The sequence below is a fragment of the Sciurus vulgaris genome, assembly GCF_902686455.1.
Source record: "Sciurus vulgaris genome assembly, chromosome: 4".
Classification (NCBI taxonomy): domain Eukaryota; kingdom Metazoa; phylum Chordata; class Mammalia; order Rodentia; family Sciuridae; genus Sciurus; species Sciurus vulgaris.
The window spans coordinates 91,410,797-91,482,885 of NC_136464.1; the positions used below are offsets into that span (position 1 = coordinate 91,410,797).

At 39.6% G+C, this 72,089-nt stretch overlaps 2 pseudogenes across 2 annotated transcripts; one reads left to right on the plus strand and one right to left on the minus strand.

Annotated features, from left to right (window-relative positions):
- The first annotated feature begins 2,475 nt into the window (after positions 1–2,475).
- On the plus strand, positions 2,476–22,373 carry LOC306660260 (monocarboxylate transporter 7-like; annotated as a pseudogene). Its single transcript has 2 exons — positions 2,476–2,484; positions 21,083–22,373. The product of its transcript is annotated as a monocarboxylate transporter 7-like (transcript).
- Positions 22,374–28,237: 5,864 nt separating this feature from the next.
- On the minus strand, positions 28,238–30,034 carry LOC306659231 (polycomb group RING finger protein 5-like; annotated as a pseudogene). Its single transcript has one exon. The product of its transcript is annotated as a polycomb group RING finger protein 5-like (transcript).
- Between the last annotated feature and the right edge of the window lie 42,055 nt (positions 30,035–72,089).

The window sequence follows — 72,089 nt, forward strand, 5'->3', positions numbered from 1 at the left end:
GCGCCCGCCCTGGCTCCGTGCTCCAAGGATCCTGAGTCGGCGCGTCCGGGTTCTGGCGCATACACTCCGCAGCCGGCGCACGCTGGTGGCTGCAGGCGAGGAGGCTCATGCTTCGAGGGAAACCCAAGGCCCACGAGCCGCGGTAGCGAGGTGACTTGGCCAGAGTTCAATGTTGGTGCCCCAAGCAGTGTGTGTGTGCGACTTTCAACCGCGAATCGCCTCCCTGCTCCCCGTCTTCCTCTGGCTTCTGTGCTCAGCGCCCTGCCCGGCGCCTGCAAAGCTGCTTTCCGGGAACTTTCCAGGAATCCGCCTCACTTGACCGCAGCTCCCAGACTCCCAGCTCCCAGTCCCCCAGCCCCCGTACCGCTTTAAAGAGACTCCGCCGTACTGTGCAGGCTTTTCAAGAGAGAACTGCTCAGAGCGCCCAGGTGTGGACCGCTGCCGTGGGGACGCCTGAGACTCCGCCCTCCAGTGACCTCACACCTCGGGGACCTGCGGGGGAACGGGGTGGGGGGAGTGGGAGAAGTTCCCTGTTACCGCCAACCCAGTTTTGGCGGCCTGAACATGCCCCCACCAGCCAGCTGGACACCCTGGTCCAGTGAATAGTACCAGTCCTCGCCCTTCTGCGGGAGGAGTTCCTCTTTTCCACGCCCTAGTCACCTCCTGGACTTGACCCCTTTTCCACGCCCTAGTCACCTCCTGGACTTGACCCTCCAGGCCGCACTTTGCTGGGGCGGCGGCGGGGGCGGGGGTGACGGGGAGCTGGCGGGCTTGGGGGCCCTTGGAAACTGTCCCCACCCCATATAAGACATATTGATGAGGTAAGGGCGGCCTATTGCCCACCTCGGTCCCCCGGGGGGCCGGAGGGATCCGGCAGCAGGCAGCACCCCCCCCACCCCCTGCATCCCAGGGCCTAGAAGAATGCCAAAATTATTATTTTAAACAGTAGGCTTAAAATGTCAATTCAGAAAAATAATTGAATACACAGAAAAATCTGGAATGATAATAAAGGAATTCTAGATATAGAAGGGAACTTAGAATATCCAGTTTAAGTCCCACTTGTAGCAACTGTGAAAGCTTCTCTACTTATCTGCCATGCTGCAGTATGAAGAAAATGAAATTAATGTAATGATAATACAAGTTGTTATTCATGGAGTACTGGGAATCAGGGACTCAATATACTGTCTTTTAATAGTCCCATCATTAGCTATTAACCATCATTTTCAGGTGAGAAAATCAAAGCTAATCTGAAACATATTGAAAATAGACCACAACTCCAAAAATCAGAGAAAAGATTCTAACATGTAGTCTGATTCCAAACTGAAGTTTTTCACCTGCTTCATTGATAATTTCTCCATTAGACTCCCATTTATATTTCCATTATTTCTTTCCAAAACTTTGTACAGTCCTTTGTAGAATTAGACCTACTGCTACAAGGTCTTTATACAAGATGGGGAACTTACAATTCCACATTTTTATACTCTTCTCATGTCCTAGAAACCTACTCTTAATTCTCAGAAAATCTCTTATCACTGGACTTCTACCAAGTTTCCCTTTGGCAGGTTTCTACCTATATTTTCTCCACTGCTCAAATTAGATTTTTGGATCAATATTCTTTTTTTTTTTTAAATGCTTTTTAGTTGTAGATGGACACAATACCTTTATTTTATTTATTTATTTTTATGTGATGCAGAGAATCAAACCCAGTGCCTCACACAGGCTAAGCAAGAACTCTGCAACTGAGCCACACCCCCAGCCCTCAAAATTCTGATTGTACCTCTTACTATAGTTTTTCTTCATTTTGCCAATTGGACACTTTTATTTTTAGAGAAACACAGTTTTAACAAATTTAAAGATCCATATGGCTTTTACAACAATTCATACATCAAACAGCCTTTCATAAAAATTTTGATCCAATGATCTGAGCAGAGGGCTTTGACTTTACAGATAAAAAAGGAATGAAGAAAGCTGAAATAAGGACCAAAAAATGTACTGGCTATTTTAAAGTTATATTCTTTATTGGTAAATAGAGGACTTCTTCCTTATGGCAGCCTAGGAGAACAGGATCTCTTCTGACTGGCTGCTGGGAATCTTCAGTTGCCCCCACCCCGCCTTTGGAAAACTGGTCCATTCCAAAGTCCAGTTTGATTACGTGGTACCCATCATGAGTTACTCCATTCTGGTCTGATTTATTGGGGCCCAATGCAGAAGTTCAGTCCAAATAATGGCCTCCGATAAACTTTGTTTTAACAATGCCTAGTCACAAAATTCTAGAAATTGGATGACAAAACCTAAATACAAAAGTCCTTTTCAACAGTCCAACTTTCAATTAGTGGTTGTCATGTCTTAAATATTTGATGTCCCTCTAAAGCTCATGTGTAAGAACATGCAAGAAGGATTAGAGGCAAAATGATTGGGTTAGGAGAGCTTTACCCCATGTTAGGGATTAACTGACTGTACACAGGTAAGGTGTGGATGGGGGAGGTGAGTCATTGGGTGCATGTCTTTGGGGGTCTGTAGTTTGCGAGCTGAGTTTAGTGTCTCTTTGCTGCTCCTAGCTGCTTCCCTCAGCCACACACCTTGCCATGATGTTCTGCCTCACCTTGTACCCTAAGAAATGGAGACAACTGTTTATGGACTGAAACCTCTGAAACTGTGAGCTCCCAAATAAACTTTTCCTCCTCTAATTGTTCTTGTCAGGATTTTTGGTCACAGAAGGAAAATAACACCTCAGTTATATAACCTAGGGGTTGGGGGGAAAAAGCACAGTGAGCCAAATTTTATCTGTCACCTGTTTTGTGCATAGACTATGATAGGAACACAGCCAAGTCATTGATTTACATAGCTGGACTATGTTGTTGTTTTCTAACAACAGTCCAGCTAAATAGCTGAGCTAGAGACCATATGACAATAAAGATTAAATATGTACTATTTTGCTTTGTATAGAAAAATTCTAACAACCTATAATATAACCTACAGTGGAGATCAATAACAGTATCTCAAGTCAACAGGAGAAAAATAAATTTCGTTTATCTTCACCTTCTAATCTACAGACCCCAGCCTAATTCTCTCTATATATGCAACTCATTTTCATCTGCTTCCTTTCTAAAATCTATCAGCTAATGATTGTCTACCCCTGCTTGATTATACATGCACCTCTTATATCTACTGTACTCCCATGTAAGTAAAATAGACTCAGGACTTCATAACCAATCTCCTAAGTAATTAAAGCAGTGTCCTTATTAATATTCCAACCTCTGGACTTTACCTCCTCTGACAGGAAATTGCCTGATAATGAAGTATCTTGATAAGACAGAAAGTTGTTTTATATTCTTATTAAAGAAGTTTCAATGATTTTGAGAGATGCAACATAAATATTTAATGTATTGAATTATTTACAAAAAGTGACAGAAGTTTAATATCTAATTTTTTATAAGTGAAGTCCTCCCTATTAAGGACACAGCTTTCCAAGATTCACTTTCCAGTGACATTGCCCCATTTTTCTCCCCGCTCCTCTGCACAATAAAGTAGTAACACTATCCCTGTTCTTGAGCTCCAAGCCCACACATTTCCCCAAGGACCCAGCAGCAAAGTGTTCACACAGGTTTCCCTCTTCCTGTTTGTTCCCTCACTGATCATCTAACACGCTCATCAGGCACCAGTGAACATCGCACACAACCCTGAGCAAAGAGAATAGAAGGCAGAAGACAAATATAACACCTGCCCTTGGAAAGCTTACAGCCTAATAGAAAAGGAGGGCATTAATAACACTCACATAGGTAAAAACTTTATTAGAATCAGAAACCATTGCAATAATGACAAAGGGAACTGTGGGATGGAGTGATAAGGAGATCTGTCCTATCTGGGGAGTAAGAGAAGTCATTTCCCCAAAGAAATGATGACACTTAAGAAATGAAGTATGTCTAGTGTCAGCAGGTGAATATGGTTCCTTAAGGAAATCTGTTCTGATTACTGCAATCTAAACCAACAGATCTTAACAGGTCTAAGAGCTGGGATATAATTATTAATGGTAGCACTATAGGGCCAGTAAGATGGACATTATAAAGTTATTTAACTGCATGAGACATGTGGTATGGGAATAAGTCTGCACATGGATTGACATAACATTGTTAACAAAACAAGAATTTAAGATGATTAAAGAAAATATATCCAAATTCTGCAATGAATTTGAGTAGGATAATGAGGTTTAGGGTGGCAATCATTCCTGAGTCAAGACTTGAAGGTAAGCAGCTTATGAAGTGGATTTGTGGGACATGAGTGTTACAGGCAGGAAGACCACCAAGGCAGGCGTATACCTGGCATACATGAGGTCTGTTATAGGGGCTGAGCAGAGTGACTAAAGTCAAGGAACTGAGGGAAAGATAGTATGAAATGAAGTTAGAGAGCAAAGGAGCAGGAGAGGGAAAAGTTGTCAAGGTTCAGCATTTTCTGAGCACTAAGCTAAACCATGTAAAGGTAGAAAAGACAATTACCATGGAAGGGGCAGGCCAGACCTGGATGCCTAATCCAGTGAAGGACATATTGTCAATATGGCAGATGCCACTCCCAGTGAGAATTTTCCTAGGATTTAAAAAATGGGTAGGGACTTCAAGTTAAAGCAATCCAGACTTTGTGATGAAGGCAAAGGCAGGATCACTGTAAAGCATGACTGAAGTAGACCAATGTTACTGATGCAGAGGTTTTCTAGAGCAAGGACAACATAGCCAAAAATGCACATTGGAATTGATGGCAGAGGGGTACAAATAGGGAATGAAAACTCATTTTTAATCAGTTAGTATGGGTGCATGCATAGGATATTATAAATATTTAGAGAAGTGATACATCCAAAGATCACTTGGATTACTACCTTAAAATAAGAAAGAATATGAGAATAGAAAAGAGTTGGTAAGAAAGTTTTAGAAAGTATTGAAGAATGTGGCTAATAAATGAAACAGCTACCACAGCTTTCAAAATGTAAAGGAGGGCTGGGGTTGTGGCTCAGTGGTAGAGCACATGCCTAGCAAGTATGCCTAGTGAGCATGCCATGAAGCACTAGGCTCAATTCTCAGCACCACATAAAAATAAATAAAGATATCATGTCCATTTACAACTAAAAATATTTTTAAATAAAATTGTAAAGGACCAAATAAAACAAAATGGGAGCTGTAACTGTTGTGCACAGATAGGACACCTGATGCCAAGGTCCATCTCCCTACCAATACATAATGGCCACCAGGATACTCCCTCCAATTAGCTCTCATTCCTTCCCCCCTCCCTTTTTTTCTCCAGTGTCCCAACAGGACAGAGAAGAAATGAACACAACTTATGATATCAAGTAGAAGTAGATTCTGACAACTCCTTCCAATGATGTGATCTTGAGAGTTAAATGTTTAACTTCTCTGAGTCTCAGTCTCTCCACCCTGAAAGGGTAAAAGACCTAAATTATACATTGTGAAGATTAGGAAGTCCCAGGGTTTAGCAGGCACTCACTACCCCTTTATTAAGTCTGCTCCTCTCTCTTCCAATTTTTGCTTCCAACAACTTCTCTGACCTTCTTGAAACCCTACTACAAGCAGGAATAATGAGAAATTTTGATTCATTGAAGTTGCAGGTTAAATTTCTTTACCAAGAACACATTTGCAAAATCAACTTTCTTAGTTGACAGAGGTCAGGTGGTGATCTGCCTTCTCTGCACTCAATTATCTTTCTGAGTAAAAAGAATGTGAACAAGTGAACAATCAGTGACAACTCAACTTAGAACTAACTGGCTTATAGAAGAGTCCTTTTCATATGTACACAACACACTTCTATAAATTTATATACTGTGTTATGTGCACATGCATAAACATACATAAACATATCATCAATTCTATTATAAAACTACTGTTTCCATGATGAAAGGAAAAACTGAAGTTTTCCTTCCTGTGCTACTAAAAATACTGCTAAAACCTCTCAATGAAAATATGAAATAACTGGCCAATTTTAAAGTTATTTAAAAAGTAAAGTTCTTAAATTTAAAGTTATTTTTATACAGATACTTTAAACTCAAGATGAAGTAATGGAAACTTGGGAAAGTAAAAACCGTTATTCACAAGAAGCATAAACTTGAAACAGGAAAACTAAAGACAAATACCCCTGATTCAAGAGCAAAACATCATTACCCTACTGGCTATTTCAATTCTCCTGAGTTAAATGAATCTCATGCTATAGGGGCAGATACCCAAACTATTCCACTGTGACCTGTGACACCATTGAAAAATATTAGATCTCTAACTGAAAAAGAAAAGAAAGAAAAGAGCCCTGCTTCAGGGTTAACTCACCTAAGGCAATATGACGATAGAAGAATAGAGTGACATGTGACTAAGAGTCAACAATTAAATTATATAAATGGCTTTTTTTGTGAAATTGGGTTGCACTGGGTCTGTTGATAAATGTGACTTCTCAGTGATGAATATTTGCAATTAAAATGCAATTTGTAATATTGTAGTTTAAATTATCCATTGAAATATGCAGTTATAACATATTTTGCAGGTTGTAATGAAATTACATATTCATAACCAAGTTCATTTGCTCATTAGGTTTGAGTCATATTTGGACCAGGAAAAAAGAGCCCCTCCCAAGATTCCTATCATCAGAACAGAAATATTATTCAGATATAAATGTGTTGTAAAATATCAAAGAGCAAGAATAACAATATGTATCTTAAAATATGATTAACCTTCAAAATAAAAAAAAAATCTGGTTCCTCAAAAATTAAAAGTAAAACTGCCATATGATCCGGCATTCCCCTCTGAGTGTATATCCAGATGAGTTGAAATCAGTATATGGAAGGGTCATCTGCATTCACATGCTTATTGAAGCCCTCTAAGAAATAGAAGCAAACTATATGCTCTATATGCTCATCAACTGGTGAATGAATAAAGTGTGCTGCATATACACAATGGAATGCCATTCAGGCCCAGAAAAGGATAAAATTCTGGCAATTGTGACAACTGGGACAGAACTGGGAAATGATAACATTAAGTGAAATAAGCTAGGCACAGGAGATATGCAACAAATGATCTCACTCTATCTGAAAAAGTTTGCCATAGGCTTTTAAAAGTACAATGTTCTCAGAAACTGGGGAAGAACAGGACAAGAAGGCAGGATGGGGGAGAGTTGTTGGTGCATATTAAGTTATAGTTAGGACATTAAGTGCTATTGTACAATAGGGTGACTGCAGATGATAATGTAAAATGTATTCAAAAAGCTAGGAGGATTTTGAATGTTTGCTTCATAAAGGTATCATAAATATTTAAGAAAACAGATGTTTCACATCATTATCATCTGTACTATTCCCAGTAAAACTTACTCCATTCAAAAATAGAAGGACCCATAGAATTAGAACAAACTGAGTCAAACTCATGTGATGAATGCTAGAGGCTCAAGGACTTTAGTACTAGTGTTTACTGGCATAAAACTATTCATATTATTAAAACAACACAGAATAGAAATAAAAGCTACTGTAATGAAGATGGAACTCAGGAGTGAGGTCATTAAATAAAACTAAACTCATTGTAAGCAAATACTATAGATTTCCTGGCAGTTTCAGGTAGAAAAACTATCTGGAATTCTAGCTTCAGAAAAAAGTTCAGGGACATGAAAACAAGTGCTTTGTATTCTCAGGTCCATTTTAAAACAATTGAGATCTGATCCTTTGGGAAAACTGCACTTACCTTTTTTTTTTTTAATAATAGAGTCCTACTAGACCTTTTCTTGATCATCCATTTCTGTCTGCACAAAGTATAATCTACTTTGCCTTTGTTTTAAATTATTGGATTCTAGTGCAGCTTTACTAGGCCATACATGAGTAATAAAAGGGGAAATCACTAGGTATATGTACAACTCATGCGATTTTTTGTAGATCCAGAGAAGGCATGTACACCATTTCTCATGCTTGAGCTGGGTTTGTATGTGTGCATGTAGTGGGTGGGGGCTGAGGGGGCAGGGTGCTCCCAGAGCTCAGACTTCTGGGAAGGTGCTTGACAGGGAGGAAATGCTGGCTGTGCCCTTGCCTGGGGCTCTTTCAGAGCCCTTCAGGGATGAGCCTGCAGAGTTGAAGAAAGCCTGATGAAGTGTGGAAAATAAAGCCCCACCATCCCCACCCCAACCCCCAAGGTATCCACCCAAGCCTGGCTCATCTTTGATAGTGAAGTCACAATTTTGGTTTGTATAAATAGGTATAAAAATAAACTTAGGGATTCAAGATGGCGGATTAGAGGGGTGGCTGCGTTTCGTGTTGCTCCAGGACTCAGGACTCAAGAAGAGGAGATATAGAGAGAGTTGGGACCAACTCAAAGCAGCCGGGTGAGTGCCTCACACTGGGCAGGCATCCCGGATGGGGCAGGAGTCCCGGACGGGGCGGTAGCCCCGAAAGCAGGGATCTTTGTGAAGTACAACTGCCGGCGAGCGCCCCTCCCCCCGCCGGAGCAGTGATCGCAGACAGCTGGGAGCATTGAAGAGGTGGCTGTTCACCACAGCGTTTGGACTCGGCGCAACCCACCCGGCTCTGGGAGGCTGCCCAAGGAATAGGTGCTTGGTGAGCTGTTTGGACTGAAAGCGACCACCCCTGAACACAGGGGGCTGCCCAGAGGAGAAGGAGAGAAGGAGAAATACGGGCTCTGCACGTCGCTTGGAATTGGAGCAGCTGCGCCAGGGCTCTGGGCGGCTGTCCGGAGGAGCAGCGTGGACTCAGGACACAAGAAGAGGAGATTTGAGAGACTTGGGACCAACTCAAAGCAGCCGGGTGAGTATTTCCCACTGGGCAGGCGTCCCGGAAGGGCGGTAGCCCCGAAAGCAGGGAACTTTCTGAAGTAGAGCTGCCGGCGAGACGCCCCTCCCCCCGCCAGAGCGTGATCGCAGACAACTGGGAGCATTGGAGAGGTGGCTGTTCACCACAGCGCTTGGACTTGGCGCAACCCACCCGGGCTCTGGGGAGGCTGCCCAAAGGAGAAGGGTGCTCGGTGAGCTGTTTGGACTGAAAGCGACCATTCCTGAACACAAGGGGGCTGCCCAGAGGAGAAGGAGAAATACGGGCTCCGCACGTCGCTTGGAATTGGAGCAGCTGCGCCAGGGCTCTGGGCGGCTATCCAGTGGAACAGCGTGGTGAGTGGTTTGGTCCCAGAAGGCATCCGCTCCTGAACACAGGGGGGTTGTCTGGAGAAGGAGAAGGAGCGCGGCGGGGTGCTTGGGCTCGAAGTGACTGCACCAGGGCTACGGGTGGCAGTCGGGACAAGAAGGTGCACAGTGAGTTCTTGGGACTCGTGACGCACCAGATCTCTGGGTGACTGCCTGGTGAGAAAGAGGTGTGTGGTGGGTCACTTTGGACTTAGAGCGACCGCACGGAACAACAGGTGGCTGCCGGAGGAAAAGGCGTGTGGCGGGTCACTGGGACTCAGAGCGATTGTAAGGGGCTCCAGGTGGCTGCTTAGAGGAGGGGCCGCATAGCAGGTTGAAAAGTGCAGAGCAGGGTCCTAGAAGGCTTCATGGTGGAAGAGCCCCACAGACAAACTGAGGGGCGGAGCGAAGGCTCCAGGACTGCAGGCAGCTTCTCTGAGGAGAGGCAGCCTAAGGAGATTCGTTTGCAAAGGGTGAGGCTTCCAGGCCCAGGAGGTAGGTCCGGGTCCCTGGGAACATTGAGAAGAAGCTGCCCAGCCCAGGCGGTTAGTTGTGAATTGACGGAACCTCTGGGAGGAAAACCGACCAGCGAGACCTCCCCACCGGTGACTCCTCCCTGTCGGGGTGAGGTTCTCCCAAAAGGACTGTAAAATCAGAGACAACAGGCCCAAACTGGTCTGGCATCAGCCCACATCCTACTTCCCTTTTGGATGACCATTCATCAGCAAGTGAAGGTTACCTCTGTCCACTAGCAGGGAATATACCCCACCAGAAGGCCACCACCCGTAGGGAGTCAGCTCCCTTGTGGAGCACTGCATTATCAACTTCCTCCCAGACTTCAGGCTACTGAAGACTAAGAGGGGATATAATAGAAATCTTCAGGGATATTATAAGACAATAGAGGAAATCTGCAATATCACAGCGATCAACTGATACCTGAACAATATGAGAAAACAAGGAAAGAAATGCTGCAAAAACAAATCTAGATGTTACATCAATGAAACCCAACGACAGCATGGCAGAAGAAATGACAGAAAGGGAGTTCAGAATGTACATAATTAAAATGCTCAGGGAAGCAAATGATGAGATGCAAGAGCAAATGCAGGCATTGAATGATCGCACCAATTGACAGTTAAAAGAGCAAATACAGGAAGCAAAAGATTACTTCAATAAAGAGTTAGAGATATTGAAAAAAAACCAAACAGAAATCCTTGAAATGAAGGAAATAATAAACCAAATTAAGAACTCCATAGAAAGCATAACCAATAGAATAGAACACCTGGAAGACAGAACATCAGACATTGAAGATAAAATATTTAACCTTGAAAGCAAAGTTGAACCAAACAGAGAAGATGGTAAGAAAACATGAACAGAATCTCCAAGAACCTATGGGATATCATGAAGAGGCCAATTTAAGAATTATTGGAATTGAGAAGGCTTAGAGAAACAGACCAAAGGAATGACAATCTATTCAATGAAATACTATCAGAAAATTTCCCAAATCTGAAGAATGAAATGGAAGATCAAGTACAAGAGGCTTATAGGACTCCAAATACACAAATTACAACAGACCCACACCAAGGCACATTATAATGAAAAAGCCCAACATACAAAATAAAGACAGAATTTTAAAGGCCGCAAGAGAGAGGAATCAAATTACAATTCAGGGGAAACCAATATGGATATCAGCAGATTTTCAATCCAGACCCTAAAAGCTAGAAGGGCCTGGAACAACATTTTTCAAGCCCTGAAAGAAAATGGATGCCAACCAAGAATCTTATACCCAGCAAAACTTACCTTCAAATTTGGATGATGAAATAAAATTCTTCTATGATAAACAAAGCTAAAAGAAGTTACAAAAAGAAAGCCAGCATTACAGAACATTCTCAGCAAATATTCCACGAGGAAGAGATGAAAAACAAGAAACAAATGAGCAATGGGAGGAACTATCCTAAAGGAATTGTCAAATAAAGGAAGAAACCAAGTCGTCTCAAAATAATAAAATGAACCAAATGACCGGGAATACTAATCATATCTCAATAATAACCCTGAATATTAATGGCCTGAACTCATCAATCAAAGACATAGACTGGCAGATTGGATCAAAAGAAAAGATCCAACAATATGTTGCCTGCAAGAGACTCACCCCTCGTAGAAAGAGATACCCATAGACTAAAGGTGAAAGGATGGGGGAAAACATACCATGCACATGGACTCAGCAAAAAAGCTGGGGTATCCATCCCTCATTTCAGATAATGTGGACTTCAAGTCAAACTAGTCAGAAGGGATAAAGAAGGACATTACATACTGCTTAAGGGAATCATAATCAGCAAGACATAACAATCATAAACATCTATGCCCCAAACAGTGGCTCATCCATGTATGTCAAACAATCCTTCTCAATTTCAGAAACCAAATAGACCATAACATAATAATACTAGGGTGATTTAACACGCCTCTCTCACCACTGGACAGATCTTCCAGACAAAAATTGAACAAAGAAACCATAGATCTCAATAACACAATCAATAATTTAGACTTAACGGACATTATACAATATACCATCCAACCAAGAGCGAATACACTTTCTTCTCAGCAGCACATGGATCCTTCTCTAAAATAGACCATATATTATGCCACAAAGCTATGTAAGCAAATGCAAGAAGATAGAGACACTACCATGTATTCTATCAGATCATAATGGATTGAAGTTAGAAATAATGAAAGAGTAAAACACAGAAGCTACTCCAACACCTGGAGATTAAACAATATGCTATTAAATGATGAATGGATAACAAAGATATTAGGAAGGAAATTAAAAAATTCCTAGAGGTAATGAGAACATAGAAATATCATATCAAATCTTTGGGACACTATGAAGCAGTACTTAGAGGAAAATTTATTTCATGGAGCGCATTCAATAAAGAAGTAAAAATCAACAAATAACAACCTAGCACTACAGCTCAAAGCCCTAGAAAAAGAAGAACAGACAACACCAAAAGGTAGTAGAAGAACAGGAAATAGTTAAACTCAGAGCTTGAAATCAATGAAATTGAAACAAAAGAAACTATACAAAAAATTGACAAAAATAGTTGGTTCTTTGAAAAAACTAAACAAATTGATAAACCCTTAGCCACACTAACAAAGAGAAGACGAGAGAAAAACCCAAATCACCAAATTCGAATGAACAGGAATATCACAACAGAACACGATTGAAATACAAAACATAATTAGAAGCTACTATGAAAATCTATATTGTAACCAAATAGAAAATTTTGAAGACATCAAACAGGTTTCTAGAGACATATGAATTGCCTCAAATGAACGAGGAGGACATACACAATTTAAATAGAACAATTTCAAGTAATGAAGTAGAAGAGGTCATCAAAAGCCTACCAACAAGAAAAGTCCAGGACCAGATGGGTTCTCAGCCGAGTTCTACAAAATCTTTAAGAAGAGCTCATTCCAATACTTCTCAAAGTATTCCATGAAATAGAAGAGGAGGGTAACCCTCCCAAACTTATTCTATGAAACCAATATTACCCTGATACCCAATCCAGACAGAGACAAATCGAGGAAAGAAAATTTCAGACCGATATCATTAATGAACATTGACGCAAAAATTCTCAACAAAATTTAGCAAATCACATACAAAATATATTAAAAAGATAGTGCAACCACGATCAAGTGGGTTTTATCCCAGGGATGCAAGTTTGGTTCAACATCCGGAAATCAATAAATGTCATTCACCATATCAATAGACTTAAAGTCAAGAATCACATGATTATTTCAATAGATGCAGAAAAAGCATTTGATAAAAATACAACACCCTTCATGCTCAAAATACTAGAAAAAATAGGGATAGTGGGAACATTCCTTAACATTGTAAAGGCCATCTATGCTAAGCCCATGGCTGAATACATTCTAAACGGTGAAAACTGAAAGCATTCCCCTAAAAACTGAACAAGACAGGGATGCCCTCTTTCACCACTTCTATTCAATATCGTTCTTGAGACTCTAGCCAGAGCAATTAGACAGACCAAGGAAATTAAAGGAATACGAATAGGAAAAGAAGAACTCAAACTATCCCTATTTGCGGATGATATGAATTATATACTTAGAGGAACCAGGAAATTCCACCAAGAAAACTGTTAGAACTCATAAGTGAATTCAGTAAGTGGCAGGTACAAGATCAATGCTCATAATCGAATGCATTTTATACATAAGTGATGAATCCTCAGAAAGAGAAAGTATGAAACTACCCCCCCGTTCACCATAGCATCGAAAAAAATAACATACTTGGGAATCAATCTCACAAAAGAGGTGAAAGACCTCTACAATGAGAACTACAGAACACTAAAGAAAGATATTAAAGAAAACCTTAGAAGATGGAAAGATCTCCCATGTTCTTGGATAGGCCGAATTAATATTGTCAAAATGGCCATACTACCTAAAGTGCTATACAGATTCAATGCAATCCCAATTAAAATCCCAATGACGTACCTTACAGAATAGAGCAAGCAATCATGAATTCATCTGGAAGAATAAGAAACCAGAATAGCTAAAGCAATCCTTCGCAGGAAAAATGAAGCAGGGGGTATTGCAATACCCGAACTTCACTTTATTACAAAGCATAGTAACAAAGACGGCATGGTGCTGTACCAAAATAGAAAGTAGATCAATGGTACAAATAGAGGACACAGACACAAACCCAAATAAATACACTTTCTAATACTAGACAAAGGCCGCCAAAAATATGCAATGGAGAAAAGATAGCCTCTTCAACAAATGGTGCTGGGAGAATTGGAAATCCATATGCAACAGAATGAAACTAAACCCGTATCTTTCACCCTGCACAAAACTCAACTCAAAATGGATTAAGGACCTTGGAATCAGACCAGAGACTCTGCAGATTATAGAAGAAAAAGTAGTTCCCGATCTTCACATGTCGGCCTAAGGACCAGACTTCCTTAACAGGACTCCCATAGCACAAGAAATAAAGCAAGAATCAATAACTGGGATAGATTCAAACTAAAAAGCTTTCTCTCAGCAAAGGAAACTATCAGTAATGTGAAGAAAGAGCCTACAGAGTGGGAGAATATCTTTGCCAATCATACTTCAGATAGAGCACTAATCTCCAGAATCTAGAAAGAACTCAAAAAAACCTCTACACCAAGAATACAAACAATCCAATCAACAAATGGGCTAAGGAAATGAACAGACACTTCACAGAAGAAGATGTACAAGCAATCAATAAACATATGAAAAAATGTTCAACATCTCTAGTAATAAGAGAAATGCAAATCAAAACCACCCTCAGATTCCATCTCACCCCAATTAGAATGGCGATTATCAAGAATACAAGCAACAACAGGTGTTGGCGAGGATGTGGGGGAGAAAGGTACACTTCATACATTGCTGGTGGGGAGGACGCAAATTAGTGCAGCCACTCTGGAAAGCAGTGTGGAGATTCCTTAGAAAACTTGGAATGGACCCTCCATTTGACCCAGCTATCCCACTCCTTGGCCTATACCCAAAGGACTTAAAATCAGCATACTACAGAGATGCAGCCACATCAATGTTCATAGCTGCTCAATTCACAATAGCCAGACTGTGGAACCAACCTAGATGCCCTTCAATTGATGAGTGGATAAAGAAACTCTGGTATATATACACAATGGAATATTACTCAGCCATAAAGAATGACAAAATTATGGCATTTGCAGGCAAATGGATGAAACTGGAGAATATCATGCTAAGTGAGATAAGCCAATCTCAAAAAGCCAAAGGACGAATGATATCGCTAATAAGTGGAGGATGACACATAAAGGGGGGGAGGGAAGGGTTAATGTTAGGGTTAGAGTTAGGTTAGGGAGGGGGCAAGTATGGAGGAAGAAAGTACTGTATAGAGGGTAAAGAGGGGTGGAGGGGTGTGGGGAAGGGAAAAAATAACAGAATGAAATCAAACAACATTACTCTATGTAAATTTATGAATACACAAATGGTATGCCTTTACGCCATGTACAGAGAAACAAACATGTACCCATTTGTTTACAATAAAAAAAAAAGAATTCAAAAAAATAAACTTAATAAATTATACAAAAAAAAACCCTACAAAGGGCCAAAGATTAATAGAATTATTATTTTTATTTACATGTGTAAAATCCAGAGAAGACAAACGCAAACCCCTACAGGTGGAAATGAGTTCTGCCTTATCAAAAACTTAAGCTCAGTTAACATTTCCTGCAAAACACAAAAAGACAGGTACTGCAAAAAATGATTGAGTCCTGTCTTCTGGTCAGAGTAGCTTTCTTTTTAGCTGACTTTACTTGAATATAACATTTTTCTAATATATAAAATGTATCTAATATTCCTTTGGTTCTTTCATTGAATTGTTTTGGGGACCAAATAGAAGAATAAAAAGGAAGTAATATTCAAATGCTATAAAAACAACAACAACAAGAAAATGCTATAATTAAAGTAGACTATTAGAGCAAGATAGGTGGGAGCTGGAGAGGTGGCACCTGCCCTATAGTCCCAGCTACAGGCATCAACTTGAGCCGAGGAGTTTTAAAGCTGGCATGGGCAAGTAGTAAGACCTTACCCACCCACCCTTCCCCCCCAAAAAAAAAGAAAGAAGAAAGAAAAAAGAATAAGCTGATTATCAAACTGCCTTAAAATATTATTCTAAGCTACATGATAAATAATGTATAGGTCCCATGAAATACCAAGAAAAAAATCATTTCAATGGGCATGAGTCAAGCCCAGACCCCTGAAATTCACCTCCCTTTTACCAGTGCACAAATCAGAAAGGTTGATGTTAGCACAAGAAGAGCAGGCAGGATGCAAACCTCACACGTCATCTCAGCTCTTTATTTGGGGGGATGAAATGGTGCCTGTGGACCTACTCTTCTGGTGAAAAATGAGCCACTGAACAAAGAAAGGGACTGGGTTTATACAGGTTATTTGAGGGTGACCTAGTGAACATATCAGTTTGCTTGGACACTCAGGTATGTGGGCCTTTTTTGGTCAAGGTTTGTGTGATGTTTTTGAAGAGGATTTACTTGGAGGAGATTAATGCCTGCTAGCGACTGTTTCTTTAAGGGTGATAAAACATTTCTTCTTTGCCTGCAATCATCATCTGGAAAATATTTGTCTTGGGAGATGCAAGCTGTCAATGCATTGCCTTCATTTTTACTTCCCTTTCCTTTCTCAGGCCTCATTATCTTGGGAATTTTTCATTCTCCATATCCATTAGTTGAAGTAATATTCCTAATCTTTCCTGCCAAAGACTCCAATGTCAGTCAGAGAAGTAAAAACCTTTCAGGATAGATTTTTAAATACATAAAATAAAATCCTTTAAACTTCAAAGAAAGTAAATTACATATGATGCAGCTTTGTTCAGGATTTTGCATGTCAGGCAGTGAAGGTTACGAGATGTACAGTGTGAAATTGTTGTAACCAGTTGCTCAGTGCAATGGGGTAGCATGGCCTACCCAGAACAGCTGTAACCATTATGACATTGTGATAAAGAAGCACTGAAAACAGACCAAGAAATACCAGGTTATCTTATCCTTACTTTTAAACACCACTTTGTGGTGTTTAAAATTTTCCAAAAAGTGTGATTTTTCAACTTTCCTAAAGGCATTATTATTAATTTTGAGTTGGCAGAGGGAACTTAACCAGTTACCATTATGTATTTGTAATAAGGGGCATGCTTATCAATAAAGTTATTGAATTGAAAAAAAAATTAAAAAGGAAGGAAAAGAAAAACACCAAAAATCAGCTTTCAAAAGAGTGGAGGCAGCCATGAAGATGTTCTGCTCAAATCTCCTTCAGGAAAAGACTTTCTGTTCCACAGGAAGGAGTGCACTAGCTGACAGACACTAAACCATTTGCACCCTTAGCCTCCTTTTTAGCTTTTAAGATCAGGCTAAGCTCTTCCTTGGCAGCCCCTAGCCAGTGACTGAGTACAGCATGGGTGATAGGAATGGTCTTTAGGGCCTGAGTTAATCTCCTTTAGTAGGCATTCTTTGTTCTAGTGTGCCCTCCTGGCTGAGTTAAATGAGACTGTCACATTTGCACTATGATCTAAGGATTGTCAATGCCCTATCCAGTTCTACTTTCCCACCTTTGACTTTTCAAATGCATTATCCACTCCCTATCCCACTTAAAAGCAAAACAATAGCAAGAGCTGGGGATGTAGCCCAATGGTACACTGATGCCTACCACTGCAAAGAAATACAACTCTTGCATTGCAACATCTCAGTCTCTTCTTCTGGGAGTGCCACACTGATAAAATATAATTTTCTAATAGAGCTAGCTGCAGATCTAATGATTGTAATAATTTTAAAGTAATGATGACTGTAAATGAGATTTTCATGAATCCAAAACCCTTCAAATGTGAATGAGACTCTACTGGTGGAACAGTCATAGGTACTACTATTTTGTTTTCTATATTTGTAATTTGAAATTGAAGGAAAATCTGAGTTTCAGTTAGAGGTTAGTCAAAGCTGTTATTGATATTAAGGATCACAGACATCTAAATTATACCCACAGAACTCAAATTAAGAACTCCCAGACCAAGGAATGTCTAAGTTTGAAAACCCCATTCTTTTAACAATCAGAGATTCACCTGGACGTTAGAGCCATGGTGACCAAAGGTCTCTAACCTCAACTTCCTACCTAGACATCATGAAATGCAAAAACTTGTGTTAGGCACACAGACTGGCAGAGTGAATAAGATCATATGCCCAAATATGATTTAACCTTGAGGGACAAAAAAGCACCCAGCTTACTGAAACTCATGAACACATAATCACCTCAAAAGCTAAGTTGTGTATCTTATAACCTTGCATTTCATAATTGTTATTATATTTTTAGTTGTAGGTAGACACACTACCTTTATTTTTATGTGTTGCTGAGAACCAAACCTAGGGCCTCATAAGTGCTAGATGAGCATGCTGCTGAGCCACAACCCCAGACCTGTTATTTTTACATTGAAAGTTTCTTTTTTCTGTTACAAAAAGAGTCACAATACTATTTAATATCCAATTTCTATATAGCATAAAATCCAGCTAGAAGTCCACTGCACCTAATTGAGAATCCCCTACTGTGTCCCACCCTCTTCCCATGTTTCAACTATGGGAACAATTTATATTGCTAACTCCAGGGGATTCTATGTGTTCCAAGACAAACTATGCGTGTATGGTGGGCATAGAACATTCAGAGACATAAACCTCCTTTATATTTTCAAGTGAATAATGTACAGCAATTTAAGTGGAAATCCAGAGTGAGATAATATGAGGCAGATCAGGCAAAGAAGAACTACCTGAAAGAGAGAAGCATACTCCAAGCAATCAAAGGCAACAAGAGATGCCCTTGTTAAATGATGAAGAAGGCAGAAGATCAAGGAAATGGAAGTGAAATCCTGAGAAAAAGGTGTGCAGTAACAAAGAATACAATACAATACAACCATACAATTTGTTAAGGCATGATAGCTACAGGCACACCAAGGTGAATTTTATGGAAGAGACAGCATTTCCCAATCCACCACTAGACAAGTGGTTCCACTCAAGTCCACCTCAATAATACCAATCCTTATTGAAACAAAAAAAAAAAAAAAAGGAAAGTGGGAGAAAAAGAAAGGGAAAGGCTATGTTTATTCACACACATGCCCAGGACACACACACACACACACACACACACACACACACACACACACACACAAATCTCCCCATTTTCAGCATCTGTGCAGTATCCAAGAAAAATGTCTTTATTCATGAACCAATACAATTTTGATTCCTATACATCATAAAATACTCTATAGAGCAAAGCAGGTAACCAAAGTGGTTATGGATCCCACACTTTTGAAAGTCTACTGTGGCTACAGACAACATAAACTTACTTTTTAAAAGCCTCTTAACACTATAGGGAATGCAGTGTACATGGTGTCAATGCAGACTTTTCCATGGTGGAACAAGATATCCTTGGCCCATATCATAAGTTAAGTATATCTTCAGTTTTTTAGAGATCAGCCAGACAAGGACCAAGTGATATATTTCCTTATTCTCCAATATTTCCAAATTACTATTCCTCAAATGTTCATTTCAGAAATCCTTAGCATGGGCAAGATGCTTAGCATTCACCTTGGCATCCTTCCTTTACTACAAGGCATTCCCCAGTTATTTCCCAGTTATATATTATGGTGTTCTTCTTATTGTAGGTTTGGTGAGGTGGCTTAGGACTTTATTTATAGACTTGTATGTACAAAAGTCATAAACTATGTTTTAAATACAAAATGACATCTTGAACACAGTAAATTCACTGGAATAATCTATGGCTTATCACGTGCTACCCCAGTACTCCCTCCACTAAACTATGATGTCAAAAATGTAAACTAGGGACTGGGTGTGGCTCAGTGGTAGAGCGCTTGCCTAGCATGTGTGAGGCACTGGGTTCGGTTCCCAGCACCACATATAAATAAATAAATAAAATAAAAGTCTTTAAAAAAAAATGTAAACTTGATTGGTTTTAAGGGATAATCCATTAACTGTTTCCATACATTAACTGTTCACTTAAGAAATTATTTATAAACCAGTTTGGTTGCCCTTCCTGCAAATATGAGGCACCTGTCATAAAATATGATTAATTCAAATAACTAACAATTGTGGAACCAGATTTTCATAATGAATTAACTTAAGACTATTCTCATACTTCCAGAAAGACTTTTAATCCCCATTAACAGTCTGTGGATAAAGAAGGTTATTAAAATTAATTTTAATTTAAAAATACAACACCAATAACCTGTTAGAATAAATCAATCCATATCCCAACAACCTGTAAAAATTAACCAACAGGTGCTTCTAATCTAGTAAAAAATACACAGGTCATTAGTACTATTTTGATGACACAAATGTTCAATATGTGAATATTGTGATTAATTTTCATGGAGACATTTAAACAATGTTATTTTATAAACTTGTTAAGCATCAGCAGAAGCCAAATATATAGCAGTCCCTTAGTTATGGCTTGTGTATTAGTTCTCCCCAAGAGCTTATGTATGAGTTAATTCAACAAACAGTAAAATGATTATTTTATGAGATTTAAGCCAATCAGTGCATTAATACCCTGATAGGAGTTAACTGAGTGGTGACATAGGCATGAGTGTTGGGGCTGAAGAAAGGTCACTGGGGGCATGTCTTTGGGGAATCTATTTTGTTCTGATTGAGAGGAATTCCCTCTCTCTGCTTCCTGGTGTGATGTCTTGACTTGCTTCCTCAATCACACCACTCCACCATTATGTGCAGCCATAGCTGGAGTCCGAAGGAGTAGAGCTGGCTGTCTATGGGCTGAGACTTTAGAAACTCTGAGCCCCCAAGTAAACTTTTCCTCCTTCTAATTGTTCTTGTAAGGTCATTTCATTACAGTAGAGAAAAAGCTGACTAAAACACTCTTCTAACATAAAAATCAGTATTTGATGTTCCACGTTTCACTCCATTCATGTGCTTCAACAGATAACTTGACTCTGTTTTACCAAAATTGTAAAAGCAACAGAAGTATAAGAAACATGGTTTCCTTGTTCACTCCCGTTCTCCCAGTGCCTACCACAGAGCCAAGGAACATACAATATACAGTTGCCAAGTGGAATATTGACAGCCATATGGAAAAATGAGAGAAGAAGAAATGAGAAAAAGAAAAAAGAGAAATATGGAAAAAATGCCTATATATGCCAAGCACAGTGGCAGATGCCCGCAATCTCAGCACCTTGGGAGGCTGAGGCAGGCGGAACACAAGCTTGAGTGCACTGTCATCAACTTAGCAAGACCCTGTGTAAAAAAAAAAAAGAGCTGGGGGTGTACCTCAGTAGTAAAGCAACTCTGGGTTTAATCCCCAGTAAAAAAATTAAAATTAAAAAAAAATCCAGATTGGGAGCCTTTTGGGGTTTATTCTCTTCCCTTCTGACTTGCTTTGTTCCAGAGCCAATGTGTACACTCAAGTGCCTGATGGAGGATGGGACTGGGCAGTAGCCCTTTCCTTTTTCTTCGTGGAAGTCTTTTCCTACCGCATTATCAAGACATTCCGTGTCTTCTTTAATGACTTAATGAACAGTTTTGATGAATCCAATAGCATGATCTCATGGATAGTATCAATATGTGTCTTTGTCTTAACATTTACAGCTCCTCTGTCCACCGCCCTGAGCAACGGGCTTTGGACACCGGCTAGTGGTGATGGTGGGAGGGCTGCTGGTCAGCACTGGGATGGTGGCAGCCTTCTTCTCCCAGAAGGTTTACCACATGTACATCACCATCAGGGTCATTGCGGGTCTGGGGTACTACTTTAGCTTTCTGCCCACTGTCACCATTCTGTCACAGTATTTTGACAAAAGGCGCTCAGTCGTCACTGCTGTTGCTTCTACAGGAGAATGTTTTGCCGTGTTTGCTTCTGCACCAGCGATCGCGGCTCTGAAGGAGCACATCTGCTGGAGATACAGCCTCCTATTCGTGGGCCTACTGCAGTTGAACATTGTCATCTGTGGGGCACGGCAGAGACCAATTATTGTCAGAGGGCCCATGTCACCGAAAACAGTCACCCATGAAAACCGGAAAGAAGTGCAATATATGCTTGAAAATGAGAAAACAAGAACATCAATAGACTCCATTGACTCAGGAGTAGAACTAACTACCTCACCAAAAAATGTGAGAAAGCCCATTTGGAAGATCTACATCGAGCTCATCTGCATCATCTTGTTGACCCTGTCTCTGTTTGCCTTTACCTTTGCCACTGAATTCTGGGGTCTCATGTCCTGTAGCATATTTTTTGGGTTTATGGTTGGAACAATAGGAAGGACCTGCATTCCGATGCCCGCTGAAGACGACGTGGTGGGGATTGAGAAGATCTCTTCTGCGGCTGGAGTCTATGTCTTCATTCAGAGCTTTGCAGGGCTGGCGGGACCACCCGTGGCAGGTCTGCTGGTGGGCCAAAGTAAGATCTACAGCAGGGCCTTCTACTCCTGTGCAGCAGGCATGGCCATGGCTGCAGTGTGCCTCGCCCTGGTGAGACCATGCAAAAGAAGCCTCTGCAAGCATCCTCATTCAGGTGAAGCACAGGCAGAGCCCCAATGAGGGAAGGCGCTACAGGACATTCCCGAAGACTTTCTGGAAATGGATCTTGGGAAAAATGAGCCAAGAGCTGCCGTGAAAATGGAGCCAGTGTAATGGGTTCTCCTAATAACAGCAGCCACCATGTTGGCTGGGAAGGGGGTGCCACAGGGGCCACAGGAAGGTAGAGGAGCTGACCACTCACTCCACTTTCAAAACTGCATTTTAAAGGGATCATGTATGCAAACAGCACTACCATGTTTTGTTTTCTCCTAAGTTTTCCTTTGTGCTTATTTTTTTTAAGCCAAAACAAAATAACCAAACTCTTTTCCATGTGTAAATCTGGCTCTATTCAGTAGCAATACAAACACGTAGAAGGACTCTTGTTCCCTTCCAGTATTAAAATAGTGACATGAATTGACCAGGTGGTTTTAAGAGCATTCATATGTGATAAAACCAGTATCTTATAAAATGACCCAGGTCATTCAAATGAAATTGCTTATCCTCACCCCCGCCCAGAAAAAAAATCTTGACTCATTTAAAAGATTTCTAATTTTCAGAAATAGAAGTAAATTTTTTTTAAGAAGTTGAAAAATACTGAGGTGTCCATTAACAAATTATGGCCTCCAGTTTTCCAAAAACTGCATGGAAATGAAGTGCAGTTTAAGACTAAACATATGATTAATAAGCAAAAAATTAAAAAATATATACATATATATAACTTGAATGTCATAAATGTGAAGATTACCACTTCTTTTTTTATTTTTATTTTATTTTTTTATTATTTATTTATTTTAATTAAAAATCATAAATTTACATAGGACAATATTGTTTGATTCATTCTGTTATTTTTTCCCTTCCCCCCCACCCCTCCCACCCCTCTTTTCCCTCCATACAGTCCTTCCTTCCTCCATTCTTACCACCTTCCTTATCCCTAACCCTAAACCTAACCCTAACCCTAACACTAACCCCTCCTACCTCCCCTTATATGTCCTCATCTGCTTATCAGCAAGATCATTTGTCCTTTAGTTTTTTGAGATTGGCTTATCTCACTTAGCATGATATCCTCCAATTTCATTCATTTGTCTGCAAATGCCATAATTTTATCATTCTTTATGGCTGAGTGATATTCCATTGTATATATATACCACAGTTTCTTTATCCATTCATCAATTGAAGGACATCTAGGTTGGTTCCACAATCTGGCTTTTGTGAATTGAGCAGCTATGAACATTGATGTGGCTGTATCTCTGTAGTATGCTGATTTTAAGTCCTTTGGGTATAGGCCAAGGAGTGGGATAGCTGGGTCAAATGGAGGGTCCATTCCAAGTTTTCTAAGGAATCTCCACACTGCTTTCCAGAGTGGCTGCACTAATTTGCAGCCCCACCAGCAATGTATGAGTGTACCTTTCTCCCCACATCCTCACCAACACCTGTTGTTGCTTCTATTCTTGATAATCGCCATTCTAATTGGGGTGAGATGGAATCTTAGGGTGGTTTTGATTTGCATTTCTCTTATTACTAGAGATGTTGAACATTTTTCCATATGTTTGTTGATTGCTTGTAGATCTTCTGTGAAGTGTCTATTCATTTCCTTAGCCTATTTGTCGGCTGGATTATTTGAATTCTTGGAGTAGAGTTTTTTGAGTTCTTTATAGATTCTGAAGATTAGTGCTCTATCTGAAGTATGATTGGCAAAGATATTCTTCCACTCTGTAGGCTCTTTCTTCCCATTGCTGATAGTTTCCTTTGCTGAGAGAAAACTTTTTAGTTTGAATCTATCCCAGTTATTGATTCTTGCTTTTATTTCTTATGCTATGGGAGTCCTGTTAAGGAAATCTGGTCCTAAGCTGACATGTTGAAGATCTGGAACTACTTTTTCTTCTATAAGATGCAGGGTCTCTGGTCTGATTCCGAGGTCCTTAATCCATTTTGAGTTGAGTTTCCTGCATGGTGAGAGATATGGGTTTAGTTTCATTCTGTTGCATATGGATTTCCAATTCTCCCAGCACCATTTGTTGAAGAGGCTATCTTTTCTCCATTGCATGTTTTTGGCGCCTTTGTCTAGTATGAGAAAATTGTATTTATTTGGGTTTGTGTCTGTGTCCTCTATTCTGTACCATTGATCTACCTTTCTATTTTGGTACCAATACCATGTTGTTTTTGTTACTATTGCTTTGTAGTACAGTTGAAGATCTGGTATTGCAATACCCCCTGCTTTGCTCTTCCTGCTAAGGATTGCTTTAGCTATTCTGGGTTCTTATTTTTCCAGATGAATTTCATAATTGCTTGCTCTATTTCTGTAAGGTACGTCATTGGGATTTTAATTGGAATTGCATTGAATCTGTATAGCACTTTAGGTAGTATGGCCATTTTGACAATATTAATTCTTCCTATCCAAGAACATGGAATATCTTTCCATCTTCTAAGGTGTTCTTTAATTTCTTTCTTTAGTGCTGTATAGTTCTCATTGTAGAGGCCTTTCACCTCTTTTGTGAGATTGATTCCCAAGTATTTTATTTTTTTCAAGGCTATTGTGAATGGGGTAGTTTTCCTAATTTCTCTTTCTGAAGATTCATCACTTATGTATAAAAATGCATTGGATTTATGGGCATTGATCTTGTAACCTGCTATTTTACTGAATTCACTTATGAGTTGTAAGAGTTTTCTGGTGGAATTTCCAGGTTCCTCTAAATATATAATCATGTCATCAGCGAACAGGAATAGTTTGAGTTCTTCTTTTCCAATTCGTATCCCTTTAATTTCTTTGGTTTGTCTAATTGCTCTGGCTAGAGTCTCAAGAATGATGTTGAATAGAAGTGGTGAAAGAGGGCATCCCTGCCTTGTTCCAGTTTTTAGGGGGAATGCTTTCAGTTTTTCACCATTTAGAATGATATTAGCCATGGGCTTAGCATAAATGGCCTTTACAATGTTAAGAAATGTTCCCACTATCCCTATTTTTTCTAGTGTTTTGAGCATGAAGGGGTGCTGTATTTTATCAAATGCTTTTTCTGCATCTATTGAAATAATCATGTGATTCTTGACTTTAAGTCTATTGATATGGTAAATGACATTTATTGATTTCCTGATGTTGAAGCAATCTTGCATCCCTGGGATGAAACCCACTTGATCATGGTGCACTATCTTTTTAATATGTTTTTGTATGTGATTTGCTAAAATTTTGTTGAGAATTTTTTTTTTATTGTAAACAATGGGATACATGTTGTTTCTCTGCTTGTATATGGCATAAAGGCATACCATTTGTGTAATCATAAATTTACATAGAGTAATGTTGTTTGATTCATTCTGTTATTTTTCCCTTGCCCCCACCCCTCCCACCCCTCTTTACCCTCTATACAGTACTTCCTTCCTCCATACTTGCCCCCCTCCCTAACCCTAACTCTAACCCTAACACTAACCCTTCCCTCCCCCCCATTATGTGTCATCCTCCACTTATTAGTGATAACATTCGTCCTTTAGGCTTTTTGAGATTGGCTTATCTCACTAGCATGATATTCCTCCAATTTCATTCATTTGTCTGCAAATGCCATAATTTTAGTCATTCTTTATGGCTGAGTGAATATTCCATTGTATATATATACCACAGTTTCTTTATCCACTTCATCAATTGAAGGACATCTAGGTTGGTTCCATAGTCTGGCTATTGTGAATTGAGCAGCTATGAACATTGATGTGGCTGCATCTCTGTAGTATGCTGATTTTAAGTCCTTTGGGTATAGGCCAAGGAGTGGGATAGCTGGGTCAAATGGAGGGTCCATTCCAAGTTTTCTAAGGAATCTCCACACTGCTTTCCAGAGTGGCTGCACTAATGTGCAGCCCCACCAGCAATGTATGAGTGTACCTTTCTCCCCACATCCTCACCAACACCTGTTGTTGCTCGTATTCCTGATAATACCATTCTAATTGGGGTGAGATGGAATCTTAGGGTGGTTTTGATTTGCATTTCTCTTATTACTAGAGATGTTGAACATTTTTCCATATGTTTGTTGATTGCTTGTAGATCTTCTTCTGTGAAGTGTCTATTCATTTCCTTAGCCCATTTGTCGACTGGATTATTTGAATTCTTGGAGTAGAGTTTTTTGAGTTCTTTATAGATTCTGGAGATTAGTGCTCTATCTGAAGTATGATTGGCAAAGATATTCTCCCACTCTGTAGGCTCTTTCTTCGCATTGCTGATAGTTTCCTTTTGCTGAGAGAAAGCTTTTTAGTTTGAATCTATCCCAGTGGTTGATTCTAGCTTTTATTTCTTGTGCTATGGGAGTCCTGTTAAGGAAGTCTGATCCTAGACCTGACAAGGTGAAGATTTGGACCTACTTTTTCTTCTATAATCTGCAGGTTCTCTGGTCTGATTCCGAGGTCCTTAATCCATTTTGAGTTTAGTTTCGTGCATGGTGAGAGATATGCGTTTAGTTTTATTCTGTTGCATATGGATTTCCAATTCTCCCAGCACCATTTGTTGAAGAGGCTATCTTTTCTCCATTGAATATTTTTGGCCCCTTTGTCTAGTATGAGAAAATTGTATTTATTTGGGTTTGTGTCTGTGTCCTCTATTCTGTACCATTGATCTACCTTTCTATTTTGGTACCAATACCATGCCGTTTTTGTTACTATTGCTTTGTAGTAGAGTTGAAGATCTGGTATTGCAATACCCCCTGTTTCACTCTTCCTGCTAAGGATTGCTTTAGCTATTCTGGGTTTCTTATTCTTCCAGATGAATTTCATAATTGCTTGCTCTATTTCTGTAAGGTATGTCATTGGGATTTTAATTGGAATTGCATTGAATTTGTATAGCACTTTAGGTAGTATGGCCATTTTGACAATATTAATTCTTCCTATCCAAGAAAATGGAAGATCTTTCCATCTTCTAAGGTGTTCTTTAATTTCTTTCTTTAGTGTTGTATAGTTCTCATTGTAGATGTCTTTCACCTTTTTTGTGAGATTGATTCCCAAGTATTTTATTTTTTTCAAGGCTATTGTGAATGGGGTAGTTTTCCTAATTTCTCTTTCTGAATATTCATCACTTATGTATAAAAATGCATTGGATTTATGAGCATTGATCTTGTAACCTGCTACTTTAGTGAATTCACTTATGAGTTCTAAGAGTTTTCTGGTGGAATTTCCAGGTTCCTCTAAATATATAATCATGTCATCAGCAAACAGGGATAGTTTGAGTTCTTCTTTTCCAATTCGTATCCCTTTAATTTCTTTGGTTTGTCTAATTGCTCTGGCTAGAGTCTCAAGAACGATGTTGAATAGAAGTGGTGAAAGAGGGCATCCCTGCCTTGTTCCAGTTTTTAGGGGGAATGCTTTCAGTTTTTCACCATTTAGAATGATATTAGCCATGGGCTTAGCATAAATGGCCTTAACAATGTTAAGAAATGTTCCCACTATCCCTATTTTTTCTAGTGTTTTGAGCATGAAGGGATGCTGTATTTTATCAAATGCTTTTTCTGCATCTATTGAAATAATCATGTGATTCTTGACTTTAAGTCTATTGATATGGTGAATGACATTTATTGATTTCCTGATGTTGAAGAAATCTTGCATCCGTGGGATGAAACCCACTTGATCATGGTGCACTATCTTTTTAATATGTTTTTGTATGCGATTTGCTAAAATTTTGTTGAGAATTTTTGTGTCGATGTTCATTAAGGATATTGGTCTGAAATTTTCTTTCCTTGATGAGTCTCTGTCTGGTTTAGGTATCAGTGTGATATTGGCTTCATAGAATGAGTTTGGGAGGGTTCCCTCCTCTTCTATTTTATGGAATACTTTGAGAAGTATTGGAATGAGCTCTTCTTTAAAGGTTTTGTAGAACTCGGCTGAGAACCCATCTGGTCCCGGACTTTTCTTTGTTGGTAGGCTTTTGATGACTTCTTCTATTTCAGTACTTGAAATTGATCTATTTAAATTGTGTATGTCCTCCTCGTTCAGTTTAGGCAATTAAATGTGATCAGCTGCCAACATTGTGAATGGTTTTGAATCTAACTTAGGTTGTCCAAGAAATCACCTACATTTCTGATCTGGAGGGCTAATGTGCCTTCCTTGTGCAAATTGGTAGACTACACAGAGAGATGCTTAGAATGCCTACAATTATGATGTGCTCCAATGTTAAAGAATAACTGGAATTCTTCACAAAAGGACTTGCACACTCAAGAATGAACTATTTCTTACACAAAAAGCTTACCAAGAATAGGACAGTGGTTCAGAAACCACTTTTCTAAATACAGTTCCATACAAAATAATTTCAAGATATAATTATTAGGTTCTTGTATAGTACCCTATTTAAATGAGAATTAATAAAATAGTTAAATATGTGAAAACTGCAACACCACAAAGATTGAGCCATTTTACTAGTGTAATTAAGCATTTGAACAATCTTGGAACAGGCAAGCAAAATATTCAGAAGAATGAATCATGGCTGCACACTAACTGATTCCAGCCATGACGTGCACACTGTGAGACAGCACAAATACCTTATGCAGATGGTTCAGTAGCAGAATGGCACTTGGTTTGCTCTTAAGAGAAACAACATGAATGTAACTGACAATTTTAGAGACAGACAATGGCCTTATTTGCATGCTGAGAATCTGATTGTGTCCCTCTAGTCCACACACCGTTCACTGTGCAATCTGTCGACGAGTAAACAAATAGTGCAGGATTCATTTCAGTGAAATCTAGGCCCCTTGGTCTAACCGAAATCAATTCTTGGTCGATACTGCAATACCATAGGGTATGACTGATACAAAGGGCCATCCTGAGAGCAGACTTGCCTAGCTGAGCAGTTCAGACACCGAAAGTTTTCTCCTCTTAGTCACCATCTTGTCATATAGATGAATTCCATAGTATGATCCTTCCCCATAATTTCACCATTGCACAGCACATCCAACTCATAAGAACTTGGAAGTTTTAGTTTTAAACTTAGAAATTTTTTAATAGTTCCCACAGTTACACGTGTAGAACATCGAATGAATTTCTTCATTAGACCCTTTACTACATTGTCCCCGATTGTCCATTATTTCGTAAACAATCTAGACATATAGCAATTTGTGGGTCACTTCTATGATAGTCTTTATCATCTTGATTTTCATCACCTTCTTCTTCTTCTTTAGGTTTATCAACTTTTGAAGTATCATCTTGCCCATTTTCTTGAGGCTTATTTTTCTTCCAAAATTCTGATTCACGCTCAAGTTCTTGTTCTCGTAGTCCAGGTACCAGCTTAAATATAATTTCCTCCAATGTATTATCCAACCTCAACATTTCTAATGGATTTGTCTCATGAACTTGGTTGCCACACCTTGGACAATCATTGCTATCTTCAAAGTGCTGGACAATGCAAGTCTTACAGAAGGTATGGAGACATTCTGTTACTGTAGTTGGCTTGATCAGATACCCTTTACAGATATAGCAAGTAATGTAAGGATTGAAATCTTTCACCAAATGTTTCCTTTGGGTAGCCATTCGTAGTTAGCTGGCTTTAGTAGCTCAGACAAACAAGGGTACTAAGTGGATGAAAGTCTGATCCCAGGAGCTGGCGTGGTGTTCCCAATAGGATGTCCTGATGCATGAGAACAATATCCAGATTTATCATGAGATCGATGATCATCACTCCTTTCGGAAGCTCTGCTTTCCCATAACCAGCCGCCACCACCGCGGCTCCTCACCCGACAGCGCGACGGCCTCTGAACGAAGGAAAGTGAAAGAGAAACAGCGCCCGCCGCGGCCTGGCCGGTCCCAGAGCCCGGTCCACCCTCCCCCTGCAGGCGGGAGCGCGCCGGCTCCGCGGGGCCACTGGGCTCGGCCTGATAGGGCGCGGCGGGCCCCATACTACTTTCTTAACTGATCTTATCAAGTTTGTTAAAATTTTAAATGTCATTTCATTGCTGCTTCCTCCACAATTTATGCCAGTTGTTCCAACACTACTTGAATATCTGAAATGAGCACCAAATTTCCCACTTAATCCCCTCAAACATGAAATATCAATATAGGTCCTCAAAGTTTCCTCTGAAAGTTTCCAAACTTCTCTCAGTAAAACTTGTTCAATTTATTAATATATTTAATGATCCTAATTCACCCTTTTTATTCATGTGTTCAACCAATATACCAGCAAGTTATGGCAGTAAGACCTCTAGAATGTAGCTCAATTATTTTTAGTTTTGTATATTTGCACCAATATTGTAGAAGAATATAGAAGTTTTGTAACATTTAAATTGTTTAACCAGAGAATCATCCCAAAATTTCCACTTAGCCATCCCTTTCATCATATTTTTGTTACATCAAAAATGTATTTTTTATTTTAGACATGATTACTAAAATTAACATTTAGCAATATATATTTCAAATAAAGATAAAATGCTTGTTATGAATTGGGAAAAAAAAATTTTTTTAATTTTTATTTTTTTAGGTTCTAATTGCAGAAAGAGCCCAAAATGTGAAACAATTGAAGCCATCCCATTTGGGGCAAACATTTGTAAGTATTTTAAGCTCATCGACAACTTTAAACTGGCAGAAGGTGTTTTTTAATTATTATTTGAATCCAAGATAGGTATTATAAATCAACCACTTGGACCACCTAGTAAGTCACTACTAATTGAAAACTTGTTTCAATTGTGAATCAACTATTAAAACATTTTAAACAAATACTATAGGGAAATTTTCTCATAATACTAAAAAATAAATCTTTGTGAAACTGGCATCCAATATAACAAAAGAGTAATGTACTAAATTTTTAATAATATGAAATATCCTACATATAGATATTTATTATTTTCTTGGAAAAGTATATCAAACAAAGGAGCAGGTTCAGAAAATGTGTATTCTCTAAGTATCTGAGGAACATATTAAAAATAATGCCTCAAAGGATACCCAAAGATACTAAAGAGAACTGAAAGAATCATAATTATTCCATAATGATAAATTGTCTAACATACCATTTGATTGAGTTCTACTTTTCAAAGGAATCAGTACACTAACAGATCTCAACAAGCACATTTCATGAATGTTATACTTGATCTTATACTTGATCTTAGACTGCACCAAGATCTATATTGTCTTTCTAAAGTGTAACTTCTAAGTTTCCAAAGATAACCTCAATGTTTATATTCAGAAATGTAGAGATGGAGGAGAAATAAATAAGATTTAATTACAAAAATACTCTGCAATGTGTTAGTCTTAGACTCCCAATTCCTTTCTTTGACATAAACTTTGCAACATATATACTTTCTTTAGCTTAAAATGAAGTATACTTCGTATAATGTCTTTTGGATACTTTTTAAAAATTTCTACACCGTTTATTATTATTATTTTGACTCATGGTACACAAATGGGGTACCTTGTGGATACTTTAAAATATCATCTCATATATATTCTAGCAATGTATAATAATGGCATCTTCATCAAGATTCTCCTAAAAAACAGAATTAATCATATGTAGTGGGGAGGGGTTGAGAGAAAGAAAGAGAGGTGATTTTAAGTAATTGACTCACACAATATAGAAGGGCTCCCACTTTGTGAAATCTGCACTGCAGGATGGTAGGCAACAGATCCAAGGAAGAGCTGATGTTAATATCTCAAGTACAGAAGTACAGAATACCATCCTTCCAAGGGACTTCATTTTTTCTTCTTAGGTTCTAATTGACTTCAATTGACTGCAAAAGCCCCACTCACATTGTAGTGTGAGGTCATATGTTTGACTTAAAGTCTACTAATTTACATGTTAGCCACGTTTTTCATATTTCAAAGCAACATTTAGGCTTTGTTTAGGTCAAAAAAAAATTGGGTATCATGTCCGACCCATGTTGACAAAGTTAACTTTCACAGTATAAAATATGAAAAACCACACAATGTAAAATTTGAAATGTAATTTAGCAACCAGAATAAAGCATGTACACTCACACACACAATTATCATCTTTATAAATTTTGTATAAAATATTTTATCTACACTACTAGATATTTCCTCCTGACTGGCAAAATTAACAGTTTTAAAAGATACTATTATTTTATTCTTCCTGCATGGATAAACCATCATTTTCTAAACAAATCCTGCTGGATCTGAGTTTAAAAAGTGGAAAATAAAATCTAATTAAGAACCTACACTACGGTAAGTTTGATTTTATTTGTAATATCTCTTTGCTTGCAAAATGTATTCAAAAGTCTTAAATGAAAACTATCTTTACTCAAATCCATATTACAAATGTTTTGCACATGCTTAAAAGCTTTGGAATCCCCTGTTGCCTAAACATTATGTTAGGTACTCCTTTTAAGAGAAAAACTGTAATAATCTGACCCAATTTTGTAATAATCTTTTTACCTACACAGTATGCTAATGTATGGTTTTGTGGTGCCTATCTCTTGTTGATTTCTGCCAACTATATCACATCAAAGATGTAAAGATAGCTAGATGTGGTGGAACATCCCGTAATGCAGCAGCTCCAGAGGCTGAGACAATGGAATCGTGAGTTCAAAGCTAACCTCAGCAATGGCAAGGTGCTAAGCAACTCAGTGAGACCCTGTCTCTAAATAAAATACAAAAAATAGGACTGGAATGTGGCTCAGTATTTGAGTGACCCTGAGTTCAATCTCCAATACCAAAGGAAAGAAAAAAAAGATGTAAAGAAACATATCCAACTATTCCTGTCTTTAAACAAAGACACGAAAGAAAAACTTGACTTTACTTATTTAATTACTTTCAGTAATACTGGTTTTACTCATAAACAAATCTGTTGGCAAAGATAAAATCTTGGTTACAAATCAAGCATTAAAATATCAAATAAAATGTGATCAGCAGATAAAGTAATATCTATTTGAATGGCATTTACCTAAAACGGAATAAAATGAGGAGGAAACCACATAAAAATGTATAAACCCCAGAAGAATATTAAGGAATTTTCCTACAATGATTCAACATTCAAGAAGGTGTCAGGAAGTGGAAGAAAATGAAAAGGAAGAAATTTATATATAATTTATCCAGGTCCTGACAATAGATATTTTATAAATAATTATATAACTAAGACTGAAAACTGTTTTAGTTAGCATGTTTTCTGTGCAGTACATGTCTCAGGCATTGGGAAAATCACTATGTTTTAATTTTTAGGAACCCTTTGAAGTTTTCTGAACTTGATATGTTGCTGGGATGTGTTTCAATGATAAACCTGATAATAGAATATTATAAAAATTTGTATTTTTACATTAATCTTTGTACTTTTCAAAACAAATATAATATTTGAAAATTAGTATCATTATTCTTCAAAACAGACACTTAGGCTTGTTGAATCATAAATAGAAGATGTAAGTGAAAAGAGATTCTGTTATATTCATTACTGCATTTTGAATGTGTCCCTTATTATGTCAGCCATCATTTCTGAAGACCCTATAAGAAGCTACCTATGAGCAATTCTAGGGTTGTTGATGCCAGTGACAACTATGCACATATATGACAGTCTCTTGTAGGTCAATCATGTTGTAGGTCAATTACAGTGCCTGGCATTAGCTGAATGGGAAGACATTCTGTCACAACCTGCGTGATGTTTACTCAGTATCCTTGAGCTAGGGCATTGATTCAGGTTAGAACTCTTAAAGGTATGAGAAATTTAAGAAATGACACAAGACACAGAAAATAGACCAAAAGTGGGATCCGATGGAGATATGAAGTCTGGGTCTAACTTCCCAAAATGGAATCCCAAATGGAATCAATAGGTGGAAACACCAAAGGGTTTCAGTGTGCAGAACTTCCTGAGGAAACAAGAAGATGGCAGAAACAACTGGGTTGGATCTTAGCAGGTTAGTCCTGCCTGTCTCCTCTACCTCTGGGCAGCTGTTTTTCAACCTAGGGCTGTGAGCTAAGGCAGGGCATCAGTATAATCTGGGAATTCTCCAACCAAGGAATTTCACCAGAGTTCCCAGGAAAGCAATGCCCCTGCCTTGTGATGGCTCAAAACAAAACCAAAAACAAAAACAAAACAAACCAAACCACCCCCCCACAAAAAAAAAAAAAAAAAAAAAACCCATATTTTACACATGGCGTCCAACAATATTCTTAATTTTCAAAGGTGTTAAATATATGACACTTTAATGACAATGAGGAGATACCAAAGCACATGACCAGTTAAACCATCTGTAGAAACAGATCAGGGCTTGATTTTAGCCTTAGTACTAATAAAAATTGGTCACCGCAGAGGACAATTTTAAGCATAATTAGCAATTTGTACTATAAAGTCAACATGGATGACTACATAGAATTCACAAATTTTCAACAACATAATTAGTGACTATTGGCTAAGCACTTAATTTTAAAATCTTTACTATAAAGGAAAGTAGAAAGATTTTCCAAAACATATATTGCCTCCTCATTGCTAAAATACCTTTTGATTGCAAATGCTGAGGCTAAACTAATTTACACATATTTTTTAAAGTAATGTTTAATGCCTTATATTAGTACATTAATATATCTGCAGTTTTGTGAGTTGATAGAAAATATTTTATATGTTATAGTCTCAAGACCCTTTCATCAACATGGAAAAAAAAGAAGCAGGAAAACCAAAGTGAGACACTTTACTGCAAAATCAAGTATGAAAGAGACAATGATATATGAAAATTTGGGGGAAATGTTAAAAGGATGTACTTCTTAAGATATACTTCCTAAGATATGGTACAGAAAATTTCCAACCACAACAATGTAAAAGTTCACAGGGAGGGTAGAAGTGACCAAATTATAATGTTAAATTGTGTGCATGTATGAATATGTAACAACAAATCTCATCATTATATACAATATAATGGCCCATAAAAGTGTGAAAATTTCAAAAAAGAAAAACAACAGATTTAACATTTATCGATATATACACATATATGTATCCATGCACATGTGTATCTTTCTCCCTATTCTCTCTCTCTCTCTCTCTCTCTCTCTCTCTCTCTCTCTCTCTCTCTCTCTCTCTCTCTCTCTCTCTCTCTCTCTCTCTCTATATATATATATATATATATATATATATATATATATATATATATATGTGTGTACAAATAAATAAATAACAATCAGAGTTAAAGAGGAAATGTTCACATCCTTATTAAAACATCTTGCTATATATACAGGAAGGAGATACAGGATGGCACTGTGGAAAAACAAGGATTTCTAACACAACAGTAGCTCAATAGGCATTGGTTCCTTTTCCTTTTCCAATTCTTTGGCTATAAGACCTAAAACCCCAGTAACCTGAACATAAAATTCCCAGAAATCTAATTCGCAATATACTGTAGTGGGGGAAGAAAGCCTTACTTAAAAACAACAACAACAAAATAAATAAATAAATAATAAAATAAACTAAAGGATATGTGAGAACATGTGAAGGAACTCTTTCAAGGACTGAATTCAGTTCCTTTGTTCTACTAATTCCAAATTCTACTAATTTCAAATGCTTAGACAACATACAGTATAGGCGTCTACCATCTTAAAAGACTGGGATGAAATGTCCACATTGGTTAACAGAGAAATAGCCCTAGTTCTTAGTACAAAATGTTACTACAATTAAAAAAAAAAAAAATGAAGACACCATTTCCCAAAAAAACTCCATATTCTTTAGGAATGTGAATTATTTGTCCCTCCTCTGCCTAGTTCCCAGGCAAAACAATGATTAAATTCAGCCAGTAGCCAATGCCTCTCTCTTCCCCCTGTATACTAAGGAGTGGAGGAGTAACTGAATTTTCACCTTGGACTGAATAATATACAAGTAGTCAGGTTTAGTTCTGAACTCTTCAGAAACTATAAAATGTATAGTTCAAAGCTTTTCAGTCATGGGGATAGGCAGATGTTAACATCTGGACTGCGGGCCTCAGCAGCCATACCATGAATAAAGAGACAACACTGAGTGATCTGTCCATTCCACCAGTCCATACTCTTTCCTAAGCTTTCTTGACATCTCTCTCTTCCTCTTCCTTTCTAATCTTTTCCTAGCAATACTACAACAAGAATTCCATTCTCTATAAGCAGTGATGATTGGTCTTTTCCCTTTTTTTTTTTTTTTTTTTTTTTTTGGAGGGGGCAGTACCAGGAATTGAACTCAGGGGCACTTGGCCACTAAACCACATCCCCAGCCCTATTTTCTGCATTATTTAGAGTCAGATTCTCACTGAGTTGCTTCATTCCTCATTATTCTTGAGGATGACTTTGAATTACAGTCCTCCTGCCTCAGCATCCTGAGCCACTGGGATTACAGGAATGCACTGGGCTCCATTAACATTCTTCACCAGTAATGCCAAGAAGCATAATTAGTGTCCCTCATATAATGCTTTCTAGGATTTACACCTTGAAGGACAGGGAAGGGGCAGCCAACAGATGAATGCTACCAAGTTCCTAGTTCTGGAAAGCACTGGGTGAGAAGGGAGATTGACCAACATAAAAGAACACATAGTACACATTTGTAAAAAGCTTGTCTAATTGAATCTATTAATTGTAACACCAATTTATATTAGTAAGTATTCACAAAACACATTGATGTAATAAGATAGCACGTTTCTGATACAAAAAGGTTTGATTTCATGTTGTATATGTAAAAATGGGTTAAATATTGTAAAGGGTACAATTGGTTGTTTTGGACTTTGGAGTATTTTTCTGTATCTTTTGACTAGACCTCACAAGAAAAGTATATTCAAGTTCAGCTCTATTATCTTCAACGTAATGGGAGAACTCAGTCAAATCTTTTTTCTTATGCTCAAAGACTGAGTTCCTGATATACTTGATTTTTCTTCAAATACCATTCTTTACTCAAATGTATGATCTAACCATTTCCAGTAGACACATGAGAAACTTTCTAATATTTTCCATAAAGCTATACCTACATTGAAAGATTAATGAATTATCTAAATATTTTCTTGACTAGTATGAAATATTTCCTAGTTTTTATACATCCAGTATTGCATTTTGCTTTCTATCATAATTAATCATAACTTGTCCTAAATTTTTAAAGCCATATTGTAATGTTTTCACTAAGGCTTGTTAGATTTGCCTGTAAGATTATGTTACTGAATCAAAATTCCATAAGCAAAATATATAAGAATTCTTAATGCATAACATTGTCTGCACCATATTTTTAGGTCATACATTACACATTTTTAGAAGACATTTTATGTGACTATCCTAGTTTTTCTGACCATTAGCTTTATTAAACATTTTAGATGCTTTAGCATCTTTACATATATTCTTTGAATTTCTTTATGTCCTCTCTGAGACTTGAGTATGAAGAAAATCATATTTGCAATACAAAACTGAATGACTTTAATGTATCAGATTTTGATCTGTTTTATGTACATGATTTCATGTAATCCTCTCTACAACATCCAGAGATCATTATTATATCTACATCCCATTTCTGTGGTAAGGAGTTTACACAACAGAGTAAGAAACTTGCCAATGTAAGTGGTATAGCTAGAGGAAAATTTTTCACACATAAACAAAAGCAAAACAGTAATGACATATATATTTTTCATTATAAGACATTCATATTGAAAAGAAAGTTAAAATTGAAGTCACACATATTTAACTTCTGACTTTAGAGGAGTATCTGGATCTAAATCTTACAAAATGTCTAAATATAAATGTTGAATAAAATGTATAAATCTAATTCTTGAGGGCATCAGGAAATAAACATGGTAGCCAGGACTAGGGATACAAGATGGAAAGAATGGGAAGAGTACTAAGATAAAGTCAAAATTTCTGCTTTCTCCAAGGATTTATATCATAGATTCAAGAAGGCAAGGCCAAAATCTGACAGCTAGTACTTGTTGCAGCTCTGAATGACAGAGGCAGACATTATACTTCATCATTTCTGAGGGATCCTCACAATGGAGACCAAGATCCTGGAAAGAAAGAAACAACCTGGACATCTACCTGTCTCCCATGTGCCACAGGTTTCCTTTGTCTTTGAAATTATTATCAAATCTTTGTCAGGAATGGCATCTCTCATTCATGAGAACCTTATTTGTTACTTCAATCACCTATATGAAAAAAATTATTCCTATGTGTTCTTTAAACAATAAACTCAACATGGGTAAAAGGAAACTACTGAAGATTCTAGGCATGGAATAAAAAGATGATAGGAAAGACGATGATGAAGAGAATGGATGAGACAAAGAGGAAAAATATTAAAACTGTACCTTATAAAATTAGTTATTACCTGAAATAGAGATTCATTGATCATCTAAGGTCAAGGACCAGCACAATGTAACCAAAAGTACCTCATTGTAGCTATATCAAAAATTATAAATTAGCATTTAAAGCAAGAAGGATTATTAAAGAAATTGATTATTTAAAATAGTTAAGACAGCAAGAAAAAGGTGAAATTATTAATATATATACACATGATGACATTAAAATAAAGTGGGCTAGAAAGATCAAAAGTATAATCATTATTTGGGAAGAAATACAACTGAAATTATTTTCAGATGACCTGTTACAATTTGTTAGAAAAATTTAGCAGGCATACTGGATGTAGGCAACACATTCACAAACCAGAAAATAATCTTTGTATTACAAATACTAGCCTAGTATCAATACCTATAATTAATTCAATGTTAACATATTCTTTATATCATTAATAATTACTATTATTTTTAAGAATTGCCACAAATTAAGAGGTAGTCAATTAAAAATCAGGAGGTCTTCACAAAATAGACATGCAAATGATAAGACAAAAAATATAAAAATATTGCTGATGTTCATTATTTGTCAATGAAGTGAAAACCAACATAATATGACATGTCACTCTTCCTCATCAGGATGACTAATTTTTTATTAATCATAGCAACAAGTGTTCAAGAAATACTGAGACAACAGAACCCCTTTGCTTTATTGGGAAGAATTAAAATTTTTGAAAGTAAAAGTCTTTGAGTATATCTAATAACCTTTGAATATATCTAAAAAATTTCAGCATAGGTATAGTTATGACCCAGAAATTTCACATCAATGTGAAATGAATTTATATGCTCATCAAGAAAGTACATTATGTTGATCCATCTTTTAAAACTCTGAAATGGAGAAACAATCCAAATTTTCATCAGCAATGTAATATAGTATTAAAAGTGACATATCCACACAGTATAACAGGATATACAAAAGGAGATGAATGACTAAATTAACTTAGAAAAAATCCCAAATGCTGCTTTAAAGGAAGATGTCTCAAAAAAAGCACATATTAATTTATCAGTTCAAATCAGAAGAAAATACTGCATAAGAAAAACTATCGGAAAAAAAAAAAATCATTTCCCTAGGAGGGGGGATATTTACTGGAAAGTCACACAAAAGGTTCCTGTAAAGTAAAAGCAACATAGGTGATGTGAACATGGTGGTTTTCTTATGATTAAAATATGATGGAATTCAGCACTACATATTTTGCATTACATATGCTCTCATTTCATACATATGCCCTTGGATAGAGCAGGCTCTCAACCAACATTTGTCAAATGAATAATTAATTTTAAAGAAGCTTATTTATTTAATCTGAAGAGAATTTTCTAACAATTAGTTCAGGATTCTCCATGACTATGTAGGACCAATCAATGATGAACCTGAATTTCCATTGATCTTTGAGAAACCCCAGCCCAGGTAGGCTGCCCTTCACCTGTCTTCTGGGGTTTGAGGAGAGTGCTTGGAAGCATGGCTGTGTAACCATGGCCTGGAAGTTCCTCCTTGTTTAAATGTCACCACTTACTTAAAACCCATTCCCTCCAACTCTGAAAACAGTTTATCAGGGTAATTGTATGCCCAGCCAAAGCTCTTAAAATACATATGCTTTCATTCATAAAGCTCTGAATGAGGTATTTGATAAGTCATTCTTCTGACTGCCAAGGAAATCAGGCTGAAAATAGGGCACATTTTCAGAACAAAGAGCTCCAGCTCACTGATGAAAACCCTGAGATACCATATCTCCCTTAATAGGGAGTCTGCTTTGTGATGGCCAGCTGCCTGTGCCATCTTGTAAATGTCATGTGTAGTCCCTTCTTAGTTTTGTGTGGGAGGTTGTCTACTTGGGCTTTCCTAAAGAGAAGGCCTCTTTTAAGTACCTTTTGTTTTTTGAACTGACCATCTCTTCAACCTTCATACTTTCAGCTGTGGGAGATTGTATCTTAACTCTTCACAACAGGTGTCAGCTGTGAGCACTGGTCTCTTCCCCCCAGTTTCTCGGCACTGTCAGGGTGTGCTGCCCTGTGTCAGTGGGGCCTCAGTCACTGGGGTTTCTCACTGATATATTTAACTATTCACAGTAATGGCCCATTCCAACTTTTGTCTAGTACATAACTTTAAAAGAAATTTAAAATGCAAGAAGGAAAGAGAGTTTCTAGAGCAAGATATGAATAACCTGGATATGAAGTTAGATACACTAACACTTCATTATTCTCCCTGTATCCCAACATCCTGCTTGTTTGGAAAATTGCTCCATTCCACCATCTTGATTCTTGACTTTCCAGAAACTGTGCTCATGGTCCACATTTTTATCTCTCTGGAGAAACAAACATAAATAATATTCTCTTTGTATTTAAAACTTCTCCTTTTCTTGAGTTGATACTTAAGACAACCCAGTGGAACTCCCACTTAACTTGAGGGTGAAGGATTGCTGTGCAGTCTCACATCCCAAGAGATTTTCTGTGCAAACTTGATATGCACTCATTTAACTTTTCCTAAGTCTTTTTGATCTTTGGTTATAAAGGAGCTAGTGTGAACTCTCAAAAGAGTGCAGGCTTTGGACTTTGGAGTTAGGTATGCCTGAAGTCTTAAAAGGTCTTTCTCATAATGTTCCTTTCTTTCTTTCTTTTTTTTTTTTTACATTTGTATAATGATACAGTGTTAGACCTAAGCAGGAAGTCCTCTTAAAGCGTTCAGCCCCCAAATTGTGATAATTTAGGTCTCTAGAATTCAAGGAATGGAATGGTTGGACAATGAAAGTGTGAGATGGTGGGGAAGAAACAAGCAGTTCTTGAGTCACAGGGAACTTTCTTGTGGTTTGGACATATTCTTATTAAGGACAGGCCAATTTCCCATGAAGGCACATATGGTCACCAATTCTCCATGAACTGAAATTTTCATGACTTCCACAAATGAAAATGAGTTAACTTTTTATTCAATTCCAGTTTGAAATGATAAAGAAAAGCCTCCAAATGACCAGGTTTCAAAAGCTGAATTTTTAATGGAGGCAAAGGAGAAGTAGGGTTTTACAAAAGCATGGCAACCTTTTCTCATGTCAAGTGGTCTGAGGGTATGATGGGGGAAGAGATTGTTTCCACGAGGAGGCTGAAATTTGGCAGTAATAACACAGAGTTCATGGGCAACTTGAGAGGGTTAAACAAGATAGTATCTTTATAGCATGGGACCTCTTATCCATGGTAAACGGATAAACCATTTGTCCGGGCCTAATAACAATAACAATAATGGGGTCTAGCCTGCTAATCCCCTTATCACTCAGGAAGGAGAAACACCATCAGTTATTTCAAGAAAATTTCAAGCAAACACTTGTGAATTTGTTATAAAATTATTGTCTAGGTGACTGCAAAGATGTAAAGACAGAAGTAAGTTGTCACAGAGGGATGAAACATGGGAAACAGCTTCCATGTTAAGGATAGGGAAAAAATGAGAAGAGGTTGGGCTCATTAAAATCGGGTGCTAGGAGAAGGGGACTGAATGTACTGGGGTCTTCAAGGACAGCACCTTGAGGCTGGCTCTGCAGGTCTTGGAAAACTGCAAATGGGATCCCTGTGCAGCTGTGGGAAGGAGCCTCCACCTATGGAGGAAGGAGCTTCAACAGGTCCTACTCCCAAGGGAGGCAGCAGAGAGGGAGGGAAAAGCCCTACCTTTCTCCAGCCTCACAGTTTCCCTACAGTGCCCTGTATTGGTAGACTCCACAAGGGAGCAGCTGACCACACAGAAAGGGGTTTGTAGAGACTCAGTCCTCAATCATGAAGTGTGATTTCTAAAGGGTGTTTGTTTATGAAGAATAGTAGCTTACTTTCTGGCACGGTGCTACTCAAAGAAGACCTCTTTGAGCATTTTGCTCAAGGTCACAGAGCTGATGTGTGGTGCAGCCTTACATCCAAACCTTTAGTCTGTGGCCTACTCTCTGCTTGGCACCACATTAGGATTGCTGAAGATAATGCCTGGCACAAGGCTCAAGCAGAAGCTGGGTCATTCCATGTTTAGTGGAAGCTGGGATGTGCTACTTCTAGGTAAGTTTATCTCATATCTGGGGCACTTTACCAGATGAGGGTTCCAATATATTTCCTTGGGATGCTGGAGTGCTCCAGAGTTTCTGGAGTCTCCTGGTGACTTTGGGAAAGGGAATATATTTCTCATCTGAATCTCTCCTCTTCAATTCTCAATCTTGTGATATATTCTGAACATGCTGGTATAGCACTTTTTAGGGTCCAGAGTCTTCTGGTTTATCCTATTCTTTGTTGTATGACTGGGGTTTGCCAAAAAGAAGCACTATCAGGCATTAGCCTTGACTTCTTTGAGAGTATGTCTTTTAATTAACACAGACTCTAGAGCTGTATGGTATGGTATAGCCTCTGGCCACATGTGTATGGCTACTGAGCACTTGAAATGTGATTCATCTAAATTGAGGTGTGTTAAGTATAAATTTTATAAATTTTACCACAGTTTTAAAGATAGCATCCTCCAAAAGAATGGGATTGTGTCACTTTTTTAAATGTGTTGAAATATTAACATTTTAGATATATCAGGTTGAACTATAAAAACTAATGCCATTTTTCTATTTTACATTTAAAAAATAGATTATTTTTAGAGTAGCTTTAGGTTCTTAGCAAAATTGAGCTAAAAGTAGAAATATCCCACATCCCCCAACCCCCTCACACACAGCACCCCCCGCCCCATTACCAAGATCTCCCTCCAGAGCAGTGCCTTTGTTACAATCTTAATCACACATCATAATCATCCAAAGCCCATAGTTTATATTAGGGTTCAGTCCTGGCTGTGACTGAGTTTGGACAAAATATAATGATGTGTGTCCACCATTGCAGCATTATATAGAGTATTTTCATTGCCTTCAAATTCCTATGTGTTCCACCTGTTTATCCTCCTTCTTCCCAACCCTAGACAAGCACTGCATGTAGTTGGAATTATACAGTAGGTAGCTTTCTCATACTGGCTTCTTCCAGTTAGTAATATGCACTTAAGTTCCCTCTTTGTCTTTTCAGGGCTTCATTCTTTAGTATTGAATAATATTGCATCTTTGAGATCTACTGAAGTTTGTCACTCACATACTGAAGAACATCTTCCTTGCTACCAAGTTTTGACAATTATGAATAAAGCTGCTATAAATATCCACATGCAGGTTTTTGTGTGGATGTGAACTTTCAACTTCTTTGGGTAAAAATCAAGAAGAAATGTTGCTGGATTATATTGTAAGAGTATTTTTAGTTTGGAAGAAACTTCCAAACTTTCTCCCAAAGTGTCAGTGCCATTTTGCATTGCCACCAGCAGAGGATGAGAGTTCCTCTTGTTCCATGTCCTTACCAGCATTAGGAATTTTCTCTGTTCTGAATTTTGATCATTGTAGTAGATGTGAAGCCATTGTTTGACATTCCTTAACAATGTTTGGTGTGGACCATCTTTTCATGTATCTATTTGCCCCTGTACATCTTCTTTGGTGAGGTGTCTATTCAAGTCTTTTGCCCATTTTTAAAATGGATTTGTTTTCTTATTGTTGAGTTTTCAAGTTCTTGGTATATTTTGGAGAAGAGTCCTTTATCACTTGTGTCTCCCGGATATATTTTTTCCCAGTCTGTGTTTTGCTTCTTATTCTTGTCATCTTTTTGTTCTTTAAATGTGGTTACTAGATGATTTCTGATTACACTGTGACTTGTGTCCCATTCTTTGGACCGTGCTGCTGTGAAGCCACTCACTATCCATGTGGTATGAAGTGAACAAGGGAGCCCTTTAAGCTTTCAGCATGTTGTCCCCTCATCTCTAATCTCAAGCAGCTGGGTCTTCACCACCTATGAGACCAGGGGGTCCATGGCTGTGGGCAGGGCCAACAGTCCTGAAACCTAGTCTTAGGGAGAGGTATATGCAGCTGGTGCACTTCAACCTCATTATTCATTGGCCCTTCCTCTGTGCCTGATGTCACTGAGACCCCTTGCAAATGGACTGGTCCAAAACAACTTCAGTGTATGATGAGGAGTTTAATTAGAGAGCCAGAACATTGGTGAAGAGCCATTCTCCATGAGGGTGTGTGAAAGTATATATTTAGGTCTTAACCAGGTAAACAGGCTAGGAAAAGTCAGAGGACACACATGAGCAATGGTGGGGTAGGGGGTGCACCTGACAAGTGTAAGAACCTAAAATGAATAGATCTGGTGCATTTGGGGATGTGAAGGTGGCTGAGAGTGAACCCAAATGGAGACATGAGATGTGGTGTGTAAGTTCTTCCATCTCAGGTTAAGCAGTTTGACTCTGTTATATAGGTGAGGAGAGGGCTCCAGGGGATTACTGCAGGGAATGCCATGATTAGCTTTGAAGTTTGGGAACCTGCCTTTGGCTGCAGTGAGAAGGAGCAGAGTGATAACTAAAGTGTTCAATTGATTCCTGGTTTCCTTTTTTCTCTGCAGGTTGGCCTCAGGGAGAAGTTCATCTCCTGCAGAATTCTATGGATGCTTGCTCTAGCTAAATCCAGAAGATGATCAGTCCTGGTAGGACACAGCTGGGACCCAGGCCCTTGACCACATCAGAGCATGGCTGCTGTTCCTTGACTATGTGAACTGAGCTGGAGAAATGAGGCAGATAACCAGATTTTTACACACCTCACTTTTACACTGGATTCCAAGTCCTGGTCCCACCTGATGAGAGGCTCTGCTTCTTTGACCATTACAAGCCCAAGGTCCAGAATCACTTTTCTGGAGTCTGACCTCAGCCCAGCTTAGTCTCTGTACACTGCCCTGGAATGGGTCAACATAGTTGTTCCTGAGCTTATCTCTATGGGTTTCTGCCAATAAACCCTGCTCCAGCAGGCAGTGTGAAAGTTGTCAAGCAATTTTTCCTCGTTTATGTAAGGAGTTTTGGGGCCTACCGCCATTTCCATGAAGTTTTGCTTTAGTTTGCTAAGGTGAGGCCACTCTCATCCACAAGCATAGAGTCCTGTTGAATGCAGGAATCTGGAAGAGGATGAACTATATAGGGAATCCTGATGAGGCTGCATCTTCCTACTCCTTCCTTCACTGTCCTTATCCTGGCCCTATAATGCATTTTCTAGGCATACTCACAACCCAGAAGTTATGGAGTTCTGTGTCTGGTTTTACATCCAGTGTTTGTCCAGAAGTGGGAACTGGCCATTCAAGCAAACTTGTTGAGCCTGTTGGCTGTCTTCTCATTGTTTAATGAGCTCTATGTCACCTCTTTACTCAGTGAAAGATTTGGAAGTTACTAATTGTCTCTGAGTCAAAGTGTCCAGAGTAGTCAAGTGGGGTATTTAGACCAGAATATTTTCGGGAATCTGTGATATCCTTAGAGCACATTTCTTTATCTTTTTGGGAAATAGAATAATTTTGTAGACCCCTGGCATTTCAGAATCAAGCAAAGACCCTTGATGACAGAATCTGTGCCAGTACCAACAGGTGGATTACCCAGTTTACAGTTGAAGGTCCATGATTTTTCGTAAGGTCATAGTTTCATTTTAGTGAGCACCATCCTGATTTTTCTGATGGTTCAATTAGTTAATTTATTCATTAATGTTAATGCTAGTCATTGCGTGTCAGAGCTGCTCAATTGACTGTTAAAAGCCAGATAACAGCTTCATTGTTTCCAAATAGTACTGAACACTTACTGACACGTGGTACTAAATAATGAGCCATAAAAATACAAAATGTTGAGGAAAAAATGCGTAATGTTCAGTGACCCACATCATGGTATTGCCAGCCTGCCACTGGATCCTGCAGTTGGGCCTGGGTCCAGCCATGCATTCTGTGCCTGTATCAGAATGTCAGTGTTGAGCCTTCCCAGGCAGCTTCTTTAGGGAACTCTTGGCCTCCTCCTCCCTCCTGCTTTGCCTGAGCTGGCCTAGAGCTCAGGACTGGGCAGTGTCAAAGTGTCTAAGCCTTGGGGAAGTGACACATCCAAAGCACATGAGGATTCCTTCTTTATGGAGAGTTTATCCCATAATTCATGGCCTCACAGTGCCCTAGTCTCCCAGCATCCTCAAAGAGATCTGCATTCCTTCTCTCTTTTTAGTCTTTGTCATTGCAGCCTGCAACCTCAGTGAGACACCATATTAAAAACCCATCCCATGACTAACCCTTCAAAACCAAGTCCCTGAAAAGTATTCTATACTCACAGCCACCACTCTCCCTTGTCCTTTATTTCTCAACTGGTGGCATTTTGACTTCTATAGCTGCTGAAATGACATGGTCATGAACACACAGTTTGGGTCCTTGCCCTCCTTGAACTTTGCAGCATTTCATTCTTGACATCACCTCCTGAAATTCCCTTTTACATTAGCTTCATGACATGACTCCAGCCTCATCCTCTTGAATCTGTCTGTATCTTTGTGGTTGGCACCTCTGTCTCTCATACATGGGAGACATGTATGAGAGACATGGACTGCTCCAGGGTGTGCCTTGGCATTTGTTTCCCACTCCACATCCTTCCTGTGAGCAATTGCACATGTGCTTGTGAACTTACTTGCCATTTACAGGTTTAAGGTTCCAGATTTGCAACTGTTCCACACCCTGTTTACTTGCTGACTGGACAATCATGGGTATCTCAAACATACTTCAAGCACAAGTCCAAACATCCATTTTGACTTCTACTGCTGCTGCAGTTGCCCTCCATAAAATCACAAATGGCATGGTCATTGCCTCATGGTGGTGCCCAGGGGCTTTTAGGCATGTCTCCCTCTCCAGATGGCTTTTCCATTCTCTTTGATCTAACTTCCCTTCTTAACTCCATTCTACCATATTCCTTGTTTTTGGTTCCTCAAATATGGCACATTTTGCCCAGCTTGGTGCCTGTAAAATTCCTGTACTTCTTCCAATTCTAAGTTCAAGTTCCCTGGAAACTTTCTCTGATTCCCCTACTTTTTGTCTGCATCCCCAGAACATTCTGCAATATCTCCATTAGTCCCTTAGGAAGTCTTGGAACTGGGAAGAAGAAAGGAAGTCTCTGTTTTTTCACCCACCTCTCACCCTCTTAAGCCAAAGAATTAGACATTTGTCCCCTGGGCATCCATCAGCACAATACCTGGCCCAGAGTAAATATCCCACGAAAGGACATTGTGATGGTTTACAGCATGAGGAACAGAAAAATAAATGTAGAAACTTGGAGATGAGTTGGGCCTCCAAGAGGGGAATGGGAAAGAGTCAGGCTGGAAACTTCATCTGCCCTATGCTGCAGCTAATCAAGGCTAAGGCCATTGCTGGCAACTATGTGAAAATGGCGACTTTTATAAATCATTCAAACTAGACTTTGGGTTTTAGGGAAATGGGGCTTATCCACCTGTATTTAAGAAAGTAGCATGTTGTACTATAAATTAAGTGAGGAAAGACAGATACCCAGAAAGACAGAGAGACACACAGAGAAAGGGGAATAAGGAAGAGGAAGAGTATAAAGAGAGGGGTGCAGAGGAACAGTGGATTCTGATGGAAGCCAGTTCTCTGACTTGGGCTTGGTATTTTATCACTTGATCTTATGTACTTCCTTTTCCCTAGGCAAAACTGTTGACACAGCAATCTATGAAATTTCTATATATCAATACAGAGAACTCTTAATCAAGGCTTGCGTTACTATGCAAATGTGCAAACTTCCTTCTTCGGACTGGATAAACAGGCTTTCAGTAGTGATTTTAGAAATAGTTTTAAAAAACTGCTCCAGATGAGATGCAAGGTGCATTTCCTCCTCCAGGGGCCCAGGGGCCTTGACCCTTCTGTTCTCAGTTCCCCCTGCTGTGCTGTGGTCATTTCTATGGTCATTGTCTTTGGGTCATTGTCATTAAAGCTGACATGTTCTTTACTACTTATGATCTGCTATATACATTCATTCTCTCACTTAACAATGAAAGGGAATGGATTCTGTGTGTCATTAGTGAATGGGGGCCAGGCTCTTGGGGCTGCTGAAAGTAGGACTACAAAGATGGAAAAGGCACCCTGTGAGAGTTCAGAGCTTTTCTGGGACATTTATAATTGTTCATTTAGAGGTTTTTTTTTTTGTTGTTGTTGTTGTTGTTGTTTGTTTGTTTGTTTTTGCAGTGTAAGAGTTGAACCCAGCACTCTACCACTGAGCTACATCCTCAGTCCCATTGCTCATTAGATTTCTGTACAAAATCCCTTTTCCATGTTCCATATCATACAGTAAAATAGAAAAACAATCAAAAGTCCATGAGAAAAGGGTAAATAATCTATGCATAACAGGCTATTGTGATGATATTGAAAAGATTTTTAATAGCACAGAAAATGCTCATGAGCCACTAAATGTTTTTTTAAGTACAGTAAATCTCAGGGTACATGCACCACTATTTGTAAGTGTACACATTCATGTTAAACAACCACAACCACCACCCTGTAAGGAAATACCCAGGGATTATGGGATTATAGTCATATTCTTGTTTGTTTTTTTTTCCCATATAATATACGTATATTCCAAGTTTTCTATAATAAGCAGATGTTACGTGTTTGGTCAGAAATACCTACTTTAAAAAAATTCTTCATAGCTAGATGGAAAAGCCTATTCAGAAAGCTTCTTAGGGTTCCTTGGATTCTTACTTTTCTGCCATTACAGCTGCGTTCTAATCATTCTTGCAGGAGAAATGAAGAGGAATGTAAGAGAACATGCATATTTCTAAGCTTCTGATACTTTCCTCAAATCAGTTTCCTGCCAGGCTGTGCTGCTTCACCTTCCCCCGGGCAGGAGAAGCACAGGCTTTAGAGCAGCCAGCTTGATTCCGAGAGAACATTTGGTGGCAGCTCACTTCTCTCCTATAGGATGCTGAATCGTCTGTCACCAAGGCTCCTGTTCAGATCTTACCTTCAGTGAGGCCTGGTGTTTTAGACAGCTTTTTCCTGCTGTGGCCAAAGACCTGACAAGAACAATTTTAGAGGAGGAAAAGTTTGTTTGGGGGCTCATCATTTCAGAGATCTCAGTCCATAGACAGCCAGCCCCATTCCTCAGAGCTTGAGGTGAGGCAGAACATCATGGTAGAAGAGGATAGTGGAGGAAATCAGCTCAAGACATGACATCAGGAAGCATAGAGAGACTCCACTCACCAAATAGAAATACATACACCAAAGACAAGTCCTCAATAACCCACCTCCACCAGCCATACCCTACATACCCTACCTGCCTTCCGTTACCATTGAGGTAATCCCTATTAAGGGATTAATTCACAATTGAGTAAAGGCTCTCATAACCCAATCATTTCTCCTTAAACTCTAATGCATTGTCTTGCACATGAGCTTTTCGGGGGGCCACTTAATATTTAAACTATAACACCTGGTTAAGTGTTGAGAAATAACATGCACTTGGACAGGAGACTGGAGTACATTTTAATCAGCCACCAACAGCATTATTTCCGAGAGTCTGAGCCCTGCTACTGCTGGAGATCCTTGTCTGTGTTGGCTGGAAGGGCTTGGGTGTGTCTGAATTGAATTGTTATCTCCAGGAAGCCTGCCCACTCCAGCTGCTGTCCCCATCACTAAGATGGCACTAAGATTATAGGAAACATAAAGCAAAGGGCTGTGGCAGTGGGCAACCAGGCAGCCAAATGACCTGCATGTGACCTCATGTCCTAGGCCACCAGATCTTTACCTGTGACATGCATTCTAGTGTCCTTCTCTTAAATGTCCAACTGTTCTTCATGTCCTGAGATAATAGACACCAGGTGAACTCTCAGGGTGACTCCACCACCTGGATAAACTCCTGAGTGTGTTTTCTCTGCATCATTTGAAGTTTTTCTTTGTTTTTGGACCCAGGATCTTAAGTTCTTTGAACTCAAAGTATTAGGATTGGAATCTATCTAGATCAAACATCTCAAATTACTTAAGAATAAATGGACCTAGAAGGACCCCAATGTCACTTGGAGGCCGAGACTCCTCCAGTTATTGCAGAGCATTCCTCCCACCACTCTGCTCCCTTCCCCTAATTTCAAGAGCAAGCTGAGGTCAACCCCTGGGTTCTTGGCTCTGAGTGAATGTCAATTCTCAAACCCATGATGACCAAAATGTCTGTCTCCAAGGTAAGCACAGTAAGGGTAAGTGCTTCTTGCCTGAATAGAATCAGTAGCCATGGAGAAACTGACCCCCTCCTGAGGCTTTGGCAGAAAGGAGGAAAGGGGCTTCTCTCTTTCTGACTCTACCAGATGGTGCTTAACAGAAAACCAAGGCTACATATGGGTAAGAAACAGGGGGAGGAAAGGTTTATCTCAGCCTTCCTGTGTCCTGTGGCCATGGCACAAGTCCTAGGGTATTCTGGGAGAAGGGCATTGAGCTATGAGAGTCATTTCTGCATCTATTGGAGTGTTCTTTCAAAGTTCCTAGACATGACACAGAGGGACTCAGTCTAGATCTCATTGACTGGCTTGATGGACACTGGAGACTGAATTAGAGCAAAGTGACAGTGATCATTCAGTCTCAGTGATTCTTGGGTCATTGTGAAAAGTCTTGGCTGACAACCTTTGGTGCCATGCTAAGAGCTGCCTGTTTGGGGGATAGAGAGGGCTCCCTGGATATTTTCCTTAATCAGAAATTTAATTACAAAGAATGAGGCATCACTCACACTCCATTAAGAATATAAAAAAAGAAAGTGACTGAATGAACTATGTAACATTTACTAAACAATCAGGATTTTCCTGGACAGTCTTAATTTTTAATTATTTTATCCCATCATCAAATAAATGTATAAGACCCTGAAAAAAAGAAAAGAAAAAGAATATATGGGGCATTTATTAAAAGAGAGCAATGGCCTCCCATGATGCCCAGAGTGAAAAGTATGTCACAGGGCCACATGAAGAGTGGAAGTGGAAACTAATGGAAGCTGAGGTGTCTTGTTCACCACTTATGAAACCCTGTGGCTTCTCTTTTTTTCTCTTTTCTGCCTTTGCTTCACTGTTGTCTCTCTTTGTGCTTACCCTTTCTTCCTGCATTCTGGCTTTCCTGAGTCAACAAATCCTACAATTCAGAGTTTGAACATTAAACAGAGACTGATAATAGTCACTAGAAGTCCAGTTGCAAATTCCTAGATGAGGGATTAGGATTGACTCAGCCTGAACCAGGAGAGTCTATCCTAGCTCTGGTAGCTATAGGAAAAGTTGGGACACTGCCCATCTGAAGTAAACACACACCAGAGTTTTAGGGGAGGGTGGAACAGAAGAGGAAAATTAAATAACACTTCAGTTAGAATATGGAAGGCCAAGATTCTGGTATTCAGAGTGGACAGGACTAGGTCAATGACCATTACAGAATGCCACCTGAACAAGGCCTGATTCTCCCTAGGAATGGCGGTGGATGAGTCAGTTCTTTGAAGACTTCATTCTCCATCTACATTTCCTCTCAGATATATTCTAAATCTTAATGTGTGTAGTTATATTGTGAGACTCCAAAAGACTGGGAAAAGAATGGCTAGAGAGCCACATATTAGTCAGAGTTCTCGAGAGGAACATAATCAACAGGAAGTATAATTATAAAAAGGGAATTTATTAGATTGGCTTATACAACCTTAGAAGCTAGATAGTCCACAATGACCATCTGCAACTAGAGAGCTGGAAGAACCAGCAGCTGCGCAGTCTAAGACTCAGAAGCCACAGAACAAGAAGGATCAACATTGCTACCCTAGTCTGAGACCAAGGCTTCTGGAAACTACCTAGAGAATCACTGGCAGTGTTCCTTTGGAAGAGTGAACAAGTGAGAGGCCGATATCCTCAGATGATCGAAACGGCAATCAAGATCCCATTCAAGAAGAGTCCAGCTTGCATCTGCTTCCTTGTTCTTCCAACTTCTATTCCATCCTATTGGACAGTGCCATCCATGTTTAGGGAGGGTCTCCACTTCAGTTCACTATCCCACATTCCAATCATTCCTAGACACTCCTCATTGACACACCCAGAGGCCTCTTAATCTTCAGCATCTCTTAATCCAATCAAGTTGATGATTCAAATTAACTATTACAAGCAGTGACATGAACACTGTCCAGAACTCATACAGTGTAGGGAACATCTGCATTTCTACCATGCAGAGTGGACAGTATTTTAGAAAACCCAGTGAATCATGTATTACAAGTAGGACTCAGTTAACCCTAGAATAGTCTATTCTAAACCCTCTCCTTCAGTCAAAGCTTAATATTGGGCCTCAGAAGGAGCAGAATGATTTTCAAGAAACTCATTTACCCATCAGAAAAAAACACCTAACATTCTTTTGAAAAGGACAACAAAAAACAGCATTCAACAATATGTAATTTAAAATATTCAGCATCAAATAAAAATATGTGTGTAAAGATACATAAAAATGCAACCTGTCTTAGGAAGAAAAACCAGTCAATAAAAGTAAAATCAGAAAGAGGGGAATTCTAAGATGGGTGAATAGTGGTACCCAGTGCTTCCCTCCTCCTCAACAAGGAAGGACAAAAATTGCAAATGAATATTTACATTTCAAGTTGAATGACTGAGGGAGGGCACTGGAACTCAGCAAGGGAGACCCAGGAACCCTGTAAGACATAGAGAACTGGGATAGTAGCACAGGGAAGAACAAAGTGACCGTGCCCTGGCTCCGTGGTCTGAAAGAATTTCCATGCAGGTAAAAAGATAACCAGGAGAGTTCCAGTGGACCCCATAGACATAGATGCTGGCAATCCTAGCTACAAGAGAGTTCCACAGTTGATTCATGCTATATTATTAGCCCAGTAAGGTAACTACCTGGATCCACACAGTAACTTTACTTTAGAGAATGTACTTTTATTATCTTTCATGTCCATTCCAGAAGACTGGCTCCTGCAGCATGGCTAGACCCAGTAGTATAACTTTTACCTCAGCACGCGAGTCAATGCAGAGCCCCATACTCCAGGGAGCTAGTGGTGAAGCACAATGGGGGAAATGTTGTCCCTCAGATTTGAGAGACTGGGCTGCTTTTACCGTGGGTCTAGGGGACCGTGCTGTTGTGCTTCTTTGGCCTGCATACAACTGTTTTGCCTATGGGCATGTGGTTCATGCTCCTGTTCCTGAGCCCAGCTCCAGTTTTATCCAATATGTAATCAGAGAAAATACATGATGGAATTTTAGTTTTTTAATAATTCATTGAGGCTTGCTTGCTTTGTGTGGTTTGATTTTCTGTAGTGTCGTGTTAACGCTTGATCTTCTCTCTTTAGTTTCTGTTTTTGTTTTATCAGTGGGTCTTATTTTTTTACATGTTTTCATGATGATAGTTACCAACCTTTCACATCTGGATGGAGTATTCCTTTAAGGATTTCTTATAATGTTGAACTAATGATGAATTTGCTCAGTTTTTGCTCCTCTTGGAAACATTTTTGTTTTGTTTTGTTTTTTTTGGTTCCAGGAATTGAACTCAGGTACACTGAACTACTGAGCAAAATTCCCAGTCCTATTTTGCAATTTATGTAGAGACAGAGTCTCACTGAGTCAAGTAGTGCTTCACTTTTGCTTAGACTGGCTTTGAATTTGCAATCCTTCTGTCTCAGCCTCCAGAGCTTCTAGGATTACAGGAGTATGCCACTGTGTCGCACTTTCTTTTATTTCTGAAAGTCAGCTTTGATATGTATACTATTTTTGACTGACTGGCTTTTCTTTTTCACTTTGAATATCTTATTCCATTCATCCTGGCCTGTAAGGTCTTGTCTAAGAAACCGACTTTAGTCTAATAGGGGTTTCCTTAAATAGGACTTGGCTAAGTGAAATAAGCTAAACTCAGAACATACATTGGAGAAATGCAATTATTTTAATAATGTTCTGTGAAAACTGAGTATCTCTCAAAATGTATAAATGCATTCTACTGTCATGTACAACAAGTGAAAAATAATTAAAGAAACTGAATATCTTGAATGTACAAAATCAACTCAAAATGGGAAAAAGGCCTGAATTGACATTTCACAAAAGAGAATGTACAAAGGAAAATACAAATCCAAACCACCATGAAATATTCTCTCACCCCAGTTAGAATAACTATTATCAAAGACACACACACAAAAAAAATGATAAATGCCAGTGAGTTTGTGGAAGCGGTATTCCCATACACTGTTGGGAATATATACAAATTAGTATATCCATTGTCAAAAACAGTATGAAGATTCCTCAAAAACAAAAAAGGGGCTACCATATAATTTGATAATCCCACTACTGCATATATACCCAAAGAAAGAAAATCAGCATGTTACAGACACCTGCACACCGTGTTTATTTTAGCACCAGTCACCATAGATCAGCTATGGAATCAAGATACGTGCCCGTCAACAAACAAATGAATGTATATATATTTATATCTATGCAAATATAAATATTTCACATTACTTTTATCCATTTGTTTGAATAATGTATATAGCAATTCAGACATAAAAAATGTAATTCTGTCATTTACATCAAATTGGGTACAACTGGAGACCATGACAAAAGAAATAAGCCAGACACAGAAACAAATACCACATGCTCTCACTTATATGTGAAAGCTAAAAAGTTGATGTCAAACAAGGGAATAGAAGAGGGGTTATGAGAAACTTGGAAGGATGTAAGAGGATGGTGGAGAGAGGATGGCAAGTGGAAGGATACAGCTGGACAGAGGGGAAGCACTTCTAATATTCTATAGCCATCAACTAGGGTTGGCAACATTAGTTGAATATTTCAAAACAGCTAGTAGAGGGAATTTTGAATGTTCCCAAAACAAAGAAATGATGTCTGAGGCGATAGATATGAAATTACACTGATTTGATTATTACACATTGTATGCATGTATTAAAATATCACATTGTACCCCACAAATATGCATTAAAATTATGTGTCAATTAAAATATGTTTACTACTCCCAATGTATGAAACAGCCCAGCTTAGCAACACAGCTCAACATAGAATATTGGTTATTTCCCCTCTTTTGCTGTTGCTCAGCACCAAAAGAATATTGTACTCCATACACCTAGGCTAGAGAAAGGTCAAAATTCAAAAACATGATGTATGAATTCTGCTGAGTGCATTTAACTTTTGCACCATTGTGAGGCTTAAAAACTGGGGACTGACTGTATACATATGGAGAACTTGGACTCACATAGATGAGGTGGGGAACATCTGATACTCTCAACTGTGATTTATTTCCTAATGCCTGTATTTGCTACCTTCTTTTTCAGACTTGAGAATCCCTTCCCATCCCCACTGATATCCCCAGTCCATTTGCCTGCTAAGTCCTTCTCTGTGCCAATGTGTGCAGGAGTGTTTTATTTTAGCCTGTACTTTCACAAGTTTGCTGTGTTCTAACTTCTCTTCCTTGCACAACCAAGTTCCTGATACTGCCTCCAGGGTCTTGGTACCCACATCTGCTTAGGCTTTGGAGGATGGGGCTGGAGTTTGTTCTGTGAGATTACAGCCTGGGCATCGTCTGTATTTGTCCTGTGCTTTAACTCACCTGTACACTCCAGATACACACAGGGACAAGGGCAGTTCCTCCAAGAGAATGAAATAGAAAATACTTTTACTTTTTTTTTTTTTTCAGTTTCTCTTCTCTGGTATCTCAGCAACTGTCCCCAGAGAGGCTTTTTGGGCTATGAATATGTTACTCAGTACCCACAGGCTGCAATTTGTTAATTTTCAGACTTTTTTGGATCTGGTGGTGCTCAGAGGAGCAAGATTCTCAGTGAATGAGCCATTGTCTTCAGTTTATTCTAAATCTTTCCCAGAGGAGAATAATTTCAGGGCTTTGAACCCAAGGATGCATCAGTATGTCTCTGAGGATAAAAAGTGGTCAGTATCCAAGACCCCAGTTAACCTCCATGGTGCTGGGTGCTGGGCACTTATATCCAACATATGTTTTCCTATCTATCTCTTGTACTGCTGACTGGGCTAGAGCTCAATCTGGCCTCTGGGACCCCTCTTGAGTCCCTGATCTTTGGCCTAAGGCACAAAACCTAGAAAACCTCCTTCTTGTTTTCTTTCCCCATACCCCTCTCATGGTATCCACACAATATATCACCCAAACCCAGATACATTTAAATGTGAAAGGGGATTTGCATTATTTTCCCAGGACTGCAGTAATAAATTGTCACAAACATCATGGTTTAAAAGAATGGAAATTGAGCTCATGGTTCTGGAGACCAGAAGTCCCAAGTGGAGGTGTCACAGGGCTGAGCTCCCTCCAGAGACTTAAGGAGGCGTCCCTGCCTCTTCCTGCTCTGGGTGTCTCCAGGCTTGCCTTATGGATGCATCGCTCTAGTGTCTTCCTCCATCATCACAGGACTTCTCTGGGTGTGGACCTCTCTTTTTCCATCTCTGACAAGGACACTTTGTACTCAAGCTTTTATCTGACAAAGTACTGGTATTCAAAATAATAATAATGAAAGAAATTCTACAATTTAATAATAGGAAAGTAAACAACTTGTTTAAAAATGGATAAACCATGACAACCTCATTTGACAAGACTTAATTTAATCATGTCTACAAAGATTTTTGTCTAAATATGCTCAGTTTCTCAGGGACCCAGGAATTTGAGTGTGCACATATCTTTTTGAAGGCAAATATCTCTCTGAGAACCTATCCAAACATCTGCCATACTCTTGTGATTAATAAGATGTTTTTTTGAATATAACTCTATACATATGCCTAAGAAGCTGGGATAAGGTTTTTTTTAAATAGGACATTTGTCATACAATTTTATACAAGTAAATATAGAAATAAAAATACACACAAATTACAAGCATGTGACTTATTTTTGATAAGTGAAACATGTAACAAACATCCAGATGGAAGAATTAAACATTGCAAGCACTGAAGAAACCCACCCGTGCTCTGACCCAGTTACAACCACAGAATGGGAACCATAAGGCCGTGCGTGCCATCTTGGGATTTCACTGGAATTGTCTCTGGGTAGAGCTACTTGGGGACCTGTCATCTTGTAGTTATGGGCACCTGTGGTGCCATGCTCCAGTAGAGCAGGCCTTTTGGGAACACCTGTGGGCAGACCTCTGCAGAATCATTGACCCTTGAGTCAGCTGCTGACTCAACCTTAGAGATGAGGGTGAATGCAAATACTGACATGCTTTAGGACTTGACAACAGTGCATCTCACCTGTTAATCAGGGAAGGAATATTAATGAAGCTAACAGCTGAAGGTCTTTATTAGGAGGTGAGATGAAGATCACAAGTGTTACTGTAATGTGGAAGCATCAAAGTAGAAAGGATAGGGAGGATCTTGGGGAGGATGCAAAGCTTAGCTTCTCACAAAAGAAATGAGAAAAGCCTGGTACGTCTGCATGTCTGGAGAGTAAAGATGCCCAGTATAGGCCACAGAGGTTGAAGGTGAGGGACTAGAAGGAGGAAAGACCTTTCTTGGAAAGACTGGAGTTTTGCCTTACTCAGAGGTAATGTGGAACCACTAAATATCTTAGGGTTTCTACAGTACTGTGAAATAAAGAATTTGTTTGCTCTTAGTCCCAAGTTTCCAGCAAGAGCTCCCAAACTTTTGCTATTTCCAGAGGGGTAGGAGCATCTTTGTTATTCATAGTGGGTCCCTGGGACCACAGATGAATTTATGCTAATGAGGTAGTGATTCATGGTAGGACCCTAGATAACTTTAGGTTGTGGTTGATCAACCTTGTGATTAGAGGGTTGGGTCATTGAACCACCTGATATCAGCCCAATCTTTGGGGAGATGAAGGGGACTGGAAATTGAGTACAATCACATGAGCAATGAGTCAATAAATCTTGCCTACATAATGAAATCCAAATAAAATCTCTGGAAATGGGAGCTTTCTTGAGCATCTCTGCTAGGAAATCATACATACATGTTCCAGGGGGATAAGTCATCTCACAGACATGGATATTTTGAATTTGGGAATCCTCCTAAACCTAGCTCTACAGGTCACCTCATTTGGCTGATTTGTATCTTTTATGATAAAACAGTAATCCTAAGTATGAGAGTTTGGTATCATTCTAGTGAATTATTGAACCTGAAGTGCTGAGGAGGAACCTTCAAATTTGTAGCCAATTGCTCAGAAGTACAGGTAGCACGAGAATGCAGCTGGTGTCTTGTGGGACCATGAACCTCTGAGATCTGTACCTCCATTCCCACTTGCAAGTGTGTGCCTGCACACACATGCACATACACAAACCCTTACGGGGCATCTGGCATGCTGGCCTGCTTACACACAGACTTTCCTGGGAGGCAATAGCAGAGATTAGGCAGGGCACTTTGATACTCCCCTGATGACTAGAGTGAGCAACCAGGTCTGGTCATTGGTGTCTCTGTCTGAATAAACAGAAGAGGCTGTCTTTGTTCATTTCCAGCAGCACAACCCCCTCAGCAGAATGTGGGATTGGAAAGATCCCAGTACTCACATTAACACAGATGGAATTCTCAGTAGGTCTGCAATCTGTTTCCCTCTCCAGGTTCTGGAAACTCCATAATCTCTGTGGAGTCACCTGCTTGGGCAACCATGGCTCTGTGGAAATGCTTGCTAGAGAGTGCAGGCTCTAGATCCATCAGACCTGGCCTCGATCCCTGGCACCATCTCCTACCTGCTTCTACATGCTCTGTGACTGCGAGAAATTACCTTCTCTCTCTGGGTCTTTGCTTTCTCATCTGCAAATTAGAAAGTTCTTTTGCTTTCTGTGGGTCTGGGAAGGAGGAAATGCAATTATATTTTATGTGCTATCTGGTACCATGGTCACACAAGATGTTCAACAAGTAAAGATTTGGTTGCACCAAACAGTGACAAGACAGCTGCCTGTCCTCTTTGTCCAGTGCAGGGGATAATGAGGGAGCCCACATTTTGTGTGCACTTATTTGTGCAAGGCACAACTTCGGGTACTACCTTGGTGCCCTCCTCAGGTCCCAAATCAGTTGTCCCAGGCCAGTCTCATGGACTGGATTAGGAAAGCTTGGAATGACTATAACTCCAAGGTTATATGGGGGCCAACCTGCCAGAATGAGCCCAGCATTGAGTCCAAAATGGTAATTCAAACCAGATGTGCATGAATAATAATGGGGTGCTAAGGAGTTATTGGGGAAAAGTTGGGGGTCTTGAACATCTGGAGGAGGAGCTAGGCAGTACCTGTTCATCTAATTTGTATCTATTGCATGTACCTTTCAGAGGTGGAAAGGTACATGAAGCTGCTGTTATCTCAACAAGGGGTCTCAGGCTGCTGGGGTGAAAACCAAGGCCATAGTAAGTAGCTGAAGCTGAAGTCCACACTTACCCCTTCTTCAAACCTATCTCTTGCTCCTTCCATAAAATTTCCTGTAATTAAGAGATGACCATTATGCCCTTTTGGCCACCTCCCAACTGACTCCTGAATTATCTCACTGCAGAGATCTCATTACTGCCAAGAATGTGGCTCCAGCCTCCCCTATGTCAGCTACTAATGAGCACCTTAATTTGATTGCCTCCAAATGAATGTGATGCAAAATTAAAAGATGCCAGAAGACACTGCTATAAATCAAATGATTTGGCTTCAATTTATTATGCTTTGAATTCAATTATATTTGAATCCACTCTCTGAATATCAATCCAACTGCTGGCTACAGAACCATAACTGGAAAGGGCTATTTTTATTTCATTCCAGTCAGCTCCATGTGGCTTAAGCTCCACAATAGCATTGTATGGAAAATCTCAGCTTTGGGAGGTCAAGTGAGTTCAAGGCCAGTTGCTGAACCTCCTGCCAGCCAGCCAGCATGTTTCCTGTCTGGGAAGGAATTCAATGCAATGTACCAGATTAAAATGGTCTAAAAATTATTTTTAGTGCATAAACATTTCAAGAGACTATACAAAAGGGAGTTTTGTAGTCACAGAATTTGTCGTGTGATGGGCCATAGGAGACAAGGTGAGCCGAGTTCTGGCCACAAACTCTCTGTGCGAACTGGGCAAATGACCAATCTTTCCCAGTCTCAGTTTTCCCATTTGAGAAAATGAGGAAGTTGGGCTTCAAGAACCAGGAACCCTGGACTCTGGTGTTATTCTCCTTTTGTTCACTAGCCTTGGGACCTGGCTCCTTTGGGTGCCTCTGGGACTTTCTTACTGGCTGGTCAAAGGTTGGAATTAGCCAATAGGAAGTTCTGGATGGAAGGCAAAAGCGTAGAAAGAGAGAGGTCAGGGCTCCCCCACCCATCCAAGGATGCATTACTTTAAAGTTCTAGCTCTTGTTTCAGCTCCTTCTTTACCTCTCCAGGTTTTTCTTGCTCTGTGTACCCTATTTCCTCTTTGAGCCTTCAGTCCCATGAGTGATAATGAATCCTAGAGTTACTTGACTTGTCTCTGTGTTTCTTCTCATCTCTTGTTTTTTCTTTTAACTGTACAAACTTCCATAAGGAATATTTGCATTAACATCTCTTTATGTGAACCATCTGGAATGAATATTATTTCTTGTCATGACCTTGAATAGTGCAGATATGAAATCCAAATTTTGATTGAGTCTTCTCTTGGAGGATTCCCCAAGGAGAGGAACTGCAGTTAAGAAAAATGGAGGATCCTAGTTAGGGAGACAGGCATGCAGCTGGGGAGGTCTAGGAGCTTTGAGGCTGGGCCAGCCAGGGAGAGGCTGTTCTGTGGGCACTGATAGCCTATAGCACAGAGCACATCTGGGTGCAGGGGTAGGTACCAACCATGCAGGAGTGCCAGAGGGCCTGGAATTGTAGGACCTGGTTTCAGAAAGTGGAAGATAGTTCTACAGAAAGAAAAAGCATGAGGGAAAGGCTCCCCACCCCAACTTGATCCTCCCCTCATTTGAATGTGGGAACGTGAAAAGTCCCTGACTGAGAGAACAAAGTGTCTTCAGAGAACCCCAGAGGAAGGTGCTTTAAGAAGAGCCAATGCAGAGGATTCGCCCTGAAATGGGACTCCCAAGGGCATGGTGAAAAGGGCATGTTGTCATAATGGTGGAAGAACTGGAAGGAGAAGAGTCCCAGAGCCTAATGGAGTGCGAGGCAAGGAGACAGGGAGGGACTAGGACTTACTTTTGCTCTTGGTTCAGTGACCATGGGTTGCAGGGGTGGGCTTAGGAAAGGGCTCAACAAGGGTTATTTATAGTTCTCTGCATTGGTCAATGACCCAGGCCTTTAGGAGGAGGGTGAAACATCCCACTGGGATTTTAGGTCCAGGAGTTAAGCCAGACTGGAGGAGCACTCTGCAATGAGCATCAGGCCTGGTCATGGGCAGGACAGCAGCAGGGCCACTCTGGGGCACAGGCTGGTCAGGATCCAGGGCTACAGCTACCTGCCTTAGGGTCAGCTGGCTCAGAGCCTTGAATTTGGTTTTGTTGGCTTCATATCCTGGACCTAGTGCTTCCTTTTGGAGCAATGAGTACTGATTTACCTGGAGATATGAGGAAGAAGGGGCTACTAGGAGAGATGGAGTCTCTGTCATTATGGGTGCTCAAGATGTTCTGGAAGGCTGTGACAGCAGAAAGGAGTGAGGGTAGGAGAGATGGTGTGGAGGTGGGAAGGATGGCGGAATGACATGAACATTATTACCTTATATACATGTATTATTACACAACTGGCATGACACTGTACCATGTGCATCCAGAGGAATGAGAAGTTATGTTACATTTGTGTACAATGTGTCAACATGCATTCTATTGTCATGTACAACTAATTAGAACAAATATGAAAAAAAGAAAAAAAAGCAATCCATTTCAGGATGATGGCCACTTCTGGCTTAGGCACTATGGGGAACACTACCTGCTGCCACTAGAGCTTATAGGAAAATATATAGAACAAGAGTAATGCAGCTGTTGTTGTAGGATTTGTGAACATGTGTATAGGATCATGCAGCCACATCAATGTTTATAGCAACTCAATTCACAATAGCTAGATTGTGGAACCAACTTAAATGCTCTTCAACAGATGAATGGGTAAGGAAACTGTGGTATATATACACAATGGAATATTATTCAGTCATGAAGAAAAATAATATTATGGTATTTGCAGATAAGTGGATGGAATTGGAGACTATCATGCTAAGTGAAATAAACCAGTCCCAAAAAACCAAAGGCCAAATGTTTTCCCTGATAAGTGGATGATGATGCATAATAGTGGTGGTGGGGGAGTGGGGGGTGAGAGAAGAATGGAGGAACTTTAGATTATGTAGAGGGAAATGAGAGGGAGGAGGGGGTGGTGGTATGAAAGATGGTGAAATGAGGCAGACAACATTACCCTATGTACGTGTATAATTACATGATGGTATGAATCTACATGGTGCACAACCATAGAAACAAAAAGTTGTACCCCATTTGTGTACAATGAATCAAAATGCAATCTGTAAAAATTTTTAAAAAATTAAAAAATTTTTAAATTTTTAAAAAAAGAATTCACATTGGGTAAGGCAGGAGAGAATAATGGTATTTTGGATTAAACAGAGGGGATTGAAGGGAGGGAAGTGGGCATGGGGGTAGGAATCACAGTAGAATGAGTTGGAAATTATTACCCTATGTGCATATATGATTATGTGACCTATATAACTCTACATCCTGTGCAACCAGAAGAATGATACGCTATACTCCATTTATGTATGATGTGTCAAAATGCATTCTACTATCATATATAACTGATTAGAACAAATAAAATAATAATTAAAAAAGAGAAAGGATGAACATGTCAGAGATGGATATTGATGGAAGCAGATGGCTTCCTGGCCTGGGCTCTGGGTGGCTGTGCCCTGAGTCAACAGGAAACTCAATGCCAGAACGCCAGACCAGGACGTCTTTGTAAGCAGAGGTTAGGATCTAGGCAAGGAGTCTGTGCATCTGCTCAGGACCCCAGGAAGCAGAGGGAAATGGGATTGAGGCAGATATCCCTCAGATTCACTCTAGTCACCTACCAGGCCAAACTGACAGGCCAGGATTAGGTAGGAGAAAGAAGTATGGAGCAAGCAGGGTGAGACCCACTTTGTGGACAAACACTGGGGACACGTGATCCACATGCCTGGGAAGTAGATGGATTGGACAGAGGCAGGCATTCTTGTTAGGACACAGATACCTTAGTGTCTCCTGCAGAGAGAGAGAACAGTAGATCCATTTCTTCATTTGTTCATTTGCTCATTCATTTTAATTGCTTTTTGATTAAAGCACATGAATTTTACCAATTGTACATTTTGAGTTTTAAAATTGTTTTTAATTGACAGATAAGAACTGTACATCTCTATGGGCCCATTGTGATATTTCAGTACATTTATTCATTGAGTAGTGATCAGTTCAGGATATTTAGATTATCCATTATCTCAAACATGTAACATTTCTTTGTGAAGAGAATGTTCAGAATCTTCCCTTCTAGCTATGTTGAATTAAAAATATGATATTATTGAATGAATTTTTGAACAAACTTGGAACACCTATTTTTTATTGAAATCTGATGAAAAAAATTTCCTTCTAAAAGGCATAACTTGAACACTAATAACAGTGATTCCAATTACAATTTTTTCTCCATGACCCTAAGATTTTATCTCAAATGGAATCACAATAGTAGATATTGATCAGATCAGCACTTCCCATTCCAAGCTTAAGACATTTATCCAAATATTTAAAAGTCTTTCACTTTCACAGATGTCTTGTGATCAATGAAATGCAAGAAAATAGGAAAAAAAATCAAATAAAAGAGAAGGTTTATGATGAAAGGAAACAGTTTTCAACCTCACCCCTCCCCATCCTGGCCTCCTCCCCCAGAGTCAACTTCTTTTAAACATGTCCATTTATAGCAGTTCTCCAAAACTCCAAACACCACAGGTACACCCTCTTATTTCTTGATTCATCTACAGAAAGTTTATTGACCTCCTACAACGGGAAATTTGAGAAAGCTTCATGTTTACATCACTTCCTTCTTTTATGTTCCTAAAATTTTATTGTTTTATTCTAATTATTTTTAGAATAAAAATATTTTAGTTCTCCTGTTATTTACCTTAAAAATTCTAAACTGCATAATTGTACTTTTATTCTGTATTTCATTGGCCTCAGTCAGGTAGTGGACTGCTGGACAGTTTGGGTCTGCTCCCATCCATTCTCACTTTCTTTTGGAAGAGCTCTTTCCTGTTGCCCACATGGACCTGGACTGTTGGCTGGCCAGTCAGCGTACACTGTGCCCTCAGCCATGGCCACTGCTGGACACCGGCATGTCCCCTAGTTTGGGTCGTTAAGAATCAATCCTTTCAGAACTGTCACTACAGACACTGTTATTTTTTATTTATTTATTTGAATTTTTAATTTTTCTAATTAGTTATATATGACAGTAGAATGCATTTATGCATTCTGATAAATCATACATAAATGGAGTATAATTTCTCATTTTCCTGATTGTACATATTGTAGGATCACATTGGTTTTTCTCCAGAATTATGTCTAGTAGGGAAATGCAAAGTTGGCTCTCGGAGGGTCCCTCCAGGCCCCTCCACTTGGACAGATCTTGTCTTAGTCAACCCGGAGGCCAACAGAGGTGAAAGAAGAAGTTGTGTGGGAGAAACAAAGTTGTGATGAGAAGGACTGCTGGATCCGTCTCACTGAAGTCTAGTGATCTTCACATTTACATTAACTTGAAATTTCATTGTTAGCATCACTGCACTGTATTAGCTTCCTGAGCAATACAGGAATGATAGTAGTTATTAAGTACTCGACCCCATATATAATGAGAATCAACACCTAAGATGTCTGTACTGTTTTGTATAGAAAATCACTCATATGTTGTTTACCTAAAATATAACTAATCTTACAAATTCGGGGATCAGAAGTCTTAAATGAATTTAATGGGGTTAAAATCACAATGCCTACAGGACCAGAGAAGGCTGTGCTAGAGGCTTTGGTGGAGAGCAATGTTCTGGGCTTTTCTGATCTTCTGGAGGCTGCTTGCTCCCTCCATCACCGTGTGGCCTCGGGTGAGTTGTGCCCATACTGACCCTAGATCCTCCTCATACTGAACCTGTTTCCAGTAAACTGCTCTCGCAGCAGGTCATCAACTCTCCGGTCAAAGCAGAGTGCTGGGAGGAGGCGGCTCATCCCCGTGGGGCCACTGTGGTCTTCTTTCAACAGCAACCCTGGAAAAGGATCTGACGAAGACACAGGTGGCACCAAGAATTGTCCCAGGAAAGGAGTGTGTCCCCATTAGAGGTGGGAGCTTCCTGGTGGCTGAGCTGGTGGTATTGAGGTGGATCAAGACTATTTTAAGAAAGTTGTCCATCCAACACTGTCATTTGGATCCTCCACTCACTCATCCTATTTCAAATAAAACACACCACATTTAACCTCCTTAAATGAAGTGTACATAACTGCAAAATTTGCATATGTAAATGATATGCAAGAACCAGTCTACTAGCTGATATGTTACATGTCTTAGGCATTTGACGAATTGCTGGCATGTCATAGATTCATACATATTGCAAAACATTAAATTTATAAAACATTTTTGCAGTTTTATGTATTTTAAAGGATTCACTGTTTTTCATATTTTGAAAGTATATACTAGCCCTGGGAGTGGGGGGAAAGAAGGCTCTGTATTCTGGCCCACTAATAGACAAAACAGCCTTGAGAATTGTTTTTGGTTGGACAATGGAGGCCAGACTTGCTAAGGAGGCTGTCAGCCAGGATGCTAGTCATACCAGGAGGCATGGTATTCAGGCCATAACTGGCATGATGTCCCAGACCCACAGATGACCACTCCCTGTGTAGACAGTGGGTACAATCCTGCCCTTGCCATCTGTGGGCTGTGTGATTTCAGACAAATTAAATGTCCTTTCTGGTTCTTCAATGTTCTAAGGTCCTTTGATCTCTAGAATTTCAAGGAACAGCAAGACCATCAGGCTGTGGTTTGTTGTTTTCTATCTCTTAACCCCTTTCTCAAACATAGGATACGGGATTTGCTTTATGTGGTGTACTCTTATGTACACCCCCATCTTGATCTTGAGACCATGAGAAAGCCTACTGTGCTGAAGGACTAGGGGGAACATGTGTCAGATATACCTTTTATTTTTTCTTGGTAAAGGGGAGAGGAGAGATAAAGTACTCAGTTTGTAGGTGAGGATTCTGTCCCTTTACTTAGATAGCACACATTTCTAAGCTCTTTATCTTCCCATTCATAACTCTAAAATTGCTAAAGCCTGATACCTGCCCTTCATGCCAATGGGTATGAATAGACTGACATAGTCCTTGGGGGAAGGAAAAAGAAAGGTCAAAGGGCACCCATCTAGAAACCCACTACAAGGACCAGAAAGAGCAGGCACCAGCCAGACAGCACTTTGGTGGACCCATCAGGAGCAGTAGAGGTGAGGATGTGAGCTTCAGCTATTTGCCATGGGCTGGTTCAGTTGGGACTTGGGAGGGATGTGGCAGGTGGGAGTGGGCGACTTGAGAGTATGATGCCCAAGAAGACTGGATACTGCCAGCATTCAGCTCAGGGCAATGGCCAGGCTGGTACAGGAACAGGAGTTGGAGTTCAAGGTGGCATGGCCACACTTTCCCAAGTAGGTCCAAGTAAGAGATCAATGCTCTCCTGAAAGTGAGGTCCAGGTATGCAGCCAGGAGTGTAGCCATACAGAAATATGATGAGTACTATGGCTGTTGTGTCATTACAAGTGTTGAAAGTACATGATGAAGTTCCATGAGAATATCACTGGAGATGCCATTTGAACCATCTGAAAAATCTCTTCCCTAATGAGGCTCAAATTCCAGGAAGGGAGCAAGCACCTCCTCCCCTAATAAAAAGACAGTGTATGTCAAATGCTATAACTGTACTGAAGAGAAACACAAAGGGAGGTGGGAGAATAATAATGGTGGGAGTGAGATTAGAAAGGTAAATGAGGAATGGTTTCTAAGAAGGAGTGAGAAGAAAGAAGATAAGTCTTAGTCAATTTTGTGTTGCTGTAACAGAATACCTGAGTTGGCTAATTTATAAAGAATAGAGGTTTCTTTGGCTCACACCAACCTTTGAAGGTTGGGAAGTTCAATATAATGCTGATATATCTGGTGGTGGCCTTATGCTGTGCTGTAACATAGTGGGAGAGTGAAAGAGCAAATGACTGTGTCAGGAACAGAGGTGATCTAGAGGGACAGCCTTGCTTTCGAATAACCTGCTCTTATGTTAACTAATCCAGTCCCAAGAGAAATACATCAGCCCCTCCCAATTACCTCTTAAAATCCCACTTACCTATTCTGCTGAAATGACAGTCAAATTCCAGCAGTACTTTTGGTGGGACAAACTAAAGTTTATTTCTGACCACAGCAACTAAAATTAGGGAAGTGATCCTGCTGACCCAGGGACACCTGCTGGTCAGAGCGGCTCGAAGGTTGTACTTCTGTACTTTGTCCTTCTCACCGTGTTCACCTACTGGGACCATGGCCTCAGTATAGCAGAAACTACAACACAGGGTGTGCGTGTCCCCAGTGCAGGAGGTTAAGCCCCCCCCCCCCCCGCCGCCACCGCAGGCAGGACAGAACCTGAGCGTTCTGGATTGAACTTTCAAAGAAATAACTCTTAAAGTCAAGGATCCTGCCCTCCTTCCTACTACCATGACCTTTTGCTGAATCCTCTCTGGTGCATTAAGGGGCAACACCTGTCCTTTGCAAAATGATGACTAAGAATAAGTCATAATTAAAAGAGATTTGGAGAAAACCAACCTCTTGCTTTATAGTGGAGGAAATATATCCAAAGAGGGTGGATAATTTTTTCAGAGTCACATAGCTGACTTGGAGAGAGTTTCCTGAACACTCACCAGTGCTACTTCTTCTACTGTGGTGAGACCTCTACCAGGGGAAATTACAGAGACCCAAAGAAACATGTCGCCAATGGTGTAATGTGATAGGAGATGGGAGTGAAGGATGTGTGTGGCATGGTCATGGCCTTAATGGCATAGTATGAATGCTAGCACACACCTGGCATGTGGAAAACCCTTCATGAGTGCTGTTCCCTACTCCTCTGCTGCCAAGTTTAGGACATGACAGCTGGCTTTCCTTGCTGAGACTAGGACCCTGTGCGTTATTGGCACTCCCCTGAGGTTTACTAATTGACTATATGAACACTGAAGTATGGTGATGTGCTTCTCCTGCTTTCTCATCTCAAAAAACCTTCTTTATATAAGTGGTTTGGGTGAGGGTATAAAGGGAATCAATTTTCACCCACTCACCCTCATGAGATTATCATACATGCATATGAGCACACACAAACACACATACACAAACACACATCTGACTGCTCAAACTGGTTAAGCTACTAAGCATGCTCCAGGACCTAAGGTAATACTTGTTAATCTCATTTTTTTTATACTTTAGCAGGAAAGAAAAACATTCCTCCACAGCTGCAGAGCTCTTTGTGAGCATCACAAAGTCTTTAATCAGGTTGTGGCAGACAGGATGATCCGTGCTTCAGGAATCTGCTTATTTGATAACTCAATTCTAAGGCCTGGCCCCATTTGAAATCATTGATGGCACAACCCACGGAAACCTAGAATCCAATTAGGCTAGAGGCTGCATCATTTCTTATCCCTCCTGCAGCCTTGCATTGGTCCCTACCATCCCTCTTCTTGACTGAAGGCTCCCTGAAGTCTGCAGAGCAAACTTCCTCCTGGGCGCCTCACATGTTGGACTTATAGGAAACAGGATATTCTTGGTCCCAGGGGCTGGGATACTTTGTACAATTTCAGGTGTTTAGTGAAAGGAGACATTTCATTATCTCAGGTCCCACCTAGTCTTAGAGGTCCTGTGTATTTTCAAAACTTACCCAGCCAGAAAGCCTTTTGGTGTGAGGCTACCTGGTTTGCTTATTGACAAGAAATATTGAAGTAGATACTGCCAGAAAATAATACATGGTTTTTTTTTCTAATACTTATTTTTTTAAATTTTTTCATACATGTTTATAGGGTAATGACATGGGGATTTTAATGACACAAAAAGCAGACCTCAAATAGGTTTAATCAGTTTCATTCATAGAAAAATGCAACTGTACTAGTAGATAAGGGTCAAATGTCTTGGCATCATGCCATCAGATGAGAAGTTTCTGGATTGTCCTGGGATTCACACTCACTCTAAATCTCTGTAACAAGTCAGGATTGCCTTTCTAGAATTCTCTGATGGACTACATTTGTTCCAGAATTCAGTATCCTCATCCTATGAACTATTGAGGAGAAGGAAGTTCTTTCAACTTTCATGTCAGCACCAATAGTTGGGTGGTGACTGCTTTTAAATCTGGATCTAGGATTCTGAAGTGTTAAATGGGTTTAGTGGAAAAGAATACAGTGTTCAACCAGCCTTTCCCACAGTTGCAGGAAAGTTGAGAGAGGGCACGTGTGTTACATGACTTTCTATCTTTGCACCAGACCATCCTGAGCCTTGTTAGTGGATGTACTGCCTTTGGGTGTCCTCAGAGTATCAAAGATGATGAAGAACGTGTGCTCTCAGGTCACGTGTGGTGCTCTGGTTGGGGAAGGTGCAGGTATCTGTGTCACACTGTTCGGCATACGCACTTTGCAGGTGAACATTCCTGAGTGCAAAACCTGCTTCTGACAATTTTGGGGTGACAGTGGTCTAGTCACCTAATAACTCTGAGCCTAGAACCTTTATCTGTAAAATGAAGATAGCACTAACATCTCAGGGTAGGTGTGGTCATTGCATGGCATCAGATATTGAAGCATTAGATGCCTATCTCCCAGCTTTGGTACTGGTGTGAAAGCACAGACACAGACCTCTATACTGTCCTGGGTTCAGAGAAGACTCTGCAGTGAGGCTCTGGTTTGAATTGCAAGTGATTCTCAGGCGGCCTTCAGTAGAAAGCACCGAGGCCATTCAGCACAGAGTAAAACATTCTGTCCCACTTCTGGTTAGGGAAACCTGAACTATGGAACAGAAGAAGAAAAAAAGACAGTTAAGGTCAAAATTCAAAATAACTTTCCTGAAATATAGGAAAACTTGAATTTACTGACTGAAAGGTGAATTGATACAGTGAGGTCAACACTGAGACTGCTCTTTATAAAATGAATGTTTGACACAAAGAAAATAATCCTCGTAAGGGTTTCCAGTGATAAACCACGTCTCAAACACACACACACACAAAAACTGACCACAATGACCACACTCCACAACAGCCTCATGGACACCCACATCAAGAGAAGCATTTGAAGCATGAAAACTAAGGGTTCTGAAAATCCTCCTCTTTGAACATCAAGAACACTGTCAAAAATCATCAAAATTAACTTTTTCAGAGCTCTGGAAGTTAACTGAAGACTCTCAACAATTCAAGTAGCATTTATTCATGAAAAACAACTCAATCTCCCAAAAACCCAAACGTTATGGTGTTTTAACTAGACTTTCTCCTACCCTTATCTCCCGCGGTCCACAGTAGACTTGAAAACAAAAGGCCTCACAGCCCTGGCCACTGTGCAGTCCAGCAGCCTGGCAGCCACTGCACAGAACAGAACAGGTTTGAGCTCCTTTAAAAATCCCATCCCCAGGGAACGCTCACCAGTTTATCTGTCTGACAGCTCCCTGGAAAAGCTCCATTCTCAGGGATTTATTTGACATGGTTCAGAGATTATTCTGTGTGAACCGCCTCATCCTGAGGGCATTTGTCACAAACAATCAGCTTGGGCTCAGGGGAGCTCAGCAGTGGTGGAGAGCTGCCTAACGTGTGAGGCTGTGGGTTTCATCCCCAGCATCACAGAACAAAAGGAAACAAAGAGAAGTTTCTAAGAAACAAATGAGCAAAAAACGTAAAATCAATCAGCAGAAATTGTTTAAAACTACAGTTCCCTGAGAGGACAATACCAATCTGGGCTAACATAGCAACAAAAATCACAAGGACAAACTGGAGAAAGAGATTTTCGAGGGGCCTTGGAAAAGCTCCAACATATTCCTGGGAATCTAGAAGACCACATTCTTGTGAAGAGTCATGCAGATGCCCAACACATACCTAACTAGGGCTTAGCAAGTGAGTGTTGATTGACTTTGAGGCTTTGTAAGATGCTTGCTGGAGTGTTAAAGACATGATTCAATGTACAGAAAGTTCCTCAACAAAGGGAGGGAGACTTAGTGGTACATGGAATTTAAAGAAACCTCTGTGCATCATTAGCTGGTCGCTAAACTAACCAAGAAAAGATTCTCATGCCTGTATATGACAAAGAATTAGATGATTACCAGACAGATAATAATTACCTAGCTAGAAAAGTAATTAGATAATTGGTTCAGAAAAGTCAATAAACCAACTGAAATGGTACCAGCAGCAGTGGCAGCACTAACAATGACAACAAGACCAACAACAAACCCGGAAGGAACATTGTATCTTATTTTCAGAGATGACACATTAGTTTATTTAAAGTGTCCATTAAAAAAACACACACACACACACACACACGCACTTGTGAAATGTAAAGGCAGCAAAGTGTGACTCATTTACAAAGGGAAAAAAAGCTGTTTGTGTATAATGGATCTTAAAATTTTTTAGAAAGAAAAGAATTAAAAGTATGAAAATGATGTCTCACTAAAGAATGTCAATGAGATAGAAAGCATAAAAAGAGAACCATATAAAACTTTGAAATTCAAAAGAACAACTGAAGTGAATTATTCACAGAATGGCTCAACATATTTGAGTAAGTAGAAGAAAGATTCAGTGAGTTGAAGATAGATCTGTTGAGATTATACAGTGTGAGGAACAGAAAGAAAAAAGTAAAGTGA